Raw genomic sequence first — 62,176 nt, forward strand, 5'->3', positions numbered from 1 at the left:
AGAAATATATAACTTCTATTACTTCAATACAAAACAATATTTTTGGGAAGTCAAATTTTAAAGACTACAAAATTGTTAGTGCATCTAGTAGTAAGAAGTGGACATTGTAACGGCCGTGGAGGCTAAGATAAGCTGCTTTACATTTTCTGAAGGCCAATTGGTAGCAATTCCTTTAAAAATATTTCTAGCTTGTGACCCAGCATTTGCACTAGGAATTAGTGTTCTCTGCATATACATTTTCTGTGTAAATTTATTTGTTACATCATTGTTACAACAAAAAATAGCTTCCTGGCCAATATACTCATTAAATGTTGGTAGTTTGCTTCATGAGGGGCAGGTCTTTTGCTAAGACCACAAGGGTCTGTGGCCCAAAAAGTAGAGTTTGATAGTAATTCTTGCTGCAAGTTAAAAACAACCAAACAAATCAGTCTACATAGAGGTCAGGGAATTGATACAAAACTGTGTAATAGTTACAAATATTTTGCAGGTCTTAAAAATATCAGCTTTACTTTTTGTATGGTAAAACTGGAAATAACCCAAATGTCCTTCTGTAGAGGAGTGGCACATCCATTCCAGATGGAATACTTCTCAGCAATTAAGAAGGAACAAACTCTGGATGCATGCAACAACTAGTGTGGATTTCAAGGGCATGATGCTGAATGAAAAAAAGCCAGTCTGTACAGGTCACACACTGTAGGCAGCCATTCACGTTTTTGTTATCACAAAGTTAGATTAGCAGTCACCAAAGGGTTAGGGCTGGTGAGGTTGGGGGTGGGGTGGGTGGTTGTGACTGGAAAGGGTTACCAAGAGGGAACATTTTTGTGTTGATGAAATCTGATCTTGATTGTGGTGGTTGTTACCTGAATTTACACTTGTGATAAGGTGACCTAAAATGGTACACATGTGTTCCAATGTCAGTTTCCTGGTTTTCATGTACTGTAATCCAGAGGATGCAACCCTATCTGGGAAATGGGGTGCAAATTATATGGGACTTCATACTGTTTTTGCAACACCCTGTGGCTCTGTAGTTATTTCAAATTAAAATGTGAAGTTTTATAAAGAATATATAATAAAAGGAAGTGTTCACAGTATTAGAATAAAACAAGTTTCAAAGTGAGAAAACATATGATCCCACTTTAATATTTCATATCACTTAATACATTTACCTGGAAGTAATGAGTGATCAAAATATTCTGAGCAGTAGCATGGTGGATTCTTTTGGATTCTTTTGTGAGTGTGTTTATGCTTCTCTATAATGTGGATAGTTTAGATGAGCTGGTATCACTTTTGTCGTTTGAAAAACAGTTTTCATAATAAGTTCCAAAAATCTAATTCTGCAATGTTGAAATTTAAATAACAGTTACATTGAGATTGTAAAGTTTTGTTTATATTGGTTACAACAAGTTAGCATTTAAATAGCTCTTAGCTGAGATTGGAGAGTATATTTATTCTCTAAAATGTGTTGTGTATGCAAATGTAAAGCTCTTTTTTGCTCTTGGTATTACAAATGTCCTGTTTGAAGTTCTGACTCCCCAGTGTTTTCCAATGTAAGTATATACATTGCAGGCCACATGAAATTTCAAGCTTCATTAACCACAGTGAGAAAGTAAAAAGCAGGCAAAATGATTATTTTTAAAGATTCTATTTATTTTTTGTCAGAGAGCAAGAGTGAGAGCAAGAGCTAGAGCAGATGTGCTCTCAAGCCAGAGAGCCCCTGTGGGCACATGCACAATCCAGGGGGAGGGGCAGGCAGCGGAGGCAGGCTAGGCAGAAATGAGAATCAGGCTCCCTGGTAAGCAAAGAGCTGGATGTGGAATTTGATCTCAGGACTCTGAGATCAGGACCTGAGCTCAAGCTTAATTACCTGAGCCACCCAGGTGTCCTTTGATGAAATCATTTTTAAGAAATTTAGTTTGTTTAATCAGTTATATCCAGAATATTATCAGTTCAATATGTAATCAGTATAAAATCACAGTGAGATATTTTACATTCCTTTTATCATACTGTGATAAAAATCATACTGATATGGGAAACAGAGGCAGAAGAAACATTATTAAATTTCCTTACCTCCTGACAAGCCCTTAAAACAGGCAGTGACTCTCCTCTAGGGACTCAACTACCCCCACCTTAAGGGCTTTCTAAGGGCAAAGGGCAGTCCTAGCCTGACCGACCCCCTCTCCCTCACCAGGACCCTGTGAGCACTTTAACAATTCCTTTGGAAACTTTATCTCTGAACCTGCCAGATAGTCTGATGATCATTCCCAAGCATATGGCCTACTGATAGACATGTAAAGGGTCTCACAAAAAGGTATTACTACTAGTAGTGAATAACCTTACCCCCCAAAATAGCTGGCCCCTGAAGGTCCTATAAACCTTGCTTCCAAAATTCCTTAGAGACTGACACCATGCCTAAACCATTCCCCACCTTACAAATATATAATATACCACTCCTGAGAACCCCAGGGCAGCATCTCTTCCTGCCCACAGGTCCTGTCCCCATACATTAATAAAATCACCATTTTGTACCAGAGTGGCCTCAAGAATCCTTTCTTGGTACTGAGCTCCAGACCTCACCCCACCAAACCTCACCTATGTTCTAGAATTTCATCATTTGGCGTCCAACTGGGGCTGTGAGTCTTTACATTTGGACTCTGAGCTTTGGTGCAAAGTTGGTGAGTCCATTTTTGCTTCTTCCTTTACTCTCACTTCAGGGCTTTTCAAGGAGTATGGTCTTATTGGAACACTTGCATGTCAGTTGCTCAGGCTTTAATCCTCTAGCCCGTGGCTACTCCACAGGGAAGAAAACATCAGCGTTTTGGCTGGAAGTTAGTACACTGGCCGGAATGGTAATAAGACCCAGAAACTTGATGTCCTCTCTTTATTCCTGTTCTTACATAAAGTTGTCTTTCTTGGGCATGGGGAAGTCACCTCAGACACCAGGAAGGACAGCTGCCAATCTTAAGACTCCCATGTGAGTTTTCTTCCTGATTGATCTAATGTGATCTCCTCCACATGCCTGGCCTCGCCACTTCCTGCCATGGGAATGCCACTGGGAGATGGCCAAAAGAAGCCCCAGATTGAATTAAAATGCAACCAGGGATCGTTTCCTAGGGAAGTGGGCGGTAAGGATCCCATGTGTTGGAATGTCACATAGACCATGATGGGTTTCAGTCTTTACTGTTTCACATCAGTGTCTTCTCCAAATGACATAAAGCTATGAAATTGGGTAATTTCCCCTTGCCAAACATTTCCCATGGGTTAAAAATTGCAGGGCAGCCACACAACTTTTAGAGTATAGGATGGCGCAGTATCCTAGTCCATTCACCGGGCACCCATCTGTAGCCTAGGATGCGATGGGGAAGAAGAGGGATGCTGGCACCCCTCCAGGGCCTTTGATGGCAGGAATGCATTCCCAAGAAGGTAGAATGGTGATCAATAGCGAGGTCTTGAGGGACACCTTCTTGAGGGTGGCTTTTGACATATGGGCAGCTCTGACATATCCTGTGTGGGTCGCCACCCAGGCATCAGGGGGGATTTGGTAATGGACCTTCGTTCCTTCTCTGGGGGCATGGCCTTAGTAGGCTTCTTCAGTCCCAAGGACTCTACCATGGGATGGTTTTGAACCCACTGGAAATAATTTGGATTGCAAAACTTAGGAGAGGACTGAGCTCCTGTAACACTGCATGGCCTCAGTGGGATCTATCAGTTAGATCTCCTGTGCAGGAAAAGGGGTGAATGAGCCTAGGGTGCCTTCATTGTTCATGCCTAGGCCATCATTGCTCTACCCTAGGACCCCGACCTAAGGGCGTTTTGCAGAATGTGTTTGCCTGAATGAGTGAGCTAGTCAACTCCCTCCTGACATATTGGGTGATAATTACATCAATAAGCCTTCTAGTAAACCCAGGTTGCTAGGCCACCCCTAGGAAAGGGGACTCTGACATTCCCTTTCTCTGTTTCTCCTCATAGATGGGGGGGGGCTTCTCCTTTACTCATTTCTGTGTTAATGGCTATAACTGGAGGCAACTGGGGTTATTCTAACTCGAGATGGAGACTTTGAGGAATATTCCCAGGCAGCTGCCCAAACTCCCTTTGTTTCAGGGAAATTACCTTTCTTCTTTGGCCTGACATGGACTGTTTAACCCCTCCTTCCTGGCGGGAAAACATGGCTTTTGCCCTCTGTTCGAGCTGTCCTTTTAACCATTGCTGGTTCTCTAAGGTTTGCTCTTCCAGACTAAGGAAACTTTATTCTTAAGAGGTCTGTGACTTAGAGCAATGTAAAAATATTTATTTCTAAATAAAGCCTTCAACTTTTCTATCTGAACCCTCTAAAACTCAAAAGGTCTCAGGAAGTATTTTCCTCCATCGCAATCAGTCGTTTTAATAAGTTCAATAAGAATCTATTCTCCTTGTAACAGAACACCATGGGAAACATGGGATATTTTGCCAAGGCTTTGACTGGAATGCCCTATTTGAGAAAGACAAACAGAACAACCCAGATATGACCAGACAGCTTTAAGGAACTAAGGTTGCCTTTTTGAAACCTGGAGCCATAAAGCCCCTTGAAACTGTTGGCCCAATACCTGGCTTACAGTGTTCCCAGCAGCCTCACCAGGTGAGTAAAGAATGTCACTTTCTGGCAGGTGCTGGAACCTCGGGATACTCTGGGGACCTCAAGAAGAGGAATTCACCCAAATCCACAGGTATTGCAGGCATGTCTGATGGCAAGTACATGGCTAGGTTTCTGGCCTGGAGAGGCTATAAAAAGTTCAACCTAGAAATTCCTTACAAGAAGTTCCAGGAAAGCAGATTTTAAAAGATCTATATGATCACTCACTGTTCTTGCTGAGCTTATGTAAATAATTAGGCCACATTTGTTAAAACTGGACTTGTTTTTCAAATAAACTAGTCCAGATTTGCCTCTCTCTGGAAATGAGGGTTATTTTAATGAGAAATTTACGTTTTAATAACACACCTTTATGAAGGTTACATTCTAGATTGAATTGTCTTTAAATGTTTGTTTACCTAAGCTAGAGAATTTGAGGTACACTTCAGAAAAGTTGCACAATAGCTCATTCAGAGGATCTTCTTGCATTTTTATTCAGTGGGGATAATAACAAGAGCCCATGGCACTTGGTTTAACCACTGGAAAATAAAATTGATTCCCAAACAGTTGTATAACTTAACTATCACCTTGACCATTGTACTTCTCTATAGAGCATAACTGTTCAGATGTTACTGATCTTGCTTACTGTATTTGGCCAGATTTAAGATGCCCCTGTTTAAAATACAAATGATAGTTGGTTTACTGATGCCATTAGTTTTCATGAAAAGAGTAAGAAAATCTAGGTGTGCCATAGTGCCCATTAGCATTTTGTAATTGCCAAAGCCTTAAAAAGTTAAAAATATCCTGCATTTAGCCTGGCATCCAAAATCTTCTGGAAAGGTAGAAAAAACTAATCCTACTTTACAATGTCATATTACTAAGCTTAGTCTATAAACCCAGGAAAATTGAATTACTCTCCTACCAATAGGACTTCTCATGATGAGAACTGCTCCAAAATAACCTGTAGGACTCAGACCTTTTGACTTATTACATAATAATATTATATGATAATTATTATAATTATGATATAGGAATGAGTTATTATATATATATATGTATATAAAATATCTCTTTCCATAGATCTGTTATTAGATGAAGATTATAATGCCTTATTAAATACTCACTAGAGGCTGGTTTAACTTATAAGATACTAATCATGTACTCCCCAAACCTGATTTAATTATAGTTGAAAACCCACCCCATGTAAATCTCAGAGACATGGTTTATTTAAAAAAAAACTGGAAGACACATACAACAGAAAGCCTACATCCAAACTGGAAAGGTCCATATCGGGTCATACTATGTACTCCCACTGCAGGAAAGCTAGAAAGATACTCTTCATGGGTGCGTATATCTAGAGTAAAACTCTGACCTCCTTCACAGAAACCGAGTGAGCAAATGAATGTGCCTTCTTACTCCCCTGAGCCCATAGAAGACCTCAAACTTCTCTTCAAACCAAAATGAAGGTTGTAATTCTCTTTATCTTCCTTTCACCTATCTTAACTGACCGTTCCTTTCTACAGTGGGCACAGCAGTATACTGAACTATATAATCAGTTTGTTGGATATGTGGAATTTTGCCTATGTCAAGTACATCCAGGTTACCCTGGTGTGTTTTGCCTTTACAGGGCACTGATTGGCATTCTCTGCAGGATTATATTTCAAATGTAATATATGGAGACATTATGTACCAGGATAACTCTATCACTAATCCAGATGTTTCTTCCTGGCCCATCCTCAGTGAAACCTAGAGTTCACCAGGACTCCATGACCAAACTTTTTCATACTCTCAAGCTATTAATGTCTTACCTGACCTTATAAGCCTACAAATTAATACCCAACAACTAGGGCCTAAGCCTAAGATACAAAACCCTCCTCATTGCTATATCAAGGATGGCATATATCAAATTTGGGATACATATTTGTGGGTCCTACCCACCATTGGACAGCTCAGTCAAAAGGCAGTTTTATGTCAGGAACAAAGAAATCATACATATGATACATGGGCAAAATGCACACGACATCTAGGACGGCTATCATTAGAAATATGTTCTGAAATAATAGTACTCCAGGCTACTGACTGGTTTGCTACTGATTGGATACGGTGTCCTGGCATTAGATGGACAGCTCCAGACGGAACCCACTGGATATGTGGAACTAACATGTCGCCCTGGCTTCCTCCAGGGTGGATAGGTTGCTGCACCTTAGGATTTGCCTGGATTCATGGGCGCGATACTAAAATCATCACTACTCCAGCTAATCTCCCAGTTTAAAGCAGAGATGGACACGATCTGTTTTTAAGTGCTATGATCACTTCACATCCATTTTTGCTCCATCTGTGGGACTAGAGGATGTCATTTGCCATGTAGAAGCCCTTAATAAATAAACTGCAAAGGGCACTCAGTGATTCACTAAATAGCATCCCCTTACCTAATATTGAAGTCTCACAGATGCGCAAGGCAGTCCTACAAAATAAGATGGACTTAGATGTCCTGACAGCAGCATAGGGTGACACATGTGCAATTATCAAAGCAGAATGTTTTGTGTACATCCCAGAATATCAGAAATTTCACAGGACTAGTAAAAGATAATATTACCCAGATTGAGATTCTTCAGTATCCTTCTCTCTCTCTCTCTCTTTCTCTCTCTCTCTCTGTCAGTGATTGGTTAAATTCCTGGTTTAAAGGAGGACTGTGGGCAACAATTAAATATCTCCTTTTTGGCGTTCTCATCCTTATGGCCTTGATAATCTTAATGTGTTGCCTTGTTCAGTGTTTCTCTGCTTGGTGCCGAGCTCCATTGCTGCAATGACTTCATGACGACAGATGATACTTACCACACACAGAGACACTTCCTCACTGTCAGCGCTGGATTCAGCTGCCTCCCTCTTTTGTAACTTCCTTACACATTCCTCAACTGATCAATGTTGACCCGAGTAGGTAGGGACAACTCTACACCCCTATTCAGCAGGAAGAAGTTACAGAAGATGAGACCTTCCATCTTCAACTACCGTAAAGATTTAAGGGTCAACATAGTTCAGGGGGGAATGATGTGGGAAACAGAGGCAGAAGAAAAATTATTAAATTTTCTTACCTACTGACAAGCCCTTAGAACAGGCAGAGTGACCCTCCTCTAGGGACTCAACTACCCCCACCTTAAGGCTTTGCTAAGGGCAAAGGGCAATCCTAGCCTGCCTGACCTCTACCCCCAACCAGGATCCTATAAATCTACTTTAACAATTCCTTTGGAAACTTTATATCTAAACCTCCAAGATAGTGTTGACAAACATTCCCAAGCATATGGCCCACTGGTAGACATCGAAAGGGTCTCACATAAAGGTTTAATTACTGGTAATGAATAACCTTTTCCCCAAAACAATAGCTAGCCCCTCGAGGTCCTAGGAATTTGCTTCCATAATTCCTTAGAGACTGACACCATCCCTAACTTATTCCCTCCCCATCTTATAAGTACATAATAGACCACTCCTGATAACCCCAGGGCCTCTCTTCTTGTCTACCAAGCCTGTAAATGTACAAAGAACGCCTCAGCATTCTTTATGAAGAACTTATTTCTGATATTGGTGAATCTTAGCAGCATGAAATTCTGCAATTAGAGTGTTTTTTTTTTTTCTTTATGGAACATTTGTGAGGATTGTGGAATGTGGCTGTCCAGACTAATTGAAATTCGGTATAATGATGTTTCATAGATTTTTTGGTTTTTTTTTTCTCAGTACTTTAGGGTGTCGTAAAAGTTTCAGTATACAGTTTCTGTTTATTGCCATTACTTTGTGGATAAAAGCTTAAAAAATATCACATTGAAGGATATTATGTATGTGTAGACATATGCAGGTTGGGATTTTAAACGCTGGGTTGCAGTTAATTGAAGTTCACTGAAATTCATGGAACTGGATGATTTCTTGGTTCCGCCAGTTATGCTGTGATTTATGTCAGTTTTGGCAGTTTCTAAAGCAATAATGAAATATCTTGATGCCAAATTAATTGTCTAAAGTTTATTGAAAATAATTTATTGGTAATGTCTCACTCCTCCACCCCCAGGATATGTCAGTAGCTATTTATACATTTCCAAATCTCTGAATAGGAAGGTTTTCTCTGTTAAAACTTGTTGGCAAGAGTATGTGTAGTTGGAGATGCCGGGTGGGTCAGTTGGTTAAGTGGATCCCTTTTGCTCAGGTCATGATCCCAGGGTGCTAGGATTAATTCCCTCATCGGGCTACTTTTTAGGCGATATAAGCCAAGTGCTTAAAAAAAAAGCACTTGGCAAATGACTTAGATACACTGCCAATATTCGTTTACTTCCTCTCTTTAGTTTTTCATTTTACTCTTTGTATAGCCCCTCTTTAAAATTTTGTTTGTTTTTATTTAATTTCTTTTCAGTGTAACAGATTTCATTGTTTAGTGTTTTAGGCGGGGAGCCTTCTTCTCTCTCTCCCTTTGCCTGCCACCCTGCCTGCTTGTGCTCTCTCCCTCAAATAAAATCTTTTTTAAAAAGTATGTACAGTGGAAATTTCCTTATTTGAGTTATAATTAAGCTTTATATTTTGAAATCCTTCACTAATAATCCTTCATTTATGGACTTAAATATATTTGCCCTTCTCTTTCCCAGTCTAAGAACTTAAACTCATCACAGACTGACCAGATGACTAGATGCAGTAATCCTCCTATTTACAGATCTTTAAGATAAGAGTTTTCTGTCAAAACACCTGGTGTGGAAGGTGTATTCCCTATAGACTTCCTGTACTACAGCCCGAGGGGTCGTCATAGTCTTTGCTGTTTAATTAAGAGAAAGACTCAGGGCTTCGCTTTTTCTTTATGGTTCGTTCTTTTTTTTTTTTTTAATTTTTTTTTTGGAAAGTGTATTACTGAAATAGTTAATACTTTGTGATGCCCCAAGGTAACGTTTGGTTCTGTTAAAACAGGTGAACATTTGCACTTTTTCATGCTTAGTGTTTATTGAATGGCCATTATTTTTTTAAACTATTTTATTTATTTATTTGACAGACAGAGATTACAAGTAGGCAGAGAGGCAGGCAGAGAGAGAGAGAAAAGTTAGCAGGCTCCCAGCAGAGCAGAGAGCTCCATGCGGGGCTCGATCCCAGGACCCTGGGATCACGACCTGAGCCAAAGGCAGAGGCTTTAACCCACTGAGCCACGCAGGCACCCCTTGAATGGCCATTATTGAGGGAGTAATCAGAACAACAGACGGAGGTGGAGCTTCACTGGGTAACAGGAAGAAGAGTGGGACACCTTATCAAGTCTTCATCTGTAACGTACACTCACCCTAATATGAATGCTGATAAGGGCCACCACTTAACCTGCATTTAATAAATGGGCAGTATATTAAGCCTATTTCATGGATTGTCTCATTTAATCCTTTTAAGGGTATGATACTTTGCTCCATTTTGCAGATAACAAAATGAGCCTTAGAGTTTACATTTCCAGCTGGGTTTATATTGTACTATTGCACTTGACTCAGATCTTTTGCTACTTCACGTTCATATTGTTTTTAATAAATTTTTTTCTGAAAACGGTATTGCCATCACTACAGCCACCAGTCTGTACGCATCATTAGACACCCACTGTAGCGGTCACATGCCAAATTCTGTTGTTTTATTCTTCCTAAGGTCACTACCACCTTAATTTAAGTCCTCATTCTTTAATTTTTCAGTTCAGTGTGAACTTCATTAATTGCAAATCTCTACAGTACAGACCTACACCTGGACTCTTGGAGTAGCTTTGCTCAGCCATGTGTCCAGTGATCTCTCTAGGAAACATAGAGCTCAAGTAGCTTGTCTGCCTAGAATTCTTGGTTGCTGCCTGATGGCTGCCTGATTGCCTGAGGAGGTATTGCCTTTTTTCCTTGAACAACCTGGGAGCCCTGGTCACGGTCTGACTCTGTCTACCTACCAGCTCATCTTTGCCACTTCTTACCATGCATCTTTGGGTTAAACTTGTGTTCCTCAGCATGTTCTCTCATGTCCCTGCGTTTCCTGAAGACTTTCCACCTCTTAGTTTTACCGGTAAAAGCCACTTTTAGATGTAAGACCCAGCTCATGTAAACTCTTTTGGGAAACCTCTTGATTCCTTTTTTTCTGTGGGCATTGAAGAAGTATGTGTATTTTATTTTATGGTGGAATTTCCTTTTTACATTTTTGCCCCAGATTTAAATTGGAAGCCCACATGGCCAAGGATAGTGCCTCTGACAAATGTTAAATCTTCAGAGGCAAGGTCCTAATGTGCTACAGCTTTTGGCTCTTAGGTATAATTTTAAAGTGTAATCCATTCTCCCAATCTCTAGTTTTAAAATGTTTCCTTTTAAAAATAATGTCCTATATTGGTCAGTTTTTTCTGCAAATAGGGCATGTCTATTAAAAATTTTTAAAGGCACGGGGGGGGGGGCACCTGGCTGGCTCAGTGGGTTGAACCGCTGCCTTCAGTTCAGGTCATGATCTCCGGGTCCTGGGCTCGAGTTCTGCATCGGGCTCTCTGCTCAGCAGGAAGCCTGCTTCCCTCTCTTTCTCTCTCTCTCTCTGCCTGCCTCTCTGCCTACTCTGTCTGTCAAATGAATGAATAAAATCTTAAAAAAAAATTCTTAAAAAAAAAGCACTTGGGGGGCACCTGGGTGGCTCAGTGGGTTCAGCCTCTGCCTTCAGCTCAAGTCATGATCTCAGGCTCCTGGGATCGAGTCCCCACAGCAGGCCCCTGCTCTGCGGGGAGCCTGCTTCCCCATGCCCAGCCCTCTCTCTTTGCCTCTCTGCCTACTTGTGATTGTTGTCTATCAAATAAATAAATAAAATCTTTTTAAAAAAAGCACTTGGCAAATGACTTAGATACACTGCCAATATTCGTTTACTTCCTCTCTTTAGTTTTTCATTTTACTCTTTGTATAGCCCCTCTTTAAAATTTTGTTTGTTTTTATTTAATTTCTTTTCAGTGTAACAGATTTCATTGTTTATGCACCACACCCAGTGCTCCATGCAATACCTGCCCTCCATAATACCCACCACCAGCCTTCCCCAACCTGCCACCACCCCACCCCAGTGCTCCATGCAATACCTGCCCTCCATAATACCCACCACCAGCCTCCCCCAACCTCCCACCGACCCACCCCTTCAAAACCTTCAGATTGTTTTTCAGAGTCCATAGTCTCTCATTGTTCATCTCCCCCTCCAATTTCCCTCAACTCCCTTCTCCTCTCCATCTCCCCATGTCCTCTATGTTACTTGTTATGCTCCACAAATAAGTGAATCCATATGATAATTGACTCTCTCTGCTTGACTTATTTCACTCAGCATAATCTCTTCGTTTTCATGTTGATACAAAAGTTGGGTATTCATCCTTTCTGATGGAGGTATAATACTCCGTAGTATGTATGGACCACATCTTCCTTATCCATTCATCCGTTGAAGGGCATCTTGGTTCTTTCCACAGTTTGGCGACCGTGGCCATTGCTGCTATTAACATTGGGGTAGAGATGGCCCTTCTTTTCACGACATCTGTGTCTTTGAAGTAAATACCCAGTAGTGCATTTGCAGGGCCACAGAGAAGCTCTATTTTTAATTTATTGAGGAATCTCCACACTGTTCTCCAAATTGGTTGCACCAACTTGCATTCCATCCAACAGTATAAGAGGGTTCCCCTTTCTCCACATCCTCTCCAACTCATGTTGTTTCCTGACTTGCTAATTTTGGCCGTTGTAACTGGTGTAAGGTAGTATCTCAGTGTGGTTTTAATTGGAATCTCCTGATGATGAACATTTTTTCATGTGTCTGATAGCCCTTTGTATGTCTTCATTGGAGAAGTGTCTTTTCATGTGTTCTGCCCATTTTTTTGACATGATTACTTGTGTGTATTGAGTTTGAGAAGCTCTTTATAGATCCTGGATATCAGTCTTTTGTCTGTATAGTCATTTGCAAATATCTTCTCCCATTCCGTGGGTTGCCTTTGTTTTGTTGACTGTTTCCTTTCTTGTGCAGAAGCTTTTGATATTTGACAAGGATTTCTTACATGCAGATATGATTGTGTTTCTTTTTTGTAAATATTGTAGTCTTTGCCTTTATAAAGAGACCATTTTGGGTTTTTATGATTATTGATAAGATTTGTTTTAAACCTGTCTTGGTATTTGTTCTCTGTTTTTCCCACCCATCCTCTTTCCCCTTTTCTTCTACTGTCTTTGGCTTAGTTGAATCGGTTTTTGTTTTTGTTTTTAAATCCAGTTTTTCTCATTTCTTCTTAGCTATAACTCTCTGGTTTTAGTTGTTCATTTAGTATAACTCTTTAGTATGTATCTAAGGTTATCTTCCAGATTTTTTCCCTATCCAGGTGACTCCTGACCAGCTTGGGGATTAGGGATGCCAGCCCCATATAGAGTTGAAATCCCAATATAACTTATGAGTCCCCCAGAACTTACATACTTCCAGCCTACTGTTTACAGGAACACTTACCAATAACATAAGCAGTCAGTTAACGTATTATGTATGCTGTCTATATTTTACAGTGTATAATGTGGTGAATTCAGTTAAAGAAAAGAAAATACGAAGAAAATCATAAGGAAGAGAAATACTGTATGAAAAATACAGTATTTTTCATACCATGTATTTTTTGAAAATAAATCCACTTGTAATTGAACCCACGTAGTTCAAACCATGTTGTGCAAGGTTCATCTGTAGTTGAAGAGTACAGGTATGTGGCCACTTTCCTGTAACTAGCCTTTCTGCGATAGTGCTGTTGTAATCCTCCGTAAAAAAAAAATTTATATAGTCAATTATCTTTTAAAGTGATTGCAAAATATAAAAGAAGAAATCTTTCCTATTTTCCCACATACATACCAGTTCTGGTGCTCTCCATTCCTTTGTGTAGAGCCAGATTTCCATGGGGAATGTTTTCATTCTGCCTGAAGGACCTCCTCTAACATTCTTTTTTTTTTTTTAAGTTTTATTTATTTACTTGACACAGAGAGAGATCACAAGTTGGCAGAGGGGCAGGCAGAGAGAGAGGGGGAGGCAGGCTCCCTTCTGAGCAGAGAGCCTGATGCAGGACTCGATCCCAGGACCCTGAGATCATGCCCTGAGCTGAAGTCAGGGGTTAACACTCTGAGCCACCCAGGTGCCCCTTCCTGTAACATTCTTATAGTTTGCGTCTGCCAGTGATTCATTCTTCTGTTTATTTCTCAGTTTTTATTTTGCTTTTCTTCTGATAACAGCTTTTTGAGCTATAACACATATATAGTATGGTTCATCTAGTTAAAATGTGTGGTTCATTGGTGTTGAGTGTATTGGCAGAATTATGAACTGTGGCCTCATTTCATCACCCCCAAAAGGAATCCCCTGGTTTTTCCTTGTCACTGTTCAGGGTGCCCCCAGTCCCAGTGCACACAGCCATCCCCAGTGCTAGGGAACCCCTGATAAACCCTCTCTCTAAAGATTCAGGGTTCTGGGTATTCTGTATAAATGGAATCAGATGACATGTGGTCTCTTGTGATTGGGTCCTTTCACTATCATCATGTTTCTAAGGCTCACCTTGGAAACATACATGTTGTAGCATGTATCAGTACCTACACCTGTTAATAGCCAGATGATATTCTGTTGTATAGGTAAACCACCTTTTGGCTATGAATGAATAATGCTGCCATGAACGTGAGTGTACACGTTTTTGTATGGATCCATGTTTTAATTTCTCTGGAATTTAGGCTTAGACTCGGAATCACTGGGACAAATGGTAACTCTTTAGCCTTTTGAAGTCTAGGCTTTTTTCCAATGTGGCTGCACCATTTCATATTGCCAACAGTGTATGAGGCTTCCAGTTTCTGTCCTTGTTTTGAAAGACGTTTTCAGTGGGTATAGAATTCTGGGTTCAGTTTATTTCTTTCAGTACCTTAAAGGTGGTGTTCCATTGTTTTCTGGGTTTCATTATTTCAGATGAGTAATCTGCTGCGATCTCCCACCCCCCTTTTTCCTTGTCTACAAGGTGTGTCTTAGTTGCTTCTAAGATTTCTCTTTATCCCTGGCTTTTAGCAGTTTATGATGGTCCTTGGTGTTGTTTTCTACATGTTTCTTGTGCTTAGGGTTTGTTGAGCAGCACTGTGCTTTCTACTTAAAGCCTGTAGTCTGTTGGGAAATAATAAGGAACATTTTTATAAAATGAACTAATGTTCAATCTACATTCCTAATGACTATAGTTGCAGCTGGCCCAGAAGAGCTAGAATTCTTTGAATTGCCCCGGGTACTGTTTTTCCTCCATGGAAAAATTGCTTTAGAATGGACCTTAGAGATCATTTTATCCAGTCATTACATCCAGGAATCCAGTGAGCTTAAGTGACTGGCCCCAAGTCATGAAACAGGTTAGTAGTAATAGAACCTGGACTAGGCTTCTCGACTAGTTTTGTCCTCTTCTGCGAAGTTGTATCACCTTTCTGACAGACCAAGCATTAGGAAGATGATAAGAGGCATTCCTCTGTACTCTGCAGTATGAGTGCTATTATGCCTTAGATTTTACGGTTTCTTTACATTGAAGATTCAGAACTGTGGTAGACACGTGTGTATTTCATAATGAAATAAGAACTTTCTTCTCAATTCCAGCTCTCATTTTTTCTGTAGAAAGCACTTCTGTGAAATACTCCCCGTTACAGTCTGAACTATCTTAGTCTTCTAATACTTGGGTGTTGTCATAGGAAGCCCTGTGATTTGGTTTGCACAACTGGGAAATTTGATACAAGGGGATTCAGGGTGTGAATTAGCTTTCTCTTGATTTGACTCCTTTCCTTTGATGATTCTTCTTGGATGATTTTCTTCATAGATGATTGTGGAGGTCCTGTAGTACTTTGGCAGAGGCAGAATGCTTTACATGCTTTTATCCTTTTTGAAGTTTATGAGATTAGCTCTACAAAACATGCATTAGAAATACTGGATTGTCTCGTTATATGGAACATCTGGTTGTCTTGGAGTTGAAGTTTGATCAGTATGGTTATATGAGGCTTTCAGAATTACATTTAGAAGTACATGATGAGAGTATGTGTTAGAGAAGTTTGAATGGAGTTTGGAAAACTGAAATGTTAAAATATTTTAAAGAAAATACTTAAGAAAAGGATGTTTTTTTAAAGGTTAGATGTACATATACAGAATAGTCAGACTAATCCTTCTTGGTGTACAGGTGTGTGAATGTTCATGAACTTATTAACCCTGTAATTACAAGCAGTAATAATATTTGCATCATCCCCAAGAGAACCATTTTGTTTTTCATCATCAACAGTGTAGAATTTGTTTGTGCATCCTCAGTATTTGACATATCTGGTTCTTTGTCCTTTTGTAATACCAATATAATAGATTTAATGGTCTATCTTTGTAGTCTTAATTTGCATTGCCTTAATGACTAATGATAAGTGTCTTTTAATGCGTGTTTTTTTTAAGATTTAATTTATTTAACAGAGATCACAAGTAGCCAGAGATGCAGGCAGAGACAGAGAGGGGGAAACAGTCTCCCCACTGATTGGAGATCCCTAGGTGGGGCTCAATCCCAGAACCCTAGGATCATGACCTGAGCCGAAGGCAGAGGCTTTAATGCACTGAGCCACCCAGGCACCCCATCCTTTCATGTGTTTTTATGCTAGTCACCCATCTATCTCTGGGGAAATGCCTTCAGATATATTTTTTTCCCATTGCATTTATTACTCAGCTTTCATACAGGTTTTCATATATTCCAAATAACAGTTTATTAGATACATATTTTGCATATTTTCTCTCCTAGTCATTGGCTTTCATTTCCTTCGTGGTGTCTTTCAGTGGGAGAGGGAATTTGAGGAAGGTGGTCAAAAGGCACAAATGCCAAGTTAGAAATAAGTACTAAGGATGAAATGTACAGCATCATGACCATGAGTCTGTTGTATTATGTATAGGAAAGTTGTTAAAGGAGTACATTCTGAGAGTTCTTACCCAAGGAGAACTTTTTTCCTTTTTATTGTATTTAGAGAAGATGATGGCTGTTCCAAACTTGTGGTAATCATTTTATGACATATGTTAATCAAATCTTCATGCTGTTCACCTTAAACTTTTATAGTGGTATGTGTCAATTATTTCTCAAACCTGGGGAAATGCCCTCTTTCAGAAAATGGAGATTTTTAATTTTTTGAAACTCAATATATGTATTTTTTTCTTTTGCAGGTTATGCTTTTTATGTTTTGTTTTTTTGAAGATTTTGCTTATTTGACAGGGATCACAAGCAGGCTGGGAGGCAGGCAGAGAGAGGGGGGGTGTGGGGAAGCAGGCTCCCTGCTAAGCAGAGAGCCCAATGTGGGGCTCCATCCCAGGACCCTGGGATGAGAACCTGAGCTGAGGGCAGAGGCTTTAGCCCACTGAGCCACCCAGGCGCCCCTGCTTTTTACGTTTTATCCAAGGAATCTTTGCATAGACATGGTCCTAAAGATTTTCCTTTATTTTTTCTCAGAAGTTTTATAATAACTTTAGTTTTACAATTAGGTATTTAATCCATTCTTATATATGGATAAGAATATGGATTGAGGTTCTTAATTTTTATGTATGGACATCCCACCTTTTTCTGTACCAGTTATTGAAGACTCTCTTTTCTCTAATGAGTTAAATTGGTATCTTTGTTCAAAATCAAATGATCCTATGTATGCGTGTATATGTATCTGAACTTTGTGTTTTTGCCAATACCACACCATCTTTAATTACTATTAGTAGTCATCATAAATCATGAAATCCAGTAACATCAGTCCCTCAGCTGGGTACTACTTTTTCAGAATTTTAAAAAATTACTTTCTTACTCATTTAGAGTCTATGAGGTCCTCTTTTTTCATCCTCATTTCTGTGAAATTTGGTGAGATTGTGACTGGATTGCATTGACTCTGTAGCTAGCACTGTCCAGTAGCAATAAGAACTTCTTGTAATGAGGGGGATGTTTCCCATCTACACTGTCCAGTATGGCAGTGATGGACAACATGTGACTTGAGCACTTGAAAAGTGATTAGTGAAATTGAGGAAACGAATTCTAAATTTTATGTGATTTTAATTAAGTGCAAATATAAATAGCCATGTAACTAGCGACTGCTGTGTTGTGAATCAGGTCATTTTGAGGAAAATTGATTTTAACATTAGTAAGTTTTCTCACCTACAAGCATAGTATAGCTCTTACTCAGTTAAGTCTCTGATTTCTCTCATCGGTGTTTCGTATATTGTAGCGTACAGACCTCCTACATATCTTTTTACATTTATCCCTGAATAGTTAATGTGTTTTTATGCTATTAAGTTGTACTTTATGTTTTATTTCCAGTTGTTTGTAATATGTCAATAATATTGTATTTATTTTAGTATTTTCATGTTTCAGGTATGAAAGAACTTTGCACTCCTGGTATAAACTCAATACTTTATTACGTTTTACCCTTTTTATGTATTGCTGGATTCAATTTTATAATTTCTTAAGGAGTTTTGGTTCCATATTCTTGAGAGAGCTGGATCCTTCTCTTGTGTTGTCTTTATTTTTGGTGTTCTGATAATGCTGACTTCATAACACTGAGTTGAAAAGGGTGTTCTTTTTGGAAGGAAGAATTGGTGAAGAATTCTTTCTTAAATTTTTGGTGGAAATTCACCAATGAAGTTGTCTTGGTGGGGGTATTCTTTTGGTTTTGTTGTTTTAGTTGTTGAAGTATTTAAGTACAAATCAGTTATTTTAAATATATATAGGTCTTGTACTTCACCTATTCTTATGTAACCTTTGATAATTGGAGAAATTCTTTGAGACATCTCATCTAAGCTGTCACATACACAAATTGTAAGTTTCCATTGTCCTTTTAATATCTATAAGACTTGTAATGATGTCGTTTTCTTGATTCTTGGTAGAATTTGCATCTTCTTTTTTCCTTTGACTTAATGTAGTTTTCCGTTTTTGAAACCTTTGGAAAGACAATCTTTTAAACTAATAGAAAAAGACGGAAGTAATACTCATTCCCTAAATTTAAGAAATGTTAACTCTTTTTGTGAATTTGATTTGGATAGTTTTTTTAATTAAGATTTTATTTATTTATTTGCCAGAGAGAGAGAGAGAGAGAGCGAGCACAGGCAGGCAGAGTGGCAGCAGAGGCAGAGGGAGAAGCACGCTCCCCACCGAGCAAGGCGACTGATGTGGGACTCGATCCCAGGACACTGGGATCATGACCTGAGCCAAAGGCAGCTGCTTAACCAACTGAGCCACCCAGGCGTCCCTGATTTGGATAGTTTTGATTAAAATATTCAAACACTGAACAATTTGCAGGAATTGAAACAGTGAGCATGTCTTCTTTTTCTCCCTCAGTGCCTTTCCGAACCACCGTTACTGAAGGAGATCTATATCATTCTTTTGCATATTTCTGTATTTTTTGGTACATATTTGTATGAATTCATCATCTGTATAAACCTTTTTTCTAGTTGGAAAATCTGTCTAAATGGTGTACTTTACGTATCTTTTTGCACCTTGGGTTTTTTGTTTTTGTTGTTGTTGTTGTTTGACTTAGCTTTGTGTGACATATAACCATGTTGATACTGGATCTAGCATGCATAAACAGAGTTCCAATTTTCTTGTAGGATACCAACAGTTTGGGGTTATCAGGTTTCAGGTCTAGAAAAGAGAGTGGAAAATGGGAGGGTCGTAAATGGTGTTCGAATCTTTTACTGTACATTTTCCTTATCCAGAAGTATAAACTTCTTTTCGTATGTTTGTTAGCTGTTTGAAATTCTTCTGTTTGTTAACTGTGTTAGAATGTTAAGAAAGTATAATCTTCTGGACATTGTTTCCAGAGTTATAATTTGAACGTTGGTGTTCCTTTCATTTAGTGCCTTTATACACTTTTCTTATGTTTTCTGTCCTTTGTCTTGTTACCTGTAATTTCAGGGTGCAAAAGGAGCAGATTTTCTTTCTTTTATAAGTTTCAGGTAATGTAAGGATGTTACAGTTTTCACATGGCTCCTTTACTGTTGCTTGTTACTTTGAAATGGGAAGGAAAGCTTCTCCACCTTTACTCTCTGCCTTTCTTTTTCTGGCAGCATCCATTGCATGTGAAGTCTTGCTGGGTGCCATCAGTAGGTCACCAGGTGGAAAGGGGATAGCTTTGCATGCTCTATGTGGAGTTAAGAGACAAATCGGGCTCCCAAAAGATTTCCACTAACCAGATATCCTATCAGATGGGAGTTGAAGGTGTCAAGGTGCTAAGAACCTAGGTTGGTGATTTGAACTGACTTGGTAAACTTGAAATTAATAATAAAGTGTATGCCTTTGTGTGTGTCCTACAATCTCGAAGGCATGGCTGCATCTGTGCCATACCTTTCTGATTGAAGAGATTGTTCCAGGGTTTTTGGTTAAAAATTTAAATCCACCTCTAGAGATTGTTTTTTGCAGCTTGATGTAGAAGATTTCAGTGCTGAATTTCTTTCCTGTGTTTGTTCTCTGGTGTTTAAGAATCAGTAGCTAATGGTTGTTTGAAATCACTTTTCTTTGGACTGCTGTGTGGAGGGTTTATACCTCATAAAAAAGATTTATATATTGCAAGACTTCAGACGTGATGCAGCCTCAGAATATGTGAGCTACCGGTATTCTGTAGAGGTAGCAGTACAAATATGCTATGTTGAAATTTTTTTAACTTTAAAAAACCAGTGGCACATGGACCGGGGACCTGGGGGTAAGGACAGCAGTCCTGGCTTCAGAGTCCCTCTGTTCTCTTGGGGCGGCCTGGGAGGAGGCTGGGGGGTACGCTCTCCCGGCAGCAGAACTGGCTGCTTCTGATCGTGGGACCTCGTCAGGTCCTCCTCCAGGTATTTACCTGTTCCCCGTGCAGCAGGGACAGGGGCCCAGCAGGAGGCTGGGGGGGGTGAGGCCATAGGTACGCAGGTACAGCCACAGGCAGGAAAGGGCAGGGATGCCTGAGCCAGTGGTGTTACCAGAGGAGTGCTGGGTGGGAAGTGAGTGCCAGGTGGGTTACTGATGGGGGCTGCCTTTGGGGTTCACTTTATCATCCCCCCATTTACTTTCTTGGTAGCCTGAGGTCCCTTTGTGGTTCTGCTGTGGGCCGTACCCCCTCCGCCTGGCAGGCAACGGCTTGGCCATTCTGGAAACCTAAACTGACTTTTGTGCTGTATGTCAGCCCCTCCCTGAGCCTCCGTGTCCCCACCTGTGAAATGAGGAAAACAAGATGAACCTTGCTGTTTTGCCTTAGAGACCTGGAATAATTTGTGGTGGCAGCTTTGCGTGGAGCCAGGTGCACAGAAACCAGTGGTCCTGGGGCACCAGAGGGGCTGGGAGCCCTGGAGGTGGCCAGGGCTCTGATACGCAGGACTCTCTGCTCCCTGGGACTCTCTGGGGTTTATGTCAGTGCTCATCAGTGTCCTCCCCCTGGAACCCCTGGGGCTGGCCTGTCGCGGTGCCCCATGCCCACACTGAGCCCCTGCAGGCAACAATCTTGGGGAGCCCCCAGGCAGGCCTCCCAGCAAGATTCAGGCCCTGCAGCCTACAGGGCCGGACTTCTCCTGGCTCCAGTGGGCACACCTGGGCTGTGTAGATGTGATGCTGCCCTCTGGGACTGGCCCATGTCTTCAGGGACCCCCTGCCCAGCTTGGTCAGCCACACCAGGAGTGGGACAGGGGGCTTCCCCCACCTCCTGCCTCCCAGCCACAGCCCCTTGGACCTTGGAAGCTGAGCCTGGCTCTGCCCTCTTCCAGGCCTGACCTATGTGGAGGGAGGCCGGGTGGCTGCTGAGCTCAGGGTGTGAGGGGCCCAGACCCCAGCATACATTTGCTCTATTTTTGTTGCACTTTTACCACATTGCAAACTATTCCACAAATATGTTGCAAAATTCAGCCTGTTGCCGAGGCCCTTGAAGGAGCCCGTGTGATGTCTTTGCACCAATGATCAAAGCGAAGTCAGGAGACGAGCAGCACCCTGGGCCGCCAAGGGAGGTCCCAGGCACTGCCGGGTGGCTCTGAGAAACGGAAGACGTGGTCACTGACGTCACTCTGAAACTGGGAGTCTGCCCGCCGACCAGCCTATGGCGCCGTCGGGAGCCCCGCCGTGTACCGGGCCGAGACCGTGAGCCGTCTGGCCGCGGGCCTCCCAGGAGGGAGGACAGGTGGGAGTCTGTTTCAAGTTAGGTCCAGAGTGGGAGCACACCTGGCAGGAGAGGCCGGCCCCAGGGGGCGCGGCCCCCACGTGTGCATTTGGTGGGTGGTCTGGGGTCTGCAAGGTGTCGCTCTATTTATATACATAGACACCAAGTATAAATACAAAATAGTCAGTAAAGGCTTCCTTCCCATATAGAAGGGTGGGTGGCCCCCGCCGCCAGGCCGCCTTGTCCATGAGCACAGAGCGCCCCCTCCCCAGCCTTCTCTGGTCTCAAAGCGGACACCGTGAGTCCTGTTGGGCCTGCGGTGCCTGACCCACGGAGCGGTCCATCTGTTCCCGCAGTCTCCGAATCACAGCGTGGACACACGTGTCCCTCCTCCACGGCAGGCCGGCGGCTCTCGGTCACTACCTGCCGGGGGGCACTCTGTGCTCGGCATCCAGGTCGTCTTCCAGCACGCTGTGCGGCCCGTCCTTCTCCACACAGTCCCCAATGGCCCGCAGCACGATGCGCAGCCGCCGGTCCAGCGCCTCCAGGTGCGGCCGGTACAGGACGGGGGCCACGCGGTCCTTGCGCAGGGACTCTGCCATCAGCAGGCTCAGCCGGTACTCCTCCTTGGCCAGGAGCTGCAGCCGAAGGTAGGTGGACTTCCGGACCCTGCCAGGGAGAGACAGGTCAGGCCCCAGCCTCTGCGGCCTGGGCACAGGGGACACCGGCACCAAGCCAGGGGCAGTCCCAGGCGGGCCCCTGCCTCCCGGAGGCGCTGCAGTAAGGGTCCTGCCTGGCAGAGCAGGTGGCCACGGGAGGCCTGGCAGTGCCCGCAGGGACCCGACACTCCAGGCAGACGCAGGGTGGGGAGGATGGCCCATGCATCCGGGAGACTGAGCCCAGCTCAGCCCCACACACCTTCCCCGGGCAGGGAGCTCCTGGTTCTGCCCCATGGCTTGGTTCCCCACCTGTAAAGGGAAGAGGTATGGGGGGGGAGCCCCAAAGAGGGTGGCAGCGAGGGGCACAGAGTGCTGGGGGGGCGGGACGCCAGTCTGAGCCCTAGTGTCTTCATCTGTGATGGGGGCCATCACGGCTGGCCTGAGACATGCGCCGGGAGGGGCTGGGGATGCCACAACTCGGGCTCCGGGTGCTGGGCTGCATGCTGCCAGGCTGTGGGAGTGAGGCTGGGGGCCTCTGCCCAATCTGTGGCTGGACTGAGGGCTCCCCGGGGGGTGGGGGAACGCAGAGTGGGGCGCCATACCTGCAGCACTGCTGTAAAGGCACCAGAATGGACAGCTCATCATGGGAATACTTCCCAAACCTGCCGAGGAAGCACAGAATTGTTGGGGACACGACACACAGGACACCTGTGTGCAGAGCCTGCAACAGGTCACTCCATGGGGGACCCCAGCCCTGCAGTGGGCAGCGCCCTGTGTGCCCTACTGGAGAGCCACAGCCATGGAGATGGGGCAGTGTGTCCCCAAGACACTGCTGTCCCCCAAGTCCCGGCTTTGTGTCCACAACGCCCCAGCTAACTGTCCCCATTACCCAGGACTGTGCCCCAGCCCCCTGGCTGAGTGTCCCCAGCACCCCCAGTGGACTGTCCCTAGCACCCCCAGGTGAGTGTCCCCAGCACTGTGTCCCCAGCGCCTCTGGCTGTCTCCACCACCCCAGCACTGTGTCCCCAGCAACATCGGCTGAGTGTCCCCATCACAGTTGCCTATCAACAGCACCCCCTGCTGACTATCTCTAGCATCCCTGCTGAGTGTCCCCAACACCGTTGCCTATCACCAGCACCCCAGCACTGTGTCCCTAGCACCCCCAGCTGACTTTCCCCATCACCCTGGCTGAGTGTCCCAGCACCCTCGGTTGCCTGTCCCCCACCCCGGCACTGTAACTAGCACCCCTGGCTGAGTGTCCCCAGCACCCGTTGGCTGTCACCAGCACTGTGTTCCCAGCTCCCACAGCTGTCTCAAACACCCCCTGCACTGTATACCCCAGCACCCCGACTTAGTGTCCCAGTACCCCTGGCACTGTGCCCCAGCACCCCCGACACTGTGCCCCAGCACTCCCAACACTGTGCCCCAGCACTCCTGGCTGAGTGCCCCCATCACCATCCGGCGGAGTATCCCCAGCACTGTGTCCCTAGCACCCCCGGCTGAGTGTCCCCAGCACCCCCGGCCTAGTGCCCCCAACATCCCAGCACTGTGTCCCCAGCGCCCCCAGCTGGCCGACCCCAGCACCTCTGGCTGACTCTCCCCAGTGCCCCTGACTGTCTCCACCACTCCGGCACTGTGTCCCGCACCCCTGGCTGACTGTCCCTACTATCCCTGGCTGAGTGTCCCCAGCTTCCCTGGCTGACTTTTCCCAGTGACCCTGGCTGAGTGTCCCCAGGATCCCAGCACTGCATCCCCAGCACCCCCAGCTGTCTCTACCACCCCGCCCATGACCCCAGCACCCACAGCTGAGTGTCCTCACCCACAGCTGACTGCATCACCCCAGCACGTGTCCTCAGTGCCCCTGCCCGACTGTCCCCAGTGCCCCGGGCTGAGTGGCCCCAGCACCCCCAGCTGACTGTCTCTAGCACCCCAGCTAAGTGTCCCCAGTACCCCAGAACTATATGCCCAGTACTCTTGGCTGACTGTCCCCAGCACTTTGACCCCAGTGTCCCCAGCTGACTGTCCCCAGAACCCAGCACTAGATCCCCAGCACCCCTGGCTGACTCCCCAGCGCCCCCAGCTGAGTATTCCCAGGATCCCAGCACTGTATCCCCAGCGCCCCGGCTATCTCCACCACCCTAGCACTGTGTCCTGTGTCCCCTGCACCCCTGGCTGACTGCCTGTATCACCCCAGCACCGTGTCCTCAGTGCCCCTGGCTGATGGCCCCAGTACCCACAACTGACTGTTCCTAGCACCCCTGGCTGAGTGTCCCCAGTACCCCAGAACTATATGCCCAGCATCCTGGGCTGACTGTTCCCAGCCCACCAGCACTTTGACACCAGTGCCTCCAGCTGACTGTCCCCAGTACCAAGTACTAGGTCCCCAGTGCCCTCAGCTGACCGTCACCAGCACTGTGTTCCCAGCGCCCACAGCTGACTCTCCCCAGCAGCCCTGGCACCGTGCCCCAGCTTTCCTGGCTGAGTGTCCCCCACACCCCCAGCTGACTCCCCAGCACCCTGGCGTTGTGTCCCCAATGCCCATGGCTGATTGTCCCAAGCGCCCCCTTGTGGAGTGTCCCTAGCACTGTGTCCCCAGCACCCCTGGCTGACTCCAGCACCTCAGCACTGTGCCCCAGCATTCCTGAGTGTCCCCAGCATGCTGGCACTTTTCCCCCACCATCCTGGCATTGTGCCCCATATCCCCTGGCTGAGTGTCCCCAGCACCCAGCCTTGTGCCCATCACCCTCAGCTCACTGTCCCTAGCACCCCAGCACTGTGTCCCCAGCACAGCCAGCTGTCACCAACACCCCCGGCTGAGTGTCCCCAACATCACAGCATTGTGTCCCCGGTGTGGGACTAAGTGTCCCAGCACCCCCGGCACTGTAACCTAGCACCCCAGCTGAGTGTCCCCACACCCCCCAGTGGAGTGTCCCTAGCACTATGACCCCAGCACCCCAGCTGGGTGTCCCTAGGACACCTGACTGTGCCAAGCACCCCTGGGTTAGGGTCCCAACACACCCAGCACTGTGTCCCTAGTGCCCCCAGCTGAGTGACCCCAACTATAACCTGGCACTATAACCTAGCACCTGGCTGAGTGCTCCTCGCAGGAACTTAGCCAGCACTGTGGCTAAGTGTCCCAACACCCCCAATACTATGCCCAGCACCCCCAGCTGAGTATCCCCAGTACAACCGGCACTGTGCCCCAGCACCCTGGCACTGTAACCCAGCACGTCTGGCTGAGTGTCCCCAGCACTGTGTTCCCAGAACCCACAGATGACTGTCCCCATCACCCTGACACGGTCTCTCCAGCACCCCTGGCTGAGTGTCCCCAGCACCCTAGCAATATGTCCTCAGTGCCCCTGGCTGTCTGTCCCCAGCACCCAGCCCTGTGTCTCCAGCACCCCAGCTGAGTCCCCAGAATCCCAGCACTGTGTCCCCAGTGCCACTGGCTGACCTCAGCACCCAGCACTGTGTCCTAGGGTCCCCGGCTGACTATCCCCAGTACTTCTGGCACTTGCCCCAGCATCCTGGCACTGTGTCCCTAGCACCCCCAACTGATTCTCCCTAGCACACCTGGCTGAGTGTCCCCAACAACCCAACACTGTCCCCAGCACCACCGGCTGAGTGTCCACCTGGCACTGTGCCCCAGCAGCCCCTGGCTGACTGGCACCAGTACGGTGTTCCCAGCTCCCATAGCTGACTGTCCCCAGCACCCCTGGGTGAGTGCCCCCAGTATGCCCAGTGGAGTGTCCCCAGCACTGTGTCCCCAGTGCCCCTGGCACTGTGCCCCAGCACTTTGGATTGACTGTCCCCAGACCCCTGGCTGAGTGGCCCCAGCACCCCTGGATGACTGCCCCTAGCACCCCTACTGAGTGTCCCTAGTACCCAAGAACTATATCCCTAGTGCCCCCTGCTGACTGTCCCCAGCACCTCCAGCTATCACCAGCAATGTGTTCCCAGCTCCCACAACTGACTGTCCCTAGCACTGTGTCCCCAGTACCCCTAGTTGACTGTGCCCATCACCCCGGCACTGTGCCCCAGGATCCCTGGCTGAGTGTCCCCAGCACCCCAGCACTGTATCCCCAACACCTCTGGCTGATTGTCCCAAGCACCTCTGGCTTAGTGTCCCCAACATCCCAGCACCATGTCCACAGTGCCCCTGGCTGACTCTCCTCATCACCCCAGCACTGTGTTCCAGCATCCCCAGCACCCCAGAACTGTGCCCCAGTACCCCTGGCTGAATGTCCCCAGCATCCCAGCACTGAGTTCCCAGTACCCCTGGCTGACTATCCCCATCACCCCGGCACTGTGCCCCAGCATCCCCAGCTGAGTGTCTCCAGCACTCCGGCTGGCTCTCCCTTGCACACCAACACTAGATCCCCAGCACCCCCGGCTGTCACCAGCACTCTGGCACTGTGTCCCTAGCACCTGGGTTGTGTGGTCTTGTCTTTGCTGTGCCAGCACCAGACACAGGCCCTGGGATGAGGCATGTCCCTGAAAGTACCCTAGTGTTCTGGCTGCTGTACTGGGGTCTGAGACAGGCTAAGCAGAGAAGGTGCCCCCAGGGTCTGGCCACGGTACTGTCCTTGGCAGTTGGGTGTCTGCAGCCCCCACACCCAACTGTCCAGGTGCCAGGTGCCAACTTGTCCTAGCACCAGCACTAGTAATCATTTGGGAAAGGCAGGTCCCTGTACCCACATCTACCCAGCAGACGGCTCTCCTCGGTGGCCCAGGACAGCCCAGGGCCCAGCATGCAGTGGCCACAGGCCCTCTTTGTGGGGTAGGGATGGCCACATGTCCCAGTTAGCCAATCCCATGTGACTATGTGATGGGCAAAGTGCTCCTCACGGCCTTTCTGGGCAAGCAGCCTCTCTGGGCCTCAGTTTCTCCTGGGCAACATGAGAACATCGCAGGACTCAGCACACAGGGGTGACCCTGGGGACCAGGAGGAGTAACACTACCAATGCTTCCTGCCGTCAGGAGCTGGAGACCCAGGGCCAGCACCCTGCATCACACACACAGCATCTGTGGGGGACAGCCACCATCCCCCACTCAGAGCCTGGTCCTCCTGGGTCTGGAGGAGTAAGAACGCGGCTCACCCTCTTCCATTGTCCAAGTGGATAATAAACGTCTCGTTCGCAAACTTCTCAAAAGTCTCATAGTGATGGCGGTCCATGTTTCCTGTGGAGAGAAGCAAGCTGAAAACTCAGGAGCCGACTCTCTACCTCTGAGCCTGGAGCCCAAGGGACAGAGCAAAGCAGGGGCTTGACCCCTGCTGGGTCACACACAGGGTGGACGCTCCTGGTGGAAGCCCGGGCTGCTGACTTACCCATGAGGAAGTCAAAAATGGTCATGTCCATGATGTCCAGAACACGGTGGCTGCTGTCATAGGGGGGGCGTCTGCTTCACCTCCTCACAGTAGTCGGGGTCCACTTCCCACCTGTGGGGGAGCCCATGTGAGAAGGTCAGTTTCCTTCTCTGGGTGGAGAGGGAGGCCCAGACCAGCTCAGCACAGCGGGATTATTGCAGTGAGGACTTGGGGTGGAGAGAGGTGATCACCTCCCAACCCCCTGCTCCTGTTAATGCAGCCTCTGCTGGCAGCTCTGCTCTGAGCTGCCAGCAGAGGCTGCATTAACAGGAGCAGAGTTGCCAGCTGAGGCTGCATTAAGACCACCACAGAGGCTGATCACCAGCTGAGGCTGCATTAAGATCACCACCATGAGGCTGCATTAAGATCACCACAGAGCGGAGCTGCCAGCTGAGGCTGCATTAACACGAGCAGGGGGTTGGGAGGTGATCAAGCCATGTCTGGAGGCTGCTGTTCGCTCCAGATGCCAGGGTTCTGGAGGGTTAGGACCTGGACACCGCACCCCAGAGACCCCTTCACAGCCATGTCTTCAGGGACAAGAAAGGCACGGAGCGAATGCAGAGTTCCAGTCCTGAGAGGCTGTGTTTCCAGCCTGCACTGGGCCGGCGGCACCACGTGGGGAATGCGTCTGGTTCCCAGAATGAGGCCGCCCTTCCTGCCTTCTATGCATGAGGGGCAGTGTCGCCCACTGGGGGCAGGCAGAGTTGCGTGTGCCCCCCTTTCCTGATACTCCCTCCAGCCTGAGGCTGGCAGCAGGCCCGAGGCCCGTCTGAGCACAGTGGGCAGAAGCCTCTGAGACCCCTGCGATGCCAGCAGAAGGATGCGGCCCCGCATGGCAGGGCCTGCCTGACACTCACTCTGCTTTCTTCCGCTTGTGGTACGAGCGCCTCCAGGGGTTCCGCCACGTCTTCCTCTTGGCCAGGGACAGGTCAGGCAGGAAGGCCGCCAGTGAGCCCTCAATCTGGTCCGGCTTCCCGCACAGGGCGTGTTCTGTGGAGCAGTAGTAGGAGCACTCCCCGTAGAAGCAGATGTTGTTGGCTGGGGACACACAGGCACACAGGTGAGGGGGGCAATGCCCTATTGCCAGCCCTGTCTACAGTCTGTCCCATGAGGCACGTCTACGCGGTCTGTCCTACAACCCCCTGTCTACACCATCTGCCCCACGGGCCCCCATCCACAGTGTCCGTCCACAGCGTCCGTCCAACAGGCCAGGCCCCTGTCTACACCGTCTGCCCGATGGGTCCCCATCCACACCATCCATCTGACAGGCTGGGCCCCAGTCCACACTGTCTGTCCCACAGGTCCCCATCTACATCGTCCATCCTGGGCTAGACCGCCATCCACACCATCTGTCCCATAGGCCCCTGTTTGCCCCACTGGCCACATTCATGCCATCTGTCCCATGGGCCCCCGTCCACACCATCTGTCCCACAGGCATCCGTCCCACAGGCCCCCGTCCACACTGTCCATCCTACGGGCCATGTCCACACCATCCGTCCCACGGGCCCCCCCATCCATCCTAGGCTGGGCCCCTGTCCGCACCATCCATCCTGGGCCATACACCTGTCCACACTGTCCGTCCCATGGTCCCCCTCCATACCATTTGTCCACGGGCCCCTGTCTACACAGTCCATTCGGGGCCGAACTCCCATCCCATCCATACTATCCATCCTAGGCTAGACCTCCTCCCTCCATACCGTCTGTCCCACAGGCTCCAGTCCACACCGTCTGTCCCATGGGCCACATTCAACCATCTGCCCCACAGGCCTCCCTCCACACCACCCATCCGGGCTAGACCCCCCTCAACACCATCGGTCCCACGGGCCCCCGTCCACACTGTCTGCCTGACAGACTGGGCCTGTCCACTGTCTGCCTGGACAGGCTGGGCCCCCATCCACAGCGTTTGCCCCAGAGGCCCCCATTCACACCATCTGTGCAATGGGCCCCCATCCACACCGTCCATCTGATGGTCCCCGGTCTACACTGTCTGTCCACGGGCCTCTATCCACACCATCCACGCTGGGTTGGACCCTCATCCACACCATCCATCTGATGGTCCCCGGTCTACACTGTCTGTCCACGGGCCTCTATCCACACCATCCACGCTGGGTTGGACCCTCATCCACACCGTCTGCCCAATGGCCTGGGCCCCCATCCACACCATCTGCCTAATGGGGTGAGCTCCTGTCTACACCATCCATCCAACGGGCTGGGCCTCCATTCACATGATCTACCTTATGGGCCCCTGTCCACACCATCCATCTGATAGGCCAGGCCCCGACCACGTCATCTGTCTGACGGGCCCCTGTCCACACTGTCCACCCAATGGGCTGGGCCCCTGTCTGCACTGTCTGTCCGATAAGCCCCTGTCCACACCATCCACCCAATGGGCCAGGCCCAGTCCACACCGTCCACCTGACCAGCCAGGCTCCCTGACTTTCTCCCACTGGATCTCACAAATCAGTGCTGCCTGTGGTACGAACGCTAAGGCCCACAGAGGGGCGCTGACCTGCCCAAGGCCACACAACTGGGGGAGCTGGCACTAGGATCTCAGACTGACACCTACCGAAATTCTAGAGTCCATGCTCAGTGGCTTAAAAGAGGCATTCTCCCCATGAAAAAAGTATAACGCTCTTGGCGGGAGAGAACGCTTGCCAGTCTCAGCTCTGACAAGGGTCTAGCACGCAGCCCACATGAAGAACTCCTACGACCCACTAAGATAAATAGACCCACTCGTAAATGGGCCAAGGAGTTCTGCAGATTTTCCCCTAAAGAAACTACAGAAACAGCCAACACGGACATGACCCCACCTTGGTCATTAGGGGAGTGCCGCGGGGACCACGGTGAGACCCCGTTTCCTACACCCCCAGCCAGTTTCAGTCGGGAGAACAGACACTAAAGGGTATTGCTGAGGGCATGGGGACACGGGAGCTGCTTCAGTACCACTGGGCTGGACACGGTGTGGCTGCTGTGGAAGCCAGGCTGGTGGCCTGTCTGAAAGCTAGTGTGGAAGGACCCATGACAGAGCAATGCTACCCTCGAGGGAAGTGAGCACGCGTGCATGCAGCACCCGGCACCAAGGGCCCGTGGGAACAGAGCTGCGGGGCCCCCCGCTGTCCCCCCGGGGCTGTCCCTCCATAGAACAGAGTGCACTCTTTACCCAGGAGGAAGCCTCCACCGGGGACAATCCATGTGAACGTGACACTCGGTGACAGACGCCACACGCTGTCGCATTGTGTGTGTGAAACGTCCAGATAGGCAACGGCACACAGAAACCCTGGGGGTTCAGGGGTGGGGGGCCCGGGGGGGTGATGGCAAACAGGGGTGAACAGAACGTTCTGGAACAGGTGCTGACGTGGCACGTCGTGAATGCACTAGAAGCTGCAGAACCGCACCCTCCAAAATGATGAACTTCATAAAAAAAAATAAATCAGAGGGGCGCCTGGGTGGCTCAGTGGGTTAAAGCCTCTGCCTTTGGCTCAGGTCATGATTTCAGGGTCCTGGGATGGAGCCCCGCATCGGGCGCTCTGCTCAGCGGGGAGCCTGCTTCCTCCCTCTCTCTCCGCCTGCCTCTCTGCCTACTTGTGATTTCTGCCTGTAAAATAAATAAATAAAAATCTTCTAAAAAAATAAAAGCAGAACAAATGTTACTCCATTTAACCACGCGCGGTATGGACACGTTACTTAAAAAACAAGAATAAAATGCCTTGGTCGTTTAGTTGCCGCAAAAAGATGGTGAACATTACGGTACAGGACTCAGATCGCAGGGAACATGGGTCATTTAGGGTTAGCGTGCATCTCCCGCTGCCTAGTTTGCTGATTTGTTGCCAGACGCCTGGCCAGGTGTCCCGTACTGGTCCAAGACGCTATGGCACTTGTGTGCACACAGTGGTGAGGTTCACGTCCTCATGGTCAGTAACTCTGTGATTGCGGTGGGTGGGGGAGCTCTCAAGAGCCTGAAGTGTGTAGGGACACGGCGGTCAGAATGGCGGCCACCACGCTCAGGCCCCTTCCCAGCGGTGCAAACGGCCAGCTTCCCAGACAAGGGGTCTCCTCTCTGGACCACGCAGGGTCTCTGTGGCTGGTGAGCAGCCAACTGGGGGACACGGGAAGGCAGCTCAGGGGCTCCCACGGTGCTGCCTGCGCACAGTGAGCCCCTGCCTGCATCACCGGCCTCTCTGCCTCCCTGGGACCTCGTGATCCCAGAACCAGTGCAGCAGGACAATGTGGGACGGACCCGTCTATGAGCTCGCCTGTGTCGACACGTTCGTCCACGTCCCACTGACGCACCATAAGCCTCAGGCCAGGTGGCGGCTCCTTGTTCAGGAGGGTAACCTTTATCTGATCCCCTGGGCTGGAGCCCTGGGCTCTGCCATCTAAGGGCAGAAGCTGCTGTGAGACAGGTTAATGCTCGGACAGAAAGGCGCTTTGTGAGGGCATAGCGTCCTCACCAGAGAGCCAAGCCTTGTTCTAAAGGAATGGCCAGGGGGCGCCTGGGTGGCTCAGTGGGTTAAAGCCTCTGCCTTTGGCTCAGGTCATGATCCCAGGGTCCTGGAATGGAGCCCCGCGTCAGGCTCTCTGCTCGGCGGGGAGCCTGCTTCCCTCTCCCTCTCTGCCTGTCTCTCTGCCTACTTGTGATCTCTGTCTGCCAAATAAAGAAAATCTTAAAAAAAAAAAAAAAGATTTTAAAGGAACGGCCAGGGCAGGGCCCCAAGAGCTTCCCAGGGGTATGACCTTGGTATGGGACTTCCCCTCCTCGTGCCTCAGTGTCCCCACCTGACCGAGGGCCCCAGAAGCACATGCTCGTGGGTCGAATGCTGAATATGGTGACTGGGTCGACACCAGTCTAGCAAGCGAGTCAGAGGCTGGTGCAGGGGGGCGGTCATTGGCTCAGCCCTGCACTTGGGCAGAAGCGGGCGAGCAGGAGGAAGGAATGTGAGCCCTTTTTCATCTCAGTGACGATAATCGAGATGGTTGGCTGGGAAAATCTGCCTTCCCCACACCCCAAGGCCAGCTCCTCCAACACCTGAGACCTCGGGGGAAGACGGGCCAAGGACCCAGCAAACAGGTGACTCTGCACCAGAACCCTCCACCCGTGAGGCCTGAGGGTCAAGCCATCTCTACCTCGCACGCGCCCATCTAGCTCCCAGCCGGTACCAAGCTCCCCTGTCAGCTCCTGGCACGTTTCCCTTTCCTGACTGACCCCAGACAGAACCACTCGGGCCCCTGGAGGTGGAGGGGATGTCCGCCGCCGATTAATGTCTCCAACATGCACCTGGTTCTCGAGCAAAGCTCTGTGGGCAGTGTGGCAATGGAGGGTTCTAGAAGGGCAGGCAAAGCACCAAGGCTACCAGTGAGTCTGAACAGACTTTGTTTTCTAGAACGAGGTCAAAGCTCGCTCCTGCCACTCTGCTGCTTTAAAGAAAACCACACATCCCTGCGATTGTCATGTGGCACCTGGAACATGACAGCTGCAGCACACGGAACGGCACACCGCCAGAGTGGGACAGGCCCGTGCCGTCACCCGCTCAGACTGAGAACCAGCTCCGTGGTTTGTGTCTAAGAAGGAATCCACGAGCCTTCAGCCGCCCCTGTGGGACATCAGTTGTGGGGTTCTGGACGCTGCCAGGTGCACAGCCCCTTCCCTGCGAGCCCCCAGCGAGGCGGCCACGTGCCCGGGCGAGCACCTCTGGACCCAGAGGCAGGTGCCCGAGGGGAGCTCCCTCTGCACCAAGAAAGCAAGATAGAGAAGTTTCTTGGTTTGTTTGTCTTGCTTGATACTCAGACTCCAGCTCCTCCCCTTCATTTGGGCAAGTCACTGAGTCCCGTGTATCCAGGGCCCATCAGCAGACGACGGGATAAGCCATCGCGGTGCGTCCGTACACAACAACAGGACTCCGACGAGCACGCGGGACACCAAGCAACGACCCGGGGGACTCTTGACATGGTGCCGTTGGGCACCGGGAGACAAAGTTACACCCGTGTGCCACCCCCACTTGTGCACAACGGTAGGAAAGGCTCAGTAGCCCTCAGAGACCAGGAACAGACCGCATCGTTGGAGAGATGGGGCAGGACGGGACCGGGGCTTCTCTGCTCATGGAAATTCACAGAACTCTGTCCTTGGCTACTAGTGACGGCGTGTCAGCCATGCCTCCACAGAATCACGCACAAGGGGGGATGAGGAGACAGTGTGCCCCCGCACTCCTGCCTAGGAATCGAATGGGGAACCCTCTAGCAGGTACATAGCTCTACATGGTAGAGCCTGGTATGCAGCTGGCGCTCACTAATGTGTATGTCCCTTTGCTGTGGTAGCATGGCCCAGAGCCTGCCCGCCATGGGATGACCCAGTGCCCAGGGCGCCCTGTGTGTGGGACCTCCGGGCGGGCCCCATCCGCGGGGTATGGGGGTGACCCACACGGAATGGGCTCGTTTCTGGCTACAGGGACGCTCTCCAGCCCGAGTGGCCACAGGCACGACGTGCTCTTGGCAGCTACAGGCCGGCCCTTTCTGCCGGCCCTACACCAGTCCCTCAGTGAGCCTCTGAACTAGTCCAAGACAGAGCCGGAGAGCAGCCGTCTCATGTGGAAGGACGCTGGTGACAGGTAACCCGGGGGTGAGTGTGGGGACATGGTCATGTTTTATCTTAACTTCTGAACACTGAGCAACATCCCCAGAAAGCGTGCACTAGAACCTGCAGAAATGGCTGACATGGAGTGGCGACGCAGCCCGGGGTCCTGTGGCGTGGCCCAGCCCCCAGGGGATGCACCACGCTCAGGGTCAGGATGAGGGCTTGGTCACACAAGAGTTCTTCCCAGTTTCTCTCCTCCATCTTGGAAAGGGAAGCAGGCTCGTGGTGACGTGTGTGGGAAGCCTGGCGAGGGGCAGCTTACCTGGGGAGATGAAGAAGGTCCTCCACAGCTTCTTGTCCCTCGTCACATCCCGGATCTCCTTCGTCATGTTGACCATCCTGCCGGCCACGGGCGGGACCCGGCGGAAGTCCAGGATCCTGGCAGGAAAGGGATGGGGAGAGGGTCTCACCTCCGTGCCCCGGCCAGCTCTGGGCTGGTGAGGAATGAAAACCCCTTTCTCTGCGTTCCAAGGTGGGGTCCCTCATCCCCTGGACTCCAGGAACTGACCCTGGAGCCAGGCCCATGACTGCCCCTGGAGGGTGCACAGCTCTGGGCAGGCAGGGGGGCTGCTGAGAGGCTCACGACACGGCCACTCACCACCCCCTGCCGAGCTCCCCAGCAGTGAGAGGCGGTGTGGACCCCGAAAGGGCATTCACATGTGGCTTGGTAGGGCTGTCCTAGGAGACGGGTGACGGGTGGTGGGGGAGCGGGTGTGAGACTCGTGTCCCCTGGTCTCACGTGGCCCCAGGGCTGACATCCCGAAACACCCTGCCTTAAAACTACCAGAACTCGTACTCCTCCCCCCTCTCCCTGGTGGGCCATGCCCGCCCAGGTCACCAGCTGCTCTGGGTCCTCTCCCGCCCGGCACCGTCCTTGGTGTGGGGTACGCAGCATGACTCTCTGGGTTAGGCCATCACAGGACAGACCCACCTCTGCGCTGCAGGGCAATGGTTACCAGCACGGCCTGCCTCAGTTTCTACTCTGCACAATGGGGTAATGACAGGACCTTCCCGGCCGGGTGTTGGGGGGACACCCCCCCCACCACGTATGGTGCTCAGACCCAGGACGCAGGCGGGAGGACTCACCTGTCCAGGTGGAAGGCAGCGATCTCCGCGTTGTGCCTCTCATAGTCTGAGAAATAAAAGAAGTCAGGGGGCGTCTCCTGCTCCCTCGTTTGCCTAGAGAAAACCGGACGAAACAAAAGGTTGATCACTGTCAAAACCCTCCAGCAGGCGGGTTCTGGTGGCTTGTGCCGCCAGCGAAAACAGGCTGTCATGCTTCCAAGAGTGCTGTGAGCCCGCTATCCAAGTCATCCTTGAAGACCAATCTGTATAAACACACAACTACGAAAGTCAGCCTAAAAAAGCAATAAACGTTGAAACCTCATCACTTCCCGCTTACTTTACGACACCCTACTGAGTGCTCTTGGGGCCGCTGACACCTGTCGCCTCTGCAGGTGCCAACAGCATAGAGGGAGGGGATGCGTGTCCCCCACACCAGCTTGAAATCAGCCAGCGAGGAAGTATTTGGACCCCGGGATGGGGATGGGCCAACTCTTCCGGCCAGGCTTTCCCTTAGGAAGGAGCAGGCTACTGAACACTGTGCAGCCCCCCACCCACCAGGTCTCCACCGCCAGCCAGATGCAGGCTCTCCAGGAAGGCAGAGGCTGAAGGCAGCCCCTGGCTCCCGAACCCAGGGAGCTGGGGCAGCCAGGAACCACCTCACACAGAATGAGGGGACTTTCCTGGGGCGTGAGCTGGGGGCCAGGTTCAGGCTGCACAGAGGCTCCCTCAGCCCACTCTCAGCCATCCAGCAGTCCACCTGCCCAGACAGCCCCCCCTGCGAGGGTGCGAGGGAGGCTCTCTTGGGGCCACTTCTGAGCCCTACAGGAGGTGATCCATTTTCCAAAGTTCCATCAGGGCCCCGGCTGGTTAGGACTGCAGTCAGCTCCCTCTGCCCCTGCCCCTTCCCCTTCCCCTGAGCTTGAGGGAGCACCACCTGCTGTCTCCTGCTCTCCCACACCCACTGCCTTTGCTCGACTGTTCTACCTTCCTGGAACCATCTTTCCCTCGTGTCTCCCAGTGGATAAGTCAGCATTCCCAACTGTGTGTCTCACCTGCCCAGGGACTTGTAGCACAAAATAAGTCCTCAGAGAGGTTGGAGTTTGGGTAACATGCATACTGGAGCACCTTCTGGGGCCTCAACAGTGCCCAGTAGCACTGTAAAGACCTTGACAAGGCCTGCAGCTATATACTGACTACAGTAACCCATTTTGTTCGAACCACATTATCACACTGAACTTGCGAGAACTGCTGGTTGGCCCCATTTCTGGCTCCTGCTCAAAGGCAAACGCTTTCATACTACTTTTTCTGATGCCACAGCAAAGATGTCCAGGCTCATCCTGGACCCTCCTGGACTGGCAAGCAGACAGGAAGGCTCTGTCTAGAGCAACGCTGTGCTCCAGTCCATGATGGCCCACCACAAACCCAGAGCCCGGTCCCAGCCGCTGCCCCACGCCTCTGTAGCACGTTGCGGGTGGGGGGCGGTGAGCACAGCCGAGTCTCCTCAGGCTGGCTCTGTGTGCAGCCCTGGCACGACCCACGACCTCCCTGCCTCCAGGTCTCCCCCTCAGGAGACAAATGAACTCTAGGACCCCCTTGAGTCTGACATCTGTGCCCCACAGTGAGCTGCAGACAGCCCCTCCCCCAGGATTAACACGTAGCCCTCTGCCCTGGCCACCGGACAGGGCTCTCTGGAAGGGGGACTATCATTCTGTAAACACAGGTACTTAGCAGACACCCGAGCAGCAGGGACGACAACCAGTGCTGGACCTCAGCAATCCGGGGATGTGCAAAATCGTGTCAGGGCAAAAACGCTCCTGGCACAAAATCCAGGTGTGTTCTGTGCCCCCGCCTGCACTTGTGGGGGCAGTGTCCACAGGAGGCACTTTCTAGGCTGGGCCATGGATACAGCTCAGCCTCGAGCTGGTAAGGATTTACCAAATGCCAGGGATCCTCCCTGCTCTGCAAACACAGGATGGGGACAACCAAGGGCCAAGGGCCTCACATGGGATGCAGCCCGCAAGATGGGGACTTGAATGATGCCCACTCAGGCCCTGCGGCTGGCCTTGCTGGGCAGCACAGACCTCCCCACTTTGTGGGCTCAGCGATCCTCGTGGACCTCCCCACCTTGCGGGTACTGTCCTGTGGGGCTGAGCCTGCTTCTTGATGCGGCCTCTGTCCCTGGCCCCTGCCCAGCACTGTCCAAGCACGTTCCATGGGGATGGGCATGTTCTCCATCTCACCAGTCCACATGTGGCCACAAGGGACTCGAAAGGTGCCCGAGTGTGTGCTCCGTTCTGACTGAACACAAAGAGGCCGGCCTGGCTCTGGCCGTTGTCCCGGGCAGGCAGCTCGAGTGGATGAGGCCTCTCTAGTGCCTCTGTCCCTCTGTGTGTGTCTGTCATCACCTGAGTAGGACACTGGGCCCAGATCCTTCTCTGCTGGCCTGTCTCTCTGCTTCACCTCTCCAGGGCCATGCGCATGCACTTGACCCCGGGGGTCCCTGGCCTGATGTGGCTCTGCCTGCTCTGCAGGTTGGACATCCCTCCCTCCACCTTCTCAGTCAGAAGGCCACCTGTGGCCACTGCCTCCAGGAAGGCCCTCTGGAATAGTTCTGTCCTTTCAGAGGCCTCTCCCTACCTGTGCCTGTGTGGCCCCACAGGGCACCGCGCATCCACATCCCCTCTCCCCCAGCTGCCCCACAGAAGAGGCGTGTCCCCAGGCCCAGCTCTATACCCGAATGGGGGAGTGGGAACAGCTGCTTCTTGGGGCTCTGTAGGCAGAGGTCCACTGCCAGCCGTCAGCGTGGGGACACACACACTAGTAACTAGGGTCCTCAGGCCCAGTCGGGCACACACCGGTAGGGCCCCCAAAGCCTTGTCCTCGTAGGTGGGCCACCGAGACCCAGGGAGCGGCGGGCTTAGTGATGACGCTGAGGGTCACTGTGGGTGGGGCCTGCTGCAGACCACATGTGCACATGTGCACACATGTGCACACACACGTGCGGGCCCCCTCACCGGCTCAGGCTGTCAGAAGGGTCTCAGAGAGAACTAGGACCCTGTCCACTGCCTTTTCTCTGGCAGAGCCAGCCTCCCATGAAGAAGCCTCTGGGGGCGGGAAGCAATCTTTTCATTTCCTTGTGGGGGAAGAGACTCCAGGCTCAAGCTGGAGGAACGGGACTGGCCCATCCCCCCGCCCCCTGCCCCACTCCTGGCCTAGAGGCAGGCAGGCCTTTGGGGGCAGCCCCACTGCACACTCCGTGGCCGGACCTCGGCTCCTGAATGCTCAGTCCCACGGCCTCCTAGCCAGATCAGCCTGCCGAGGGCCCGTGCAGGAGGGAAGCAGAGGAAGTAGCCCCGAGGGGGCGGGGGTGGGGGAAGCAGGCAGCCCCAGGGTGCTGGCCAGGCTCACCCCAACACACGTCTCATCTCCCCATCTCCTTGGTGCCTACTCCCTACACCGACTATTGCCACCAGACACCTCCTGGCCCCCTCCTCGGCTCTGCCCTCCTCTCTCCTCACCCCTGCCGCCTCCAGCATCAACAAACCTCTCCCAGACCCAGCACTCAGGACTTCTCCATCTCTGCACCTTTGCCTGTGCGGGGCTCTGCGCCTGGGCTTGCTTCCCCCATGCTCCCCAAGATCGGCCTCAGCCCCGCGGGCTTTCCCGGGCAGCCCGGGGCCTTCTGCGGAAGAACAGGGCACTGCTACCTTAGATTACGGTCTGCAGGGCCTGGGGCAGGAGGGCCGAGCCGCGTGCCTGCTTCAGAACAGGCGGACGATAAACAAAGGAACAGGTAGAGGAAGAACAGGGAATGGACACAAATCGGTCTGCGGCCCCGAGCTCTCCCACCCGCACGTCTTCAGTTTCTACCTTCATCACCACCACCAGCACCACGTGCAGTGGCGTTAGCTGTGAGGCTAAAGAGGAAGCACTTCTATTTGCCAACTCTGGCTTTTGCTTCCTTTTCCCTCACGCCAGCCCCCGACTCCGATCAGGTCACACACCTGGAAAGCAGGTGGCTCTGGGCCCTGCCGCTCCGGGAAGAGCCAAGCCCAGAGGCTCTGTGACCAGGTTCCAGAATAGTTTCTGGTGCCCTCACGTCTCCCACCTCAGGGCTTTCCAGCAACCTCTGCGTTCCAGCTGTTCACACCAGGAGCAGCTCTGTCTTCTGCCCTGAGGCCACACACAGGCCTCGGCTTGGCCGTCTTAGCTTCCCAATGCCCCTCCCCAGAACGACCCGGAAGGGTGGAGAAGTGGAGATGAAGTGCTCGTCTCCCCTCCTAGAGGCTCTGAGGTGCTCCCGGGGCCTCTGTGTTCTTTGGGCGCGTCTCCAGATGTGTGACATGCCTGTGAGTGGCTTTAAGGCTCCTTCAGGCTGTGAGCAACTTGGGCAGGGGCCCCGCTTAATCAGTGCTGGTAAGGATGGAGCAGGGAACTCAGGAGACACCTGAAGGGGAGGGTGGGCTCCAGTGTGGGCCTCCCGCTTGCTTGTTGCAAACACGGTGCCTGTGGGCCGGAGCAAAGGGCTAGGTCAGCCCCATGCAGACCCGGCTCCCCAAGGCCACCGGGGGTGCTGAGGGACTGTGCTCAGCCCCGACCCTCAGCTTCCCCAGCCTGGGAGGGGGTTCTGTGCTCTGGGCGTGGCCAGCAGACCCCGCTCCTGTCCTCAGAGTGGTCAGGACTCCCACACACGGGGGAGCTTGAAGTAGGAACAATGGCCAGAAGAGGCCCAGGACGGGCAGGTGGGGTGCTCAGGGAGGACGAGGCTGGCTCCCTGCTGGTCTTCCTGCTGCGTGTCCATGCCCAGATCAACAAGGGGAGTGGAAATCTGCCAGCTCTGCACCCCCGGCGACAGAAGGAGGCGCGCAGGATCCACCCAGCTGGTTGCCACCTGCATGTTCGGGTGCCGAGACATGGGCCATCAGCAGGACTCCTGCAGGGAGCCCCGACCAGCCAGAGAGGAGAACTCGGGGGATCTGAGAGCTGGGGGCAGGGGGCACGGGGACTCTTCTCTGGCCTGGGCCACGGAGCAGGGGACAGCATGGGGGCATCTGTGTGGAGTGGGGACCAGGAGGAGATGGGACATGGTGCCCTCGGTGGCGAGGTCCGCCCGCTTCCTGCCACATCCCGGGTGGTGCTGGAGAGCTGAAGGGGCTGCGGCCGACTGGCCTTTTAGGGAAAACCCTTTGGAAAAGTACTGAGCTCGCTGCACGGGCGGGAGACTGCACTCAGCTGAACCCAGTTACCGGGCAGCCTCTCCTTCCTCCAGGTGTCGTGGAGGAAGCCAGCCTCGGTGCAGGGCAGATGAAGGGCGTGGCCTGCCTGGGGCACCGGGCTTCTTCCTGGAGTGTGGGGCATGGAAATGTGGAAAGAAGATGCTATCAGACACCCCGGGGTTGGCTAGGCACCCAGAGCATGTGCCTGCCCTGGCGAGGGGTGGGGAGACCGGGCTGAGGACGAGCGTTTCCTAGAACACTGGGTACCTGGGAGCACAGAGCCAGCAAGTCGCCGTCCTTTCCTGCGGACTGAGAGGGCTGGGGGGCGGGCGGCAGCCTCTCCAACGGGCCCAGGGGCAGGAGAAGCCTCCCCGTCTGGTCACCCTCCTGCAGGTCACTGCCCCCATACACAGAGCAGTCAGAACCTGGGAGCCACCCACCACCCCGACAGCTGCTGAGGTCAGAGTGAACCCCCCACCCCGCCCCGCCCCAGCCCTGGGCAGGCCTGAGCAGCGGGGAAATGGAAAAGTGTACACTCACTTTCCTCGGAAAACAGTGGCTAAGGAATCAGGCACAAACCACAGCCAAGCGCACGGTTTCAGGGAAAAGCCTTGGCAGCAGTGATGGAGGGTCAGGGTGGAAAGACGGGCAGAGCCTGGTGAATTCCGGAGGCCTGGATCCCGGGAAGGTCTCAGTCCTGCTCTCTAGGAAGTTCCTAAAACCTCACACCTCCACCCAGGCAGACAAGCGTACTGGGTCGCACAGGCCACGAGAAAGCAGGCAGTGGAGGCAGCCCCCAGGGGTACTCAGAGCATCCTATGCCAGGCCTGCTAAACCTGTCAAGGAGCTGCTCAGGGCCAGTTTTGGGGGCCTCCAAGACTTCCACATTCCTTCTCTCCCCGTCTCCAGAGCTGACCACACCCAAACTTCATCCCTTTGCTGGGAAGGAAGCACCATAAAGCTGATCATGCATTTTTATACTTAAGTGAGAATGACTGCTATGTTGGACTCTCCCAGGAAATCTCTGGTCTGAATTTCCTTAAAGGGCAGAAGGAATTTTGCAGATGGAATTATGTCTGGGATCTAGAGATGGGGAGACGATCCTGTACTGTCTGGGGTGGAGGGTGGGTAATGTCATCTGGAGGGTTCTTATAAGAAGGAAGCAGAGGGAGGTCTCATGGCTGAAGAGGCCACAGCGGTGGCTTTGAAGAGAGGCTCTGGGAGACACGCTGTTTCCTCCCCTCCTCCAGCTTCAAGAGGCTGCCTAAGGCCTTCCTTTGCAATGAAACACATGATCTCCCGGAGCCTCCAGAAGGAACACAGCTGACAGATCCCGTTGAGATTTCTGACCTCCGAGCCTGCGGGAGGACGGTTCAGGTGGCTTCACACCCCTGCATTTGCAGTAACCTGCCGCAGAAGCACAGGGAACTGATATGGAGCCGTTGGCAGCCCTGAAGCAGCAGGAAGGACATGGGATTTAGCAATCTTGGAACAGTTATGAAATCCGGTCCGTTTCCTCAGATTTGGTCATGCCATCCCCGCGATATTTCTGAGACTTTGAGGAACTGACGCAGAACATTTGGGGAGAAGGTGCCTCTCTTTTCCCAGAAGCCAAAGAGAGGTGGAATCCAGTAAGTAGCAGGCGAGTCCCCCCCCCTCCCATCCCTGTCCCCATTTTAATGACAAGGAAGTCTGAGGTCAGCCAAGGGGAAAAGGCAGGTGCAGAATCACACAGGTAGAAATGGCCAGTGCTGGGTTCTTTCTTAAGGGATTCCCCCTCCCAAGGTCAGACACGGCTCCAGCTCTGGGTACTGGGACAGCCCCAGGGACTCAGAGCCAGTCAGGTGCCCAGCTTCTTGGGGACTTGGGGAAGCTGTGTGCAGGCTTGGAGGTCTGGCTGCAGGAACAGTCCCCCGGGCCCCAGAAAGGTCCTGGCTCCCAACAGCTGTGACTTCCACGCTCAAGTTTGTCCTCAACACAGCAGAACCCCTCCCTTCCTCCTTTACAAGCAGGCTCCCCACCCCCGCCCAGTTCCCCCCGTCACTATTAACATCTCAGTGTTCTTTAAGTTGTGGGAAAACAGAAAGCTTGGGCTTGGTTAAAAATAGAGGAAATTGGCAGCTTTTTACCGAAGCCTGCGGGGGAGGCAAAGCCAACCGTATCCAGCTCCTACTATGATCTAAGCTGTGTGTGCGGAGTCACTCCCTCCACCTTCATGACAGCCTGCGAAGTGTCCCCGTCCCCCCCCCAGATCCCAGCCAGTCAGAGAGGTCTCAGCCTGCAAGCGGGAGGCCTGGTTCAGGCTGTGCACTCGGGTCCACGGGCCTGAATCAGCCCCATGGCGCCCCAGAAAGGCTCTGATGTGGGAGGCTGCGTGGAGTGTGGGCTGGGCCCCATTCTCTCCACTGACGCCTGAGAACAGCTGGTGGAGAGGGGTCGGCAAGCCCTGCGTGCCCTCTCCAGGCTGGCCGGAAGCAGGTGCGCCCCCAGCCCCCTTGGAGCAGCGTGGCAGGGGAGGCGGCTCAGGGGAGATGCCTCGGGGAGCAGCAAGGACCCGTGGTCCTTCCCCTTGCTGCTGCCGCTGCCACTACCACACCTCTGGGCTGACGGAGTGGGAAGGAGGCGTGCAGTCCTGGGAGGGGTGGGGGGCTGCTGAACGCTGGCCCGGTCAGTGGGTGCCACACGGCAAGCACGGGGACTGAGACCAGGCAAACGCAGAGCCAGAACAGAAGCGACAGCCAACTGCCAGGTCGGACTCTGGGGAAGGGGCCCCTGGGGGACTGCTCGGGGCACAGACAGCTGTCACACAGCTGTTTCGGGCATCTTAGGCAGAGCTAGGGGCCCCCTGAGTTCCCTGCAGATGGGAAACTGAGGCCCAGACAGAGGAGGGCCACACCTAAACTTTGTGTGTATCAGGGAACAGCTCTGCCCGCCAAACCCTGCAGGACAGAAGCAGAGAGAAGGGAACGCTCGGGAGGAGCTCCCAGGAAGCCCATCTGCAGGTGTCCGGGCAAGCACCCTCAGCGGGCAACACGTGTGTCCGTGCTGGCACACACAGCAGGCAGCCACGGCTCCCTTGTGCCGGGCCCCCTGCTCACCAGGGCTCCCCACCAACACCCTCCCCAGATGAGGACCTAGTGTGGCTGCTTGGGTGATCCCCAACCCCCCGGACCTCCTGCCTAAGGGGATCCCATCCAGGGCATGTCCACAAGCACGACCCACCAGTGTCTCCTCCCTGATCACCAGGAACAACGTGGCTCACGTCACTCCTGCTCGCCCTGAGGGCACCCCACGGCACCCCAACGCACCTAGGATCACGATTTCCCCCCCACCTGCTGCCACCCAAGTCCCACTTCTACCATCTGTCCATTGTGATGAGAGTCGGCAGAACTTGAGGGAGCCTGTTTTGGTGCCCCAGGCCCTTTGCATGTAACTGTTATCCCTGGAATGCTCTGACCATTGACTATCTACTCTAAAGGACAGACTTGGCCCCACTCACAGGCTGAGGCAGGAGCTGGCCAGCTGCGGGTGTTGGGACAAATCCCTGCTCCCCTCTTACAAGGACACACAAGGCTACATTCAGGCTAACCCAGGTTCCTGGGACCAGGGTCCGATATCCTAGGGGCCCTGGTTCCCATTTCCAGGGATAACCTTGGGGAGGCAAAGCACCAGACAAGGTGAACGCTTTCCCTTTTCCTCCTGAACACAGCAGATCCCTGACTCACCAAATGAAGGCACAGAAGCAAAAATTAGCCTTTCCATCCTGGGTAATTTTCCCATCACTCACACAGCAGAAAACAACCACCTTGCCATCAAGGAGATATATTAAGCTGTTTAATATCAGGTTTTCGGCTGGCAGATGTTCTAGAAGGGGAGAGAGAGAGGCCTGTCCCTGGCAGCTACTTTAGCATGACCTTTCAGCCATGAGGCCCACTGAGTATTTCCTGCTAATTCTGGCCCCGTGTGGGTGTGGGGGGGTCTGTCTCTTTAGTAAAACACGCTCATCGTATTCAGATCCTCTGGCATACGTTCATCCACCCAGACTCTCTGGATCTGACCCATGTTGCTGGAGCTGCAGCAGCCTCTGTGGGGCTCTGTGGCAGCAAAGGGGGCATGGCCACTCCCCCCATCAGTGCTCACCACACCCGTGGCACATGCACACCAGAGAAACTTTGAGAGTGAGGGCCACAGAAAGGCCTAGAAGAGTGGGGAGGCCCTGGTAGAGTCGTCATGGGGCTGGGAGACGCTGTGTAACACACTCACATGCCCTCAGCCCTGGAAAGCACACCTGTTCCACAAGAATCTGGAGGTATGACGCTTACAACAAGAACCAAGGCCAGTCATGAAGACACGGGGTGCACCGGCCTCTGCGGGGCCTGTTGGAAACTGCTGCCGCGACCTGTGAACACTGCCCCTGCTGCTCTCTCGGCAGCGTTACCAGTACTGCTGGTAATGGTAGCCCACACAGGTCATCCCACGGGGGGGATGTGAGCATCAAGCAACCCAGAAGCAGCCCTCCTGCCTCAGCCTCCCTGTGAGAGGCCGCAGCCTCCCAACGGTCTCCCCTCAACAGTGGGGCCAAAACCACGAAGAAGCCCAAGGAAGCTGGAAAGTTCTACGAAGAGCCCATGCCCGTCCCAGGCCTTGTTTCCTTCCAGAATATTCCACGAGGAACCCACACCCAGCCCTAGGTTGCATACCCTCCAGTTGTGTGGACCCGCCCTAATCATCTCTCCTGAGGAGAGCTGGTTGACCACACTCCTGCATCCAGCCGTCTTCCTGCAACCGCCAAGCCCATCGCAGCTCCTTTTTCTCTACTAATTCTCCTGGAGGAGATGGGAACCTCCCTTTCTGCATGGACAAGGGGAAGGAGGTGCTTGTGCTCACGGACCCCTGATAGTAGCAGGGGTGGCTTCACCACACCCTGGCGTCGGGCATCTGCCTCAGATTCCCACAGTCCTGGGCTTCCAACCTGTCCTGCTGTCCTTCCTTTCGCCTGTGTGAATGATGTTCTCACCCCACCTGCTCCAGACTCCAGGCAGCCCCAATCCCAGGCAGGATCCTCAGGGAAGACCCTGGCAGGACGTCGGTCCCAAGGAAAGGGAGCAAGAGTCCCAGAAACACCCTGGACCCAAGATCATACCTTCGGTCACAAGTTACCAACTAGCAGTTGTATTCTGTGTGGCCTCCAAGGCATTTGGGATGCTTCTCAATTAGTTACCACCATTTTTGAAATTTGAAAGTTAAGCAGAAAAAGAGAGCCATTATTATGAAAAGAGAGCTTATCCTGAAAATTGCATATTAGGACAGATGGTCAGGATCTGGTGAACACAGGCAGCTGCCCCTTCCGGTGGAGTCCGTGCCTGGCAGATTGCCGGCCCCCTCCCCCCTGCCAGCAGGCTCACACAACTTGCATGGTCCTTGTGGGCACTTGAGGGTGCAACCCACACTTTAAATGCAATGAACTCCCTCTAGCCAGCACACAAATGGCTTTGTTGGCCCTCCCAGGAGATGGTGGAGCAACCTGGGCCCCAATGGGATACCCGAGCCCTGGCATCATCAGGATGGTCATCAAGAACGTGGATGCTGGGTGCCTGGGTGGCTCAGTGGGTTAAGCCTCTGCCTTCGGCTCAGGTCATCATCTCAGGGTCCTGGGATCGAGCCTCACATCAAGCTCTCTGCTCAGTAGGGAGCCTGTTTCTCTCTCTCTCTCTCTCTCTCTCTACTTGTAACCTCTCTGTCAAATAAATAAATAAAATCTTTAAAAAAAAAAAAAAGGAAGAAGAAGAACATGGATGTTCCTCGTGAATTTTCTTGAGGTAGCCTGGCTTTCAAATACTCCTCCACCAGGAACAGATTTTCATGTGCCACTGAAGGCCTTAATTATTTTGGTAGCATGGTCTTTACTTTATGCAACAGGAAACTACAGTCGGTGGGGGGGCGGTGGTCAATCCAGCTCCTGCGAGTTTTATAAATAAAGCTTTACTGACAGCCATTGTTTGGCTGCTTCTGGGCTTGGAGAGCAGACCCAAGGAGCTGAGACACAGACCATATGGCCTACAAGACTTAAAATACCTATCAGCGGGCCTTTTATAGAAAAAGTCGCCTGATCCCTGAGCCATGCAGGAGAGGCCAAAGTCACCTTCTTTAGGAGCATTCTTTGGTGTCTGTGTTTCGGTTCCTTGTTTACAACACTAAAGCTCACCGGGGTAGGAATGATCTGATGAGGGCTGGGAGAGGGAGGACTGGGGACACCAGGGAGAGGAGGGGCTGGGGGGCCGGACCCCTGGGTTGCTCACTTGCCTCGATGGGGAGAAAGCCCAGAGCAGTCCCCCACAGTTCAGCCCACAACACCCCTGGGAGGAAACGCTGCATTTTCCGCCAGAAACCTGGTGCTGCTCCCTCCAGCACAGACCCGTCCCGGCACCAGGCACCCCCGTCCCAACTGGTCCCCAGCACTTACTTCATGGGTTTGAACAGCGCCTGCCCATAATTCTGGAATGTCATGATGAGTTTGAGCTGCGTGCCCCCCGACTTCATGGCTGCAAGGGAGAGGGAAAGAGACACGGGGTCACGTGCTGCGTGCAGACTCCCCCCTCTGTGGGCAAGTGAGACCAGCTCCCACCCTGGTCCCACAGCCCCACCTGGACCTCTGGGTGTGGCTGAGGGCCCCCATACTGCCTGGAAAGTTTGGGGTTTCCTGCAATAATGCGGATACACACTCCCACCTGACATCAGATGCTGGGGCAGAATCTCTCAGATGGTCTGAGCCACGGCCAGAGGGCAGCTTCTGGGAAGGCTGGCCACGTACATGCGCCCACCGGCAACACCCCCCTGCCCAGACACCTGCATGACCTACTCACCCACCTGCCCCACCCCACACCACTGCTTGCCCCGTCTGAGTTTCTGGGGTTCTACAGGAAGCCTGAGTGGGGTTAGTCTGAGGAGACCGAAGGCCCCACTCATCACAGGGGGCTCCACATGGATGCTATGGGGGATGGAGGACTCCAAAAGCATCATGGTGGCTTCTCACCTGCCACGCCAGCTCAGAGGCTAAAGAATTCTGAAAATGTCTGCTCTTCCCCCCAGACTGTGGCTCTCCTTTATGCTGATGGAGCTGAAGGAAGGAGCACACTCAAGGGTTTCCATGAACCGTGGGGTGAGAGGTTGGGCCTGGACTGTGGCCCCCTCAGGAGCCGAGCTGGCTCGCCTGCCGCACCTCCACATGGTGAGGGCTCCAGACCATGGGAAATGGGCCACACGGCCTGTTGCCTCCATGCCAGGCACCAGCTGTGCCACTGTTGCCAGAGGAACAAGGGACAGGCAAGGTATCCCCACCAGAGTCTGCGCCCGTGTGGCAGGACAGACTGTAAAGTGTAAACATGGAGATGACCTCAGGCTTCTGTGCAAGAGGGCAGCAGGCTTGAGGGGCCCTCGGAAAGGCCTCTCTGGGGAGGTGACACTTACGCCGCTCTCAGCGAGGACAGAGACTGGCCCGAACACACAGGATTTGAAGAAGGAGGGAACCAGGCACAATCACAGCCTGAAGGAAGGTCCTGAGGTCCACCCAGCCCAGTGGGTAGGAAGGAAGTGGGTCCTTTCCACAGGGAGGGAGTGGTCGGCGCTGGGCAGCAGAACGGCCAGGAACCAGGCCCATGCCGTCCCCCACCACAGAGGGGGCTGGCTGCGAGGATGGAAGGTGGAAGCCGGGGGAAGGAGGCTAAGGCAGCCAGAGTGGACACCGGTGGCTTGGATGGCAGAGATGGGGGAAATGGAAAAACTAAAGAAATACCAGGGGGTCCAAGGAACCATGTGGGGGTAGGTGTGGGGTGTGGAGGGAAGAGAGGAACCTAGGTGGACTCCAGCCAGAGCAGTGACGGATGGGGAGGAACGTGCATGGAAGTGAAGATTGAGGCCAGGTGAGTAGCGATGAATGAGGGGCGCCATGCTGCGGGAGCCACATGGGGGTGGGTGCCTGCTCGGTGCCTGCTTGGCCCCCTTCATGGCGCCGTGGTGAATGTCAAGACACGTAAGGATAATGCATGACTTAATCTGTCAGTTCTACAGGTCGACCATACGCAGCTGGACCAAGCGGAGTTGGGGTAGGGGGACCATCACATTTGCCTCGAGCGGCTGCTACCGCCAGCAAGCGGGTAATGCTCGTGAAGCATCTAGAATGGGGTATGGGGCAGGGCCCATGGCCTGTTCAAGACTGTCACGGGACTGCAAAGGAGGACCAGGCGTCCTGAGCTCCCTGAGCATCTTGGGTGGCTCTCGTGGCCTCTGGGAGGGCCAAGGCCCAGCCCCACTCCTGGGCTCCCGACCCAGCCACTTGCTCATTCCTTCCTCTGCAACGTCTGTGGCCGGGAGAGCCTGGCTGCCTCGGACGCGCCCTGGTCTCGGGGTCCAGCAGGTGGAGCTGAGGGCACCGGTGCCCTAGACCAGTATGTGACTTGGGTCTGTGGGAGGCTCTTGCAGCCTCAGAAAACAACCTCCACCCCCCGACAAATTCCACTTTGCTCCAGAACACTGGAAATAAGGTAAAAAGGTGCAGCCCTTGGGAGGGGGGGATCCCACGGAGAAGTACAATGCACGGGGAATCCCACGGAGGGAATGCTACGTAGTCCTCATAACGGTACCAGAGACTCTCGAACGATGTGGCAAACTGCTCCTTATCTTATCATTAAGCAGAGCAGCTTAGGAAGCGTGTGTGCTGTGTGAGCTGCCTTTTCTGGAAGGTGTGTATGCAAGCACGTGAGAAAATCTGGATGCCCAATTAAGAAGCCCCAGCCCCAGCCCAGTGCTCACCCCCTACGGGCAGAACCACAGAGGGTTCTAATTTCCTTTTTTCCCTTATCTGTGCTTTCTAAATTTCAATAATGAACATTTATTACGTTTTTTAATAAGATGAAAACAGAAGTGATCATTAAGAAAATTAGTGGCCTGATTAAGCCCCATTCGATGTCCCCATTTCCATGTAATAACTGGGGTCACACATGTGCTGTCGGGGACAGCACATCAGCTCTCTCCAGGGCCTGCAATCCTGGTTTTCTTGAATAATAAATTATTATGCAAATCTGGTCGGTTGAGTCATTCTTGTTCTGGAAGCAGATCTGAGTGCCCTGCTGACCTGTGTTTTCTGCTGCATTACCAGTTCCTCTCCACGGACCAAGCAAGTAACTAGAAATTAATGGGCCTTAGCATCTGCAAAGGCCAGGCTTTTGCTAGTGGCCCTGGACACCACCTTTCTCTTGTCTGGGGACATGTGCCTTCCCACTCGGGGCCACTATTCACTCTGCCAAGCTGGGGTTGACAACTTGGAGACATCTGGAAATCAGGTACGGGCAAAGCCCACATGCAAATGGCCAGCAGTCATGGCAAAGGCCAAGTGTTCCTCTGGGATGGGTGGGAGGCAGATGCTCCCACAGGTCTGTGCTTGGGGTGAATGTCCTGGCTCTGCTGTCACCAATGGGCCTGGGGAGAGGGTTAGGGCCAAGGGCCCCGGTGGCAGAGCATGGACCCTAACCAGCCCTTGAGAAGGAGGGTGTGAGTTTGGGGTTTCTTCCTGAAGTCAGACTTGAGAAATCTGGCCTGCACCCGTGTCGGAGAGAGGCCGTGGAAGCGGAGGCCAACTTCTGGGAGAAGCCAGGTGTGCAGCAGGGGTCCCGTGTGAGAGCTGGTGGATGTTCCCTCACCTGGTTGGGTCTCCATGTTTCTCAGGGGACAGAGGCCTGTTGAAACATGGCTAACCTCCGCCCTGGGGGGCACCTGACTGAGCAGTGAGCCCACTGTGGGCTCGTGGACGCACTAAGGCCTCCAGTGGCCACGTCCCCAGAAGACACTCACCCCAAACAAGCCCCATTAGCCAACTTCTCTCCATCTCCACGGCCCCACCCAAATCTGGGCCTCACTGTCCTCAAATCACCAGCACCCACGAGGGGCACCTAACTGGGGGTCTGGTTCCCTCAAACCCCATGGAGGGCACCTGTCATATACGCTCTCCCCTCCCCTGCTTGCCTCCTGCAGGCACATCCCACCATCCAGACCACGGATGTCAGCTCTGTCTTTCCTGCTGTCCCTCCAGAGCCATATCTGCCAGCTACGCGTTCATATATGGTATCAATTAGCACGGACTACCGATCATTAATGACATGCACCAGTAGTTATACACGCTCACACACACTAACAGAACTAATATGCTAATGTTTGCATATTTGTATGCCACGAGCACTAAGACATCTGGACACCGGAGAGTTTGCTGTCTTTCCCCAGAACACAGCTCCCCTCAGAAGACCCAGAATGGGAACTGCATTTCTTAGGGTCCTCCTAGGAAGGGTCGAGTAAACCAAGCACCAAGAGCAGCCCCAGGAGAAGAGAGACAGACCCAAAAGGAAAAGGGGTGCCATCCCAGCCGGGGAACTTGATGGCACCACACCAAGGAGGCGTGAGCGCTGGGAGACACGGGACGCTGGGCTCTGTCCTTAGTTCATCCCGCGTTGCACACCTCGGTGCTGGAAGGGACAAGTCACTTGAATCACTCAGCAACTGGTTTCCCGTGGAAGCCAGGATCAGCATCGCCAGGCTCCCCATTTCTAACAGGAACCCCCAACCCATGTTTTGGTGAGCCACCTCTTTTAAAGGAAAGAAATCTGCTTAAGAGACTGGTGGCCCACGCAAACACGCCCACGTGTAAAGCACTGCCAGGCCACCCGTGGGGGCTTCTGTCACCTCCTCTGAGAAGTGTGAGCCATGCCTGTCCTCAGGGATCATGGCCAGGCAAGTGGTCTGAATTTTTTCCCAGCCCTGCCTTGTCTCAAGGCCCAGGATGGCTCAGATCTGGGGGATGAGATGCCAGGAGCCCTTAGGTCAGCCATGGTCTTCCTTGCCCACCCCAGACGCCTCCCCCCGATCACAGTGTTCTAGAGCCCTGGGTACCATGCAGAGCCCCTTCTCCTGCCCCTGGGCCTTGAGAGACATGGGCCCTCAGAGAGCAGCACAGTGTGTGTCTATCTGTCCATCATCAGGAGACACCCCGGGGCTGGCCTTGAGGGGGTTGCTACGAGCCAGGGACTGGAGGAGACTCTGAGGGCTGGGGTCCTCCTGCTCGGCCTGCTGTGAGACCTTGTCAGGCCTCCACCAGACGTCAGTCCCTCGCATGCACGCCCAGGATGCTGGAGCAGTAACTGCACTGCCCCCGCTCCCGCCCCTCTCAAGACTGCTGTGTGGCCACTCACTTTTATCATGATAATTAAACTGACTTAAGGGAGGAAAGAGGGCACTGCCCCAGCAGGCATCCGGCACCCTCCCTGGAGCTAGAAGGAACACCATGGGAACACACCCAGCAGAGCCCAGCTGTTGTCTGCTGGAGATGGAGAAAGCAGGTGCCCAGGGCCCTTGACTGGGCTTTTGTTCTTGATCTTGGACTAGACGGTTGCAGGGAAAACTGAGGAGGCGCCCAGCTATTTGCCACCTTCCGCCTGCCTTGCCTGCAGTCTTCCCTCCCGTCGGTCTGGGGTGGTCTGTGTCCTTCCTCCCAGAGGACCTAGTGCCTCCGGCAAACTGAGCATTTTCAGTTGTCGCCCCCGCCCCTCCATGCGGGAGAGCCAGGACCTGGAGACTGGGACCCACTGCCACCACCCAGGGTGGGAGGGGGACTGTGAGCTCTCTGGGGCTGGAACTGCCCTCCTGAGGAGCCGGCCTCTAACCAGTTAGGGCGGCACCCAGGCCCTCAGGCAGCTGCCCGCCCTGGGCTGCCCCAGCCGCAGTCGCTGTCCCCGGGAGCTTGTGACCGTCAGTCCTGGATGCTAGCTAGATGGGTGAGCGCCCAGGACTCGGGTCCTGGGGACCACAGCTCCTTTGTTCAGGCCCTGCCACAGCTGTGTCCCAACCCGGGGGGAACAGCGGTGGCATCTCTCAGCCAGAGGCCGTCTGAGTCCTCTCCGAGTCGGTGTGACTTCTTTTCCCTTTCCAGCAATCCCTGCTACAAAGCAGTTAATTGTGTCATTCATCCTTTGCACCCGTAATTGTGCACGAGAGCTACTTAATGATGCCCGGCCGGAGCCGAAGGCGCCGCGTGCCTGATCTCAGACTGAACAGAGGTAGATAACGTCCCGAGCCTGTTTAAAGGCAGTGAACGGCCATTACAGAGCAGCCAGGAGCCCGGCTATAAATAAACCTGCCCGCAGCGGCTGCTGTACCAGAGGACACACGGGCTTCGCCACGCGGATCCAGTGGCTCTGAATAGGGAGAGTGAGCGGGACTCTTCCCGCAGGAAGCTCTGGAAAACTTGCAGGCGCCGTTCCCAGTCCCAACGGTGTTTCTGGGCTCGCCCCTCCTAGGGACCACTGAAGCTAGACGGTAAGGGGACAGAGACCTGAGCTGGGAGCAGGGCCTCCCTTTCCAAACTGGCCCGGCCAGCTCTGCTAAGCCAAGGGCCCATTAGGGGCTGCTGTCTCCAGCTGGGGCTTGGGTCAAACATCCGACTGGACGCGGAGGCAGACACAGCCTGGAAAGCATGCATCGCGAAGAGATGCCGGCAGCCCAGCCCAGGGCCGGCCCCTCCCCTGCTGCTCCCTGTGGACCAGGCCTTTTCACAAGCGCAAACTCATTGGGGAGCTCACCGAAACAGCAGGGAGAGCGGGGTAAAGGCTTCCACAGGCTCGTCCGCACAGGCTGCTGCGGTTAAGGAGGCCCTGGCCTGCCCCCGAAACCCTCCACCCTCCCCGCACACCGACACCTACTGGCAGGGATGCTCTTTGGGCTCTGTTTTCACCTTCCAAACAGCTGCAGGTTGTTTGTTCCCTGAGCGCTACGGTGAACTTGGCCACGTTTGGGAATCCCCGCAGCCCCGTGTCCACCCCAGACCCTGCCCTTGAGTGGGGACCCGGCATGCACAGGGTGCAAAGATCTAGTTACTACTTATAAGCTTGGTCACGGGCACCGTCTTATCAGAACAAATGCAAGGTACCCGAGCAGCCACAAGCCCACTTGACAGATAGGGAAACCGAGGCAGAGAGGGGAGCCACGGACAGCTGTGGAGCGGGATCTTGTAACATTGTACTTCCCTGAAAACCATTTCTAAAGTTTCAAACATTGCTCTTGTTTTCCCAGAAAGCCCAGCCCCGCCCTGCTGCCTTGCATGACTAACGCCTACACTTTGTTTAAGCCCCGGTCAGACGTCTTTTCTTAGACAAGGGGCTCCATACCTCTCCCAGAGCCACGTGAATCGTGTTCAAGGCATTTAGTCTTCCTTACCGCGTCTCTGTTTCCTGTCCCCCTGCCCGGGCCTCTCAGGTCAGCAGAGACGTCTTACTGAGGCTCATTCATGCTCGTACCCACTACCCAGAAAGGGGTCTCCAAGGCCAGGGGTGTCCGAGGAAAGCTGCTGAACGGGTGAACGAGTCGGTCAAGTCCCTGGATACTTCTCTAATGGCCCTGTCTACTCTCAGGAGTGAAGGGGGGCACCCCGGCCGTGCCTGTCCATGGGACAATCTCTGTCGTGCACACAGACTGCTTCCCAGCACCCCCAGAAGGCTGTGGCATCTGCAGGGAGGGCAGGAGGGAGTCTGGTCTTCACACGGGGAGGGCCGGGGATGCCTGGGCTCTGGGGAGATGCTCAGACCCCTCCTGTGCATCAGCTAAGAAAGGATACCCCGGCTTATTCCTGCGCACTCCCCTTCACGAAGGGGGGCGATCACGCGCTAGACAGAAGCCACATAGCCAGGCAGGTGCCCCAGAGACAGCTCAGTACTGGGCAGAAAGAGCCAAAAATAGTGCTGAGAGACGTCTGGAAAACCCACTTGCCAGCTGCACTCCCCTGTCTCAGCGAGTGGACGAAGCCCCAGGACACGGGGACCCGTGCGGCATCAGTGTTGTTTAGAGGAATACCAAGGAGATGGAGTCTGACTGCCCGCTCTACACATTGGGAGGGGACAGGATCTACCCTCACGTTACCCCGGCTGGCCTCCGTCCACCCCACTCCTGGCTGTGTGTCCCTAGGCCAGCTCCCTGCAAAGCCCCCAGGACTGTTCTTTCCACAGCCCGTCCCTCACTGCCTCCTCAAGCCACCGGTGACTAATGCGGACCTTCACAGGCAATCGCCTACAGGCCCAGGAACAATGGCACCGAACCTCCACGCTCTGAAACCACTGGGGACACATTTCCCTGAAATCAGTAATTGGATGCCTTTTTTCTGTCCAGTTCAGCAGATCTCAAAGTGCTCAGCAATGTGGCCTCTGAATTACTAAAGTGAACAGGCCTCTGCCTGAGACAGAGCTGAGCCCTGATCCCTGCCAGTGCTCAGGAAGTTGAAGGAGTGGCTGGTGGAGCTCTGCCCTGTCTCCCTGCTGTGCTGAGGGAGTGGCCCCGGCCTCCAGGGACACAAGCCCCCTTTTCACCCCAGGAGCGGGGAGACCTGTCCTCCGGAAAGTGCCTCTCCTCGGGTGGATAAGCAGAACATAGCAGGAAGGGCTGTGCGGCATCTGTCCCTCCCTCACTGACCTAGCGAGGGCAGCGGTAGCCCCTGGACCACCCGGACAGCATCGAGGGTGTCCCTCCCCTCCCTTTGAGGCCCTGCAGGCGTGTCCCTCTAGAAGACTGCCCGTTTTGGTCACTCCAGAGATAACATTCCATCAAGGTGCAATGGCTCCCCAGCTGCCCTGCAAAGGACAGCCAGCCCCCAGCACCCTGACGCCCTCGGGAAGCTCGGGGAGGGCACCTACCCACACTGGTTATCTTCTGAGCACCGAGGTCGCGCAGGAGAGCTTCGATGGCTGGGTTATGCCTGGAGTAGAGTTCATACCGGTTAATGCCGATGTGGAACTTGAGCCAGTTGGGGTAGGAGTCCACAGCCGCCTCCCCCGTGGGCAAGAAGTCTTCATTTTCAGTGCCTTCACGTGGCCTACAGGACATGCAGAGGACCCAGAATCAGCGGGGAAAGAATGGAGTCGTTCCAAAGCCAAGGTTCTAACTGTGGATCCAGACAAACGTTGATGTGTTCACAGATGCCTCTGCCCAAACAGGACCTTGCGAACGTCCCTACTTTTTCTGCAGCTGTTGTTCTACTAATTAATAACATATCTAAACTGTAATTCTCACTTACCGTCAGGAGACGTCCAGACAGCTATAACTAAAATCAAGACCGAGCCCAGAGCGTCCGTGCCAGGCCCTACCGCGTCTGCCCTGGGGTTACGAAACAGCCCAACAAGTGTGATGTCAGCTTGGGGTCTGAGAGGCTGTCAGCTCTTCGGGGGACAGATGAGCGAGCCATCTTTGACCACGAACCGTGTGCACGCCGGAGACACACCCCGCCTGTCAGAAACCTTCCCCGGGCGCTCTGTTTTGCTTCCAACAACCAAAGGGAGAAATGATGCAAGAAGCTAAATTTGATTTTAACGAGAGCAGTCTTGGGTGGGGAGCGAGGAAAGAGGTAGGCACTCGCTCCAGCTGAGACCCGAAGTCAGGACCTGCCGCCCACATGGCCCTGACATCTCTGGAGGCAACGGGCCCCTCTGGGGGAAGACAAAGCCTATTTGCTGCTGAGCCAAACGGAAAGTGGAACTTGTCTTAGCTCCAACCCACCTGCAGACGAGATCCTTCTGGCCCCAAGTCCTCTCCCACAGGGGCCACATCCTGGACCCCCAGTCCTGGGCTCTGTCTCTCCTGTGAGGAGCCCTGAGCCTGGGCCACTGCTCTGATTCTCAAGTTTCTGAGCATTTCCTTGAACCTGGCCAGCACACAAAGCTCAGAGGCCACCAAACACTTTGGTGTATTTAGATGGAAAAGCCTGGGCCTGGTCAAATTTCAGGGTAGAAAGGATTTTTATGCGACGGCCTTCCCCCTGCATAGCAGGGGTGATATCTACCTGTTCTGGCCTTGCTGCTAGTTAATATTTCACTCCGGGCTGCAGCATGGGCTCATGCTGGTCTGTGTGGCTGAGGAGGGCCAGGGGGAAGGGTTTAAGCCAGGACAGTTTAAAGAGATGCTCCTGAGGATGCTTCTCCCCTTTTATGAAGATGTCACCCAACACAGCTGGCAGGGTTCCAAGGGCAGCTGCTTTGGGCACCCTGGTTGGGAGAACCCTTTTGTTATGCCTCACTGGGGCCAGCACGCCCCTCTGCTAATTTTGTTCTCAGCCACCAGCTTACAAGACTCATTAGGCTTCTGCAGACTCTCCTGACGTGTCCACCAGAGTAATGTCCCCGAGCATCTGAAAGCTTGGCGCCAGCACCTCCCCAGGGTAAGGTTAGGGACAGGCCCTCCCATTCACTCCCTTGCTAGCTTGTGCATGCACTGCCTGACTTAGTTTCGGGAGCCAGGACCCCGCAGGGACCCTGCAGGCCACCCTGCCCTCCCGCAGAGTCAGCACCGACCCTCCCTGGACTCCACAGGGAGCAGCTCCCAAACCACCCAGCAGCCCTTCTCAAGGAGGCAGTCGTTCTGGAGACAAAGGCACTGCCCTGAGCAAGAGGCAGCATGCTCTCCTGCTCCACAAACCTCCCTTGCTGGAGAGGGGTGCTGGGGTGGGGGTTGAGCACTCTGCCAGGGGGGTTCCTGCCGGTTCCTGAGCCCCTGGGCCTCTTTAAACGAGGCCTGGGATGTGCAAGGCCATTTCCTGGGAAGGCGAGCACAGATTAACAGCTCCTTGACGGTGTGGGGCCTGCCAGCACCCACCCTGAGCTGCCCTCCGCCTCACTCACCAGTCAGGATTCTCCGCGGCAGCCTTGGGGTTGAACCTGATGTCGCTGTTCACATTGAAGAGGACGTCGTCCTCCGTTAGCGGTGGAACCGGCACCTGGTAGAGTGGGTGTTCAAACAGCCGGGCCAGGAGAGAGCTGTCCCCGCTGGGGCCAGGGGGCGGCGCCGACCGACGGAGTCCGGGGTCTCGGAGCAGCGGCCGGTGCGCGGGATCGCGGGGCCGGGGACCGCCGGAATTCTGCCCCTGCAAGGCGCTTTCGGCGGGTTCGGCTGCCGCGGGCAGTTTCTCCAGCGAGTGGGATGTGAGATTGGAGGAAGGGTCGGAGCTGAAGTCCTGCAGGATCCGCAGCGTGTGTTTGTTGGGCCAGCCCGAGTCGCCGGCTGCGGAGGAGGCGGCAGGGGGCTCCCCCGGGCGGCCCCGCGCCTTGGCCCAGGCAGGCGCCGCCGCCTCGACCGCGGGTTGCGCGCACGAGCAGCCGGGCTCCCCCGAGGGCCGCACGGCGCGCCGCTCCAGTTTGGGCAGCAAGTCCAGCACGATGTGCAGCGCGCAGGCCACCAGGAACACCATCAGGATGAGCACGCGGAACCTGCGCACCAGGATCATCTTCATGGCCGCGCCGGAGAGCGCGGCCTGGGACTCCGGGCGCCCTCCCAGAGCGCGCTCCACCGGTGCCCCAGCTAGCCTCGGCTTGGCACGAACGCAGTGCCGAGGCACAGGTCAAGGTCCATCTGGCGTCGGACAGCTACCAGCTCCAGGGTTGTCCCCCCGCCCACACCACGTGTAGGGCGCCCACCGCCAAAGAGTCCGCTCGCCCGGCCATCTCTGGCCGTACCCTCTCGTCTCTTCGGAGTGGCCGCGCCCTCAGCGGCCGGGCCCAGAGGCCCTGGTCCACGGAGCTGGGTGCGCAGCCGGGTGAGGCACCGCGCACTCAGCGGCCGGCTTGGGGTCTCTGCGCTCATCCGGCGCGCTGGGGCCTGACGCGGCGGCCCATCTAGGCCAGGGCGCGGCGGCCTGTGGGTGGCGGTGGAGATGGCGCGGTGCAGTCCCCTCCGCGGCTCCGTGGGCCACGCCAAGCGCCGGGCCGGCCAGGCGGAGAAGGGGCGGCTCCTTCGGGCAAGGCTCGTTTCTCTCCCGCAGCGGTCCGGAGGCTGGGACCTGGAGGGGGAGCAGGGCGCAGAGCCGCGGGGACAAGGAGGTGGTAGGCACGGGTCTGGGGGGCGCTCGGAACGGCCGGGGAGGTCCCCGGGCAGGTGCAGCTTCCGTCCCCGGAGCGCAGTGCCCGCGCGGCCGAGCCTCTCGGCGCCCCGCGCCCCGGCCAGCAGATATCCGAGAGCCGCGGAGCCGCCCCCCGCGTCAGCGCCCGCAGATTGGCGGAGACGCAGCCCCGCGAGTCACCGCCAGGCCTGAGCCGACTCCGCTCCCTCTCCTTTCTCCTCCCCTCGGCCGCGCCCCGCGTTGCCTCTGCAGCTCCCGACCGGCTAAAGAGAGGGCGCCTTCTTCCCTTGGTGGCCGAGAGAAGACGGAGAGACCCAAGAGACAAAGGCCGGAGGGCTCGGGTGCGGCGAGCCGGCTCCCGCAGGACGGGGAGCGCGCGCGGACGCTGTCGAGGGGGCCTCTCCGGCCAGGCCCCGGGGCGCGGGACCTCCGCCCGCCTGGGGCCGGCCGCCGCCAGCTGCAGCCTCCGGGCTCCTCCCCAGATGAGCCGAGGGCCGGAGCCCAGGCCAAGTCCCTCCCCGGAGCAGCTGGGCGTCTGCGCTGCCGGATGAGCTCCCTGCCGGGAGGCGACCTTGTGCCCCCCACCCCGGGAGGCCCCCTGCGCGCCCCGCACCGGGCCTAGGGGAGGAGGGGACGACCGGCCGCCACAGCGCCGCCGGAGAGACGAGAGGAACTCGGTATTTCGCCCAAACAGCAAATCCGGAGGGGATGCCGAGCGGCTCCTGCTCCAGGCTGGGGCCCCACCCCACCAAGGGGACACGCCTGCGCCTTGACTCTGGTGGCGCGGGCGCCCCCGCGCTAGGATTCGCTTGGCACCGAGAGGTACCTGGTGTTTGCGGAGGCCGCACCTCACTGGCCTCTGTGTGTGTGTGTGTGTGTGTGTGTGTCTCATTTGCTTGGCTAGGTGCCAAAATCAGCCACCCAGGCCTAGGGGCGTGGCACTTCTACGTGGCCTCTTCTGGGCCCCCAGCCCCCAGTAGAGAATATTAATGTGAATGTCAGTCTAAAGTTCTGGTGAGGAGGGTAGGTGACCCTGGCCAGCGAAGGCAGTCCAAACAGATCCACGGCCCAGCAAACAGGCTATCTGTTTGCCCCATGCCCTGGAGGCCTGGCCAATGTTCAGCCTCTCTGGCAGGACTGAGTTGGGGGGGGAAGCATGGGAGTGAGCCCCTCTTTCCTGTCCACTTGCTGTGCTGCCCTCTCTGGACGCCAGTTTCCTCTTACCTGCATTCAGGGTGCTTCTCCCCTGGGACTCATGGACCCTCCGTGTCTGGCCCGGTCCCTACCCTGCATGCAGTAGGCACCCACCAGATGCTGGTGACGGAGAGGTGTCCCAGCCCAGCTGGCCAGCGCAGTGAAGATCTCTGAAGCCATTCGAATGAAGTGGAAAGGTCACTGGGCCCCATCCGGAGCTGAAGGTAGAGCTGGAGGTGGGAGGGGGCCGGAAGGGAAGGCGGATCTGACCTGGCAAGAGCTCCTCCTCCCTCCCACACTGCACCATTTGTGTGCGGAAGAGGTAAGTTTGGGCAAGGTTACCTGGACAGGCCAAGGAGGTGATGTCCAAGATGAGACGGAGGTTGGTGAAAGAGCCCCTCCCCCTTACACTGGGAGAGCAGAGCCATGAGCCCCACAGTGTGTCCCTTGGCCTTGGGGTTCTGCAGCCTCTGGCCCCCTCAGCCCTCCCCTGGACGTGGCCTCAGGGTGGCCGTGGGGAGGCCTGACCCCATGAATCATGGACAGCATGTAGGGGGCCTCCCGGGGTCTCATGCCCAACCCCCCCCCCATGGATTCTTAAGAGAGCTGAGGTGTTAGTTGGACTTCTGTTCACCACTGAATGGCTCCCTTGCCTAGTTCTTGGTTCACGTTAACTATCACCTTGAAGAGGCATTGTCTTGCTGACCAGATGGTTTCAATGACCCACTACTCTGTTTTCCTAGCAACATCCACCACTACCTGAAAGTAACATCTTCTGTTCTTGTCTATGGCTGGTCTCCCCTAAAATGCATGGGCCTCACTATGTAGGAGCCTCCCAACATGCCTTGCTCACAGCTCTTCCCTGGAGCAGAGCAGGTACTCAGGGCCCCTGGGTTCTCTGATGACGCCCCAGCGGGAGTGTGGTCCCCAGGGTGCCATCTGAGGCAATCTGCTAGGGAGGGGAATGGTGTCCCAGAGGACTGTGGAGGGAGGGGTTTTCCAGGGGCGGGGGCAAGCAGCCTGGGGCCTGGATGTAGATGTAAGGCCTTCAGGTTCTTTGTGGCTGGTCCCTGGGGACAGGCAGCATGGGGAGATGCTGCTTGCTCTAAAGTGCTTAGGATAACCCAGAAGTCTGCCAGTCACTCCTTGGTCTTGGTTAAAGCACAAAGGAGGCGAGCCTCCCACCCTGAACCTCCCCTGGGTGTGCGAAGCCCCCAGCTGGGCTGGCCGAGGAGATGCCCTGAATACAGGGCCCCTTTAGGAGAGCAGAGGTGAGGCCAGGGAAGAGTGCCAGTGTAGGAGATACACAGTGCTGGCTGTGGAGTGAGGGACGGGGGAACCAGAACAGTGGTCATCTGTGATGTGGGACCCCCACCACAAGGACACTTTGGGGTTGGTGTAACAGGTGACAAAGCAGAGCTGCTGGGGAAAGACTGTCCTGGAAGCTGCAGGCTCAGCAGCGGAGGATGACTGGTTTTCCTGCCCAAATGGCTGGAGAACATTCCAGAAGGGCCCAGGAGGGAGGCCCAGAGGGACCCACCCACAAGGTCCTGGCACCGACATGTCTCAGTCCCTTGATGTTTTCCTAAGGATTACTCATCCAGGACCCAGCAGGGAGGCTTCTGGGGCTGTTGACCACAGGCCAGTCCTGGCCACAGGCTATTCTGGGAGCTGGGGGCAGGCAGGCGGCAGGGAGAAGGTCATGGTATTCACCTGGGACCCGTGTCCAGGCGTCATGGGGTGTGTGGTTCTAACCCTTGTCCACTGGCACCAGGCAACGTGGAACTGGACTTGGTGGGCAGGGGGACAGGCTCATGGGCCTGGGCAGCAGAACTTACACAGGGAAGGCCCACCACCGGGAGAAATGTCCCCGCAGGAGACGGAGAGCTGACACCAGCGTCCTCTGTGCTAGCTTTGAGCCACTCCTGGGGTGGCTTGGAGCAGGGGGACAAGGCGGGGCCTCTGGCTCATTCATTCCGCAGCCACCAGGCCATCGCCTGAGGGGTCTTTGGAAAAGAGAGCTTCTTTGTTCTAATTTAAAGCAACAGGTCAAGAAGCCAAAAATGAACAAATAAAACCATAAAAAAGCTTGACTTTACTTTGGAGATTTTGGATTGTTCAAATACGTGATTTATATTCTAGCATACATGGAATAGCCATGAAAACTGACCATCTGTTGACCATAAGGAAAATGTTAAGAAACTGCAAAGGCAAATGTCTACCGTCTGTTCACGGTGTGTGTGCATGGACACACTGACAGAGAAACGCAGATACACACGACCTGTGGTCCCTTCGTTGAACACAACGCAGCTTCACAGAAACCAGAGCTAAGCTTTAAAAATTTTTCTACCCGGAGATTAAGACTACAAATAAAAACTCATATGTATAATTTGGGGGGTCATTAAAGAAACCAGAAGGGAAATTACACTCTTT

The 62,176-nt window shown here is 53.3% G+C and overlaps 1 protein-coding gene and 1 pseudogene across 2 annotated transcripts; one reads left to right on the forward strand and one right to left on the reverse strand.

Annotated features, from left to right (window-relative positions):
• Positions 1-21,829: 21,829 nt before the first annotated feature.
• LOC309857043 (extracellular serine/threonine protein kinase FAM20C-like) lies at positions 21,830-58,794 on the reverse strand (annotated as a pseudogene). Its single transcript, XR_014316693.1, has 10 exons — positions 57,336-58,794; positions 55,359-55,537; positions 47,102-47,180; positions 35,444-35,536; positions 34,620-34,735; positions 28,587-28,767; positions 27,691-27,801; positions 27,461-27,542; positions 22,964-23,023; positions 21,830-22,371 (listed from the first exon to the last, which is right to left on the reverse strand). The product of XR_014316693.1 is annotated as an extracellular serine/threonine protein kinase FAM20C-like (transcript).
• On the forward strand, positions 57,942-60,563 carry LOC309857042 (uncharacterized protein; the record flags this gene model as incomplete). Its single annotated transcript, XM_082749930.1, has 3 exons — positions 57,942-58,002; positions 58,252-59,371; positions 59,784-60,563. 2 exons carry the CDS (start codon positions 57,942-57,944, stop codon positions 59,169-59,171), a joined length of 981 nt encoding a protein of 326 aa, XP_082606056.1. The 3' UTR covers positions 59,172-59,371; positions 59,784-60,563.
• Between the last annotated feature and the right edge of the window lie 1,613 nt (positions 60,564-62,176).

Source organism: Mustela nivalis, assembly GCF_964662115.1.
Source record: "Mustela nivalis genome assembly, contig: HAP1_SCAFFOLD_275, whole genome shotgun sequence".
NCBI lineage: Eukaryota > Metazoa > Chordata > Mammalia > Carnivora > Mustelidae > Mustela > Mustela nivalis.